General features: G+C 38.6%; 1 protein-coding gene and 2 non-coding genes across 8 annotated transcripts; all 3 read right to left on the bottom strand.

Moving 5' to 3' along the window:
• Nucleotides 1-11,688: 11,688 nt before the first annotated feature.
• Nucleotides 11,689-42,685, bottom strand: TMPO (thymopoietin). 6 transcript variants are annotated; one of them, XM_042992961.1, is made up of 9 exons: nucleotides 42,137-42,669; nucleotides 33,285-33,411; nucleotides 29,366-29,524; nucleotides 23,784-23,881; nucleotides 16,786-16,905; nucleotides 16,591-16,686; nucleotides 16,066-16,176; nucleotides 14,931-15,019; nucleotides 11,689-13,892 (listed from the first exon to the last, which is right to left on the bottom strand). In XM_042992961.1, the coding sequence occupies exons 1-9, from the start codon at nucleotides 42,413-42,415 to the stop codon at nucleotides 13,607-13,609; spliced, it is 1,365 nt and encodes a 454-aa protein (XP_042848895.1). In that variant the 5' UTR covers nucleotides 42,416-42,669; the 3' UTR covers nucleotides 11,689-13,606. The 6 variants fall into 6 exon arrangements, with proteins under 6 accessions (XP_042848895.1, XP_042848896.1, XP_042848897.1 ...); XM_042992962.1 differs by lacking the exon at nucleotides 16,591-16,686; XM_042992963.1 differs by lacking the exon at nucleotides 16,786-16,905.
• An 11,568-nt stretch (nucleotides 42,686-54,253) lies between these two features.
• TRNAW-CCA lies at nucleotides 54,254-54,325 on the bottom strand. The gene has a single exon. It is a non-coding gene; the product is annotated as a tRNA-Trp (tRNA).
• A 592-nt stretch (nucleotides 54,326-54,917) lies between these two features.
• TRNAD-GUC lies at nucleotides 54,918-54,989 on the bottom strand. The gene has a single exon. It is a non-coding gene; the product is annotated as a tRNA-Asp (tRNA).
• Nucleotides 54,990-72,089: the final 17,100 nt, after the last annotated feature.

The following is a 72,089-nucleotide window of genomic DNA, read 5'->3' as shown; positions in this document are numbered from 1 at the left end:
AGATTTAAACAAACAGTTCATAAAAGACAATATACAAATGCCCAGTAAGAACACCTCATCACACGTGTAGATGTGTCGACTCACCACTGCAGTCAAGAAACATTGGTATTCCGTCACCACAGATATCTTCCTTGAGCCTTCAGTCACACTCACTCACTCTCCCCCAGCAGTCTCCCCAACACTAGGTGACTACTAACCTATTTTCCATCTCTACAATTTTGTCATTTATAGTGTTATATAAATTGAATCACATAGTATAAGACCTTTTGAGATTGTCTTTTCACTCAGCATGATCTCTTGAGTTCCATACAAATTGTGCAATAGTCTGTATATTTTTATTGCCAAGGATTCCGTGGTATGAATGGTTTAACCATTCACATATTAAGGGAGTCCCAGGCTTGTTCCATTCAACATGATGTCTGGGCCATTCATCCACATTGTTACATGAAACTGTAGATTACTTATTGCTATCTGATAGTCCACTATGTGCATTCTACATTTACCTATTCTCTGTTGACAGACATGTGAACTATATCCTAGGGGAGATATTATGAATAAAAACTATTACAGGCATCTACCAATGAAGCTAGTATTTTTTGGTGGATGTTTTCATGCTTCATGGGTAAATACCTGAATGGATGCTACATCATTTATTAATTTTTTCTTACTTTCATTTAAAATGAAAATAGAGGTGCCTGGGTGGCTCAGTCAGTTGTGTGTCTGACTTCGGCTCAGGTCATGATCTCACGGTTCGTGAGTTCAGGCCCCACATCGGGCCCTGTGCTGACAGCTCAGAGCCTGGAGCCTGTTTCAGATTCTGTCTCCCTCTCTCACTGCCCCTCCCCCACTGGTTTTCTGTCTCTCTGTCTCTCTCTCAAAAATAAAAGAATTTTAAATGAAAAGATTGTTTTTGAAAATAGATTAATACCCGTGAAAAATGTAATAGAGTGTAACCATTTAGATTGTTCACTTTACTGATAAGAAAAAATTTCAGTACGAAACTTGGCACATTGTTTTTCACCTGCTAAAATGTTATCATCTGGGCACATCTGAAATGCTGGCAGATAGGTGGGCTATAAGGGGTCTATTGGCCAGGGATCTTCATCACTGTCATAGAGGATTTGCAAGGACAGAAGGACAGTATAGGCTGGGAAGAGAGTGTGAACAAAAAGTGCATGGAGAAACACCATGTAGTTTAGGGAGGGAGTGAAGTTGGGAAACTCAAAGAAAGGGAACCAAGAGGCTGACAGAGGCCTTATTTCCCCTAGCTGGGCCTTGGTAGTTGTCCTGAGAACAGCAAGGAGCCACTGCGGGTTATTGAGCAAGAGATTTGTCACTTTAGTAGCTAGTGTCAGGGAAGGGAAGATTGCCCTGCCCTGGTTAGCCCTTAAGTCCTAGATACCTCTGTCCCTGAGGCTCGTGGCCCCCATGTAGTATCCACTATCCTCAAGCTATCAGGTATGGGTAGGTGGGGTGTCTGAAGATCAGGGATCAAGAAGGAAAACTGGTCCCTGCTACCCCTCTGTCCCCTGCCCACCAGCCCCAAGCTGAATGTAATTGTCCTCGATGAGCCATCATCCTCGTCTTCACCCACCTCCGGGCAGACCCCCTTTCCTGTCCTGGGCAGCAGGCAGTGCTGGTAGCTGGCACAGTATTTGTGGCAGAGGTGGCACTTGGCAGCAAGTGAAACGAGAGGACCACAACCCCCAGCACGCCTACCCGCATAGGCCATGCCCAGGCTCTGAGGGTCCCACGATGCCTTGGTTTGCCTCACTCATGGAGGCAGCTGAAGACATCAGTGACCTCAGCTTCTACCAGAACAGCTTTAGCTCCAAGGAGACCCCCAGATGCCAGGCAGCCCTGGAGCAGAGTCCTGTCAAAAGAATAGCTAGCGCTGGAGATGGTCTGCACCTGAACCAGAGGAGTACCTGGGGAGGAGTGTCCAGGCTAGAAAAGCACCTGTGGGAGCTGTGCAGTCCATGGAGGAAACTTCCAGCTCTGGAACTGCTACATCATTTAGCATTCTACAGTACTACCAGATAGTATGCCAAATAGTCATTGTGCTGCAGTTCTAGTTGCTCCATTAGCGGGCTCACACTTGATGTCGTCAGCCTTCAACATTTTCAAATGCTTATTTGGATATTCCTTTTTTAAGGGCTTTTCAAGTTTTGTTAGTTTTCATTTGGGTTGTCTTTTTCTTACTGATTTGTGGGACTTTTAAATACATGTATCCAGAACATCTCCTGCCATTCTTTCATTCGTTTACTTTTTAGCAAGGTCTTTTTGATTTATACTTCTTAAATTGGTCAGTGCTTTTTGGATCCTATTTTTAAAATGTTTGCCAACTCTAAGGTCAAGATGTTACCTTTTTTTTTTTTTTTTTTGGAGCTTGACTTAACTTTCACATTTAGGTCAATGATCCACCTCAAATTAATTTTTTGTGCATAATAGGAGTTAGGGGTTAAGTTTTTCCTATGTAGAGATCTTATTTCTCTGACACTTTTTTTGTTTTTGTTTTTTTTTACTTGGCAATGACTAGCTTGTATTTGCTGAAATAGCATAATGGGCGTGTAGGACCAGCCAACTGAACTTCAGAAGCATAAAACTACACTGCATGTCTGGGTCTGTATTTGTGAATACCTTCAATGACTCTAACAGAAGTGTTAAAAGGCTTTGTGATGTGCTGAACACAATACCATGTGGTTCTGTTGATGCTTGGGTGAGAGAATATTTTATTGTATCTGAAATCCCACTGGGGAACTTTCTTCTAAGGCATGTTTTTTATAGTTGACACAGCGTTACATTAGTTTTAGGTGTACAACACAAGTCCATATGTATGCTAAGTTAGCTCAAGTGTAGCTACTGTCTGTCATCATACAACACTATTACAATGTCACTGACTATTCCCTATATTTGTTATTTTTTTAAAAATGTTTATTGGGGCGCCTGCGTGGCTCAGTCGATTGAGCGTCAGACTTTGGCTCAGGTCATGATCTCACCGTTCGTGCGTTCGAGCCCTGTGTTGGGCTCTATGCTGACACCTCGGAGCCTGGAGCCTGCTTCAGATTCTGTGTCTCCCTCTTTCTCTGCCCCTCCCCTTCTCGTTCTCTTTCTCTGTCTCTCAAAAATAAACATTAAAAAAAATTTTTTTTAAGCGTTTGAGAGAGAGAGAGAGAGAGAGAGAGAGAGAGAGAGAGAGCACGTGAGTGAGCAGGGGAGGGGCAGATAGGGAGAGAGCGAATCCCAAGCAGTCTCTGCACTGACAGCATGGAGCCCAACACGGGGCTCGATCCCACAAACCATGATATCATGACCTGAGCTGAAATCAAGAGTTGGATGCTTAACCGACTGAGCCACCAAGTGCCCCCTCTACATTTATTTTTAAAAACCATCCTTTCACTGACAAATGCATGAATGAATTATGAAGTGATACATATATTTCTGCTGCAATTGCCATATCCATATTATCTCAAAATTCTTGTTACCTTTTCAGTTACCTAGCTCATAATTTTATGACTGGTTAGTAATTTTTTTAGAAGTAATTTCTGTCCCCATTGTGGGGCTCAAACTCACAACCCTGAGATCAAGAGTCACAAACTCTACTGAGATAGCCAGGTGCCTCTGGTTAGTCATTCTTTAAATTATTTCTGTTCATATAACTGATGTCATTTCTGCCTCCTGACTAGAATCCGGTATGCTGACAAAGGGCTAGTATCCAGAACATTTAAGAACTACAAATCGGGGCGCCTGGGTGGCTCAGTCGGTTAAGCGTCTGACTTCGGCTCAGGTCACGATCTCACGGTTCGTGGGTTCGAGCCCCGCGTCGGGCTCTGTGCTGACAGCTCAGAGCCTGGAGCCTGTTTCAGATTCTGTGTCTCCTTCTCTCTGTGACCCTCCCCCATTCATGCTCTGTCTCTCTCTGTCTCAAAAATAAATAAACATTAAAAAAAAAAATTAAAGAACTACAAATCGATATGAAAGTTGTCATTGGCACATAAGCAGACTCTATAACCCAATAGACAGAAATACATATATATGTATCCACCAAAGGATACAAAGAAATGTTCATGGCAGCATTTTTTGGTAATAGCCAAAACCTTGGAACAACCCAAATACCCATTAAAAGTTAAATGGATAAATTATACTATATCCATACAATTAAATGCAACATACCAATGACAATAAACAACCTACCACTACATATAATTATATGGATTAATCTCACAATGTTAAGTGAAATCCAAAGGAGTACATATAATTAATGTATGACTTTATTTACAAAGCAACAACAAAAAAATCCATGTTGTTAGCACAGTGGTTACTCTAGGTGGGGTGTTGGGGAGGCATAGAAACTAGAAGGGAGAGGAGTCTGGGGCGGGGGGGGATTGGTAATACTGTTTCTTGAACTGTGTGGGGCTGTATAGTCTCATTTTAGGCACAAACCAAAGCCCTTCCTTAACATATTGCCAAGTCTCAAGCCACTGCGCACTATTCTTAGAACTATCTACACTTCTGCTCCTGCCATAACACTGAAATTTTCACCAAAGTCATCTGATGGTAAATTTAGTAGACATCATTTCTCTGCCCATATTTACTCCACATTACTATGGACCTACTCTTCTTAAAATGCTCTCTTCAGATTCTTAAATCAAACTGAACATTGCTGGAGGGGTGAACACTGGGTGTTATATGTAAGTGATGAATCACTAAATTCTCCTGAAACGATTACTACACTATATGTTAACTAACTTGGATTTAAATAAAAATTTTAAAAAATGCTCTTTTCAGTGACAACTGCATGCTCCTAGTCTTCCTTCATCATTCATTCCATTCCTTAAATATGGATAATCATCCTTAGCTCTTTCACACTTCCACATCTGTGGATATTACATTCCTATCACTTGGAATTTATCACTTTCTTTTCTTTTAAAATTTTTTTTAGCATTTATTCAATTTTGAAAGACGAAGAGAGAGCATGAGCAGGGGTGACGCAGACATAGGATCTGAAGCAGGCTCCAGACTCTGAGCTGTCGGCACAAAGCCCAACGCGGGACTCGAACTCACAGACCAAGAGATCATGACCTGAGCCAAAGTCGGACGCTCAACCGACCGAGCCACCCAGGTGCCCCAGAATTTATCACTTTCTATGGACCCCCAACTATTCCTAATTTCTCTAAGCTTCAGATCCTAACTGCCAACAGATGATCTTCATCTAGATTTATTCCTATAGTATCTGAGTGCTTACTACGTGTCAAGTATTGTGTTAGATGCTAGTATTTCTCATAGGGTTATCAGATTCAGTATATTCAAACCCAAAATCTATCTTCTTCCTATATTTAGTATTCTTTTAGAATTCTTTCAGTGACTGGCACCACCTTCCACTAGGCCAACCAAGTAAAACATTTCTAGGTAATTTTAGTCCTCTCTGACCATCTTATTAATCAAGTCTATTGAATTTACCTCTGAGTGATAAATCTACTTCTCTCTCCAGCCTTATTGCTATTCATTCATTTAATTTTATAATCAATTTTTGGAATGATGAACATATGAAACTGAACAAAGAAAACGTCAATATGAATTCCAAAGCAGTATTTAACAGTCTCCAAATGACCAAGTTAAATATTCATATAACTTGTCAGTTTAAGACAGTTGTGGTAGCCAAACCATACAGGATGCACCCTAATCACCCCTGCCTCTTGGTCCTCACTCTTTTGTTAATACTTTCTCTGTATTTTCACTTCTCTGTAAGACCAACAGAATATATAGAAAAAAGTGATGGTGTGTCATTTCCAAGACTAGGTTATGTTAATACTGTGGTTTCAATCATGGGTGCACCGTCTCTCTTGGATTGCTCTGGGAGAAGTCAGCGGCCACAGCATGAGGGCACTCAGGTAACCTTTGATGTCTTCACCCAACAGCTGGAGGAACTCAGTAAGGAACCTCAGGCCTACCCACTATCCTGTGAGCTTGAGTAAGATTCTGCCCTAATCAAGCTTTTAGATGATACTGCAGCTCTAACTACAAAGTCATGAAACCACACAACCAAGTCACTCCCTGATTTCTGACCCATACAAATGGCAAAAATTGTCTTAAGTTGCTAAGTCTTGAGGTTACATACTAACAGACAACTTATTTCTTCTAATTAAGCCATAACCATGATATGCTAATTTGTTACTAAGACAAAACAGATACATTTTACACTGCCTCACAATTTCAAATTATTCAGTCACAAGATCAATATGTTAAATCCTGGACAATAAAGTCCATAGTGATTTAGTATAAAAACATTTGATTAGAATTCTATTTTCTTAGGGGCACCTGGGTGGCTCAGTGAGTTAAGCTTCCAACTTTGGCTCAGGTCATGATCTTGCAGTCTGTGAGTTCAAGCCCCACGTCGGGCTCTGTGCCGACAGCTCAGAGCCTGGAGCCTGCTTTGGATTCTGTGTCTCCCTCTCTCTCTGCCCTACCACTCTTGCACTCTCTCTCTCTCTCAAAAAATAAACATTAAAAATAATGACAAAAAAAAAAAAAAGAATTGTATTTTCATAATTTATTCCCAATAAGCTCTGACAAATTTTTGGTCCTTTGACTTACAAAGGTTAAACATTACTAATGTCCTTCAATTAGGTAAAGAAAATAGGCAACAATAAATATTGAAACTGCTGATAAACCTATATTGCTATTAGTTGAAACAGTCAAATGGTTTTTTTTCTTCTTTTTTAAAACTACTTTTCAGGGCTCCAGAGTGGTTCAGTTGGTTAAGCAGCTGGCTTTGGCTCAGGTCATGATCTTGTGGTTTGTGAGTTTGAGCCCTGCATCAGGCTCTGTGCTGACAGCTCAGAGGCTGGAGCCTGCTTCAGATTCTATGTCTCCCTCTCTCTCTGCCCCTCTCCCGCTCATGCTGTCTCTGTCTCTCAAAAAAAAAAAAAAAAAAAAAAAAAAAAATTAAAACATTAAAAAAAAAACTACTTCTCATAAGAGTGCCTAAGACAAGTTCAAAGACATTTCTAAAACTGCATCCTGCAAGCCAAAAATTATACCCGACACAGAGGCATCAAATAAATATTTGCTGAAGTAGGTGATAAAATTTTACAATCAATTTAAAAATACTGTGAATGTTGGGGCGCCTGGGTGGCTCAGTTGGCTAAGCATCTGACTTCGGCTCAGATCATGATCTCATGGTTCATGAGTTCCAGCCCTGCATCAGGCTCTGTGCTGACAGCTCAGAGCCTGGAGCCTGCTTCAGATTCTGTGTCTCCCTCTCTCTCTCAAAAATAAATAAACATTAAACAACAACAAAAAAACCCACTGTACATGTAGCATAAATGCCATCAAATGTCAGTTAAACTCACGATTCTATACCAGAACAAAACAGAATTGATCTGTTGGGAGTCACCCTGCACTCAAAACTTGGGGGTCTCCTTCTCTACCTCCTTCCCAAATCTTTGTGAGAGGAAGATGGTATATAAACTTTGAAAAGCACTCTGTGACTGCTAATTCAAGGTGAAAGACTGATCAAGTTGCCACTTTCTGTTGAGACTCTATTACTGAAGGGAATTTAAAAATGTTTACAATGATGAAAACCGGGAGAAGTGAGATGTCAAAGACAATATATTTCAAAACCCAGTATGAAAATGGAAAAGATTAAGAAATAGAAAATCTTCAACAAAAAAGGCAAAAATATGCAATGGGAAAAAGTCTCAACAAATAGTGCTGGGAAAACGGGATAGTCATATGCAAAAGAATAAAACTGGACCACTTTCTTACCCTGTACATAAACTCAAAATGGATTAAGGACCTAACTGTGAAACCTGAAGCCATAAAAATCCTAGAAGAGAGCACAAGCAGTAATTTCACTGACATCAGCCACAGAAACACTTTTCTAGGTGTCTCCTGAGGCAAGGGAAACAAAAGCAAAAATAAACTACTGGGACAACAAAATAAAAAGCTTCTGCACAACAGAAGAAACAATCAACAAAAGACAACCTACTGATAGAAGATATTTGCAAATGACATTACCTGATAAAGGGTTAGCATCAAAAATATATAAAGAGCTTATACAACTCATTATGAAAAAAACCAAGTAATCGAATTAAAAATGGGCAGAAGACGTGAACAGACATCTCTTCAAAGACATAGACAACAGACACATGAAAAGATGTTCATCATCACTCACTCATCATCACAGAAAGGCATCCCAAACCACAATGATAGCACTTCACACCTGTCTGAATGGCTAAATCAAAAAACTCAGTGGGGTGCCTGAGCAGCTCAGTTGGTTGAGTGTCTCTTTTTTTTTTTTAACGTTTATTTATTTTTGAGACAGAGAGAGACAGAGCATGAATGGGGGAGGGTCAGAGAGGGAGACACAGAATCGGAAGCAGGCTCCAGGCTCTGAGCTGTCAGCACAGAGCCCGACGCGGGGCTCGAACTCACGGACCGTGAGATCATGACCTGAGCCGAAGTCGGATGCTTAACCGACCAAGCCACCCAGGCGCCCCATCTGACTCTTGATTTTACCTTAGATCATGATCTCACAGTTTGTGGGTTCATGAGTTTGAGCCCCAGGTGGGGCTGCAGTGACAGTGCAGAGTCTGCTTGGGATTCATTCTTTCCACCTCTCGCTCCTTGCCCCTTCCCTGTTAGTACTGTCTCTCTCAAAATAAATAAACTTAAAGGGTAGAGGGAGAGAATCTTAATCGGGCTCCACGCTCAGCTCAGCACAGAGCCCAATGTGGGGCTCAATCATGACCAAGAGATCATGACCTGAGCTGAAATCAAGAGTTGGACACTTAACCAACTGAGCACCCAGGCACCCCACAACATGACTTACAATAGTCAAATTATGGAATCAGCCCAAGTGTCCACTGATACATAAATGAAGATGATGTGGTGTGTATATATATGTAGTGTGTGCACACACACACACACACACTGGAATATTATTCAACTATAGAAAAGAATGAAATCTTAACATTTGCAACAAATGGATGGATCTAGAGTATAATGCTATGTCAAAGTAAAAAATGTGAAAAAAGTGAATGTCAAAAAATGCTAAATGAAAGTCAAAGATAAATACCATAGGATTTCATTCATATGTGGAATTTAGGAAATCAACAAGGGAAAAATAAACCAAAAATTAGACTCTTAACCACAGAGAACAAGCAGATGGTTCCCAGAGTGGGTGGGTAGGGGATGGGTGAAATAGGTGAAAGGAATTAAGAGTACACTGATATTTCCCAAGCAGGCTCCACGCTGTCAGCACAGAGCCTGACATGGGGCTCAACCCTACAAAGCGCAAGATCATGACCTGAGCTAAAATCAAGTTGGATGCTTAACTGAGCCACCCAGGAACTCCATGAGTAAACTTATCTTGATGACCACTGAGAAGGCATAAAACTATCAAATCACTATATTGTACACCTCAAACTATTAACTATACCATAATTAAAATTAAAAAAAAGAAAAGAAAAGAAAATGTGGGTGCCTGGGTGGTTCAGTCAGTTAAGTGTCCAACTTTTGGCTCAGGTCATGCTCTTATGGTTCGTGGGTTCGAGTCCCGTGTCAGGCTCTGTGCTGACGGCTCAGAGCCTGGAGCCTCTTCAGATTCTGTGTCTCCCTCTTTCTCTGCCCCTCCCCTGCTCTCTCTCTTTCAAAACTAAATATTGGGGCACCTAGGTGACTCAGTCAGTTAAGCATCCCACTTTGGCTGAAATCATGATCTCGCAGTTTATGGGTTTGAGCCCATCAGACTCTGCTGACAGCTCAGAGCCTGGAGCCTGCTTCAGATTCTGCATCTCCTTCTCTCTCTACTCCTCCCCCACTTGTGCACTCTCTCTCAAAAATAATAAACAATTAATTTAAAAAAATGTGGGCCCCTGGGTGGTTCAGGTGGTTAAGCATCTGACTTCCGCTCAGGTCATGATCTCAGTTCATGAGTTTGAGCCCCACACTGATGGTACAGAGCTTGCTTGGAATTCTGTCTCCCTCTCTCTGCCTCTTTCATGCTCTTCTTCTCCAAAATAAATAAATAAACTTAAAAAAAAAAACAGAAGGGGTGTCTGGGTGGCTCAGTCTTGGTTAAGTGTCAGACTTTGGCTCAGGTTGTGGTCTCACAGTCGTGATTGAGCCCACACTATCAGTGTGGAGCCTGCTTGGGATTGTCTCTCTTTCCCTCCACCCCACCCATCCTCGCTTTCTCTCTAACTAAATACATAAAACCTAAAAAAAACAAAAAACAAGAAAATGAAACTTAAAAAATGGGGTGTGCAAATAAATATAAATCAGAAAATATGTAAAGAAATTAATATAATTTAATCGCAAGAGTTACTTTGAAGTCTTTTATTTAAAAAAAGTCTTTTATTTGAAGTCTTAAGTTTATTTATTTAAGTAATCTGTACATTCAACGTGGAGCTTGAGCTCACAACCCCTGAGATCGAGTCACATGCAATTCCAACTGAGCCAGTCAGGCACCCCTGAGATCTTTGTTTTAAATTTAAGGAGAAAGTGCAATTAAAAGTTGGTATACAATTCATGATAAGATAAGGTGATACTGATTAATGTATTTTAAGGTACTATGATTATGATGCCAAACTAAAAATAATTTTCAGCAAACTTTGGACTTTGAATATTCTATTATTTATGAAGAACGCTTGGTCTTCAGTATAAACAACCATACTGCACCATAATTACATAATGTGATAAATCACTACAACAGCAAGCATATTACAATATATAAATGTATAAAAATAACACATACACATTAAATTTATACAATGTATTATGTCAAATTTATTTTTTTTAAAGTAAAAGGGAATGAAACTTAAATGGCTGCAGAGAAAGATTAAAACTAGAAGTGAAGCTTAAAGAATCCCTAATGAAGTTTGCAACTTAGAGGCACCAAAACTGTAGAAGAAGCAAGGCTGAACAAGAAAACTGGTATACAGTGTGTATGTAGAGTGTTAGTCTTTCATATCCCCTCTGCCATATTATATGTAATCAGACCAATTATCATATGTAATCACATCCCGGCTGTTCAAACTTCAGCAAATTTCTTAACCCCTCTGAGCATTAATTTCTTCATTTGTAATGAGAGAGTAAGAAAATATCTACTTCATAGGATTACCATAAGGATTAAGTCAATATCTATCAAGTGCATAAAGCAGTATCTAGCACATGGTATGCATCTAATAAGCATGGTAAGCCTTTAATGCTATGTACTAATTATAGTATGTATATGTATGTGTGTGTATTACTTTAAAAATCACTAAATAAAATCACCTTTGGGGAACACATGAATGGAGAGAGAACTTTCATCTTATGGTCATAGCTCCATGCTAACTACACCTTGGCAACATCTTTGCTTCATCTCAAAGCAAGACTAACAATGAGTGTCAGAAATTAAGTACTAACTTAGAAAAGGATGTTATATTGTTCTATATCACTATATTGTAGAGTTGGGGAGGTGCCTCTGGAAGCTTCCCTGTATCATTCTGTGAGTGTAATGGCTATACACTGCTTACCCGTGAACAAACGAGGAGCTGATTATGAAATGATTAGAAGCAAAACATTAAGGAGCAAACTGAAACAAGAACTAAAACTCGACAATCCATAAACATCACATAAGAAATGTTATCAGGCATCTTATAGTTTGTGCTATCTAAAAAGCATTTATTACAATGACAAAACTAGAGGTTAATTACTTTTTTATTATTGAATTATATTGTAAAGTCTACATCTACAATTTAATCAGGAAGAAATGCTTTGCATTTACATCAAGGACACATTTATTCTAGTGGAATAAAACAGACACAGACAAAAGACCAAGTACACATTAAAAAAAAAAAAAAAAAAGACTAAATATTTTACCTGGTCCTACTTTTTACTATTTTGGACCATACCTTTCCTATTAGAAAACTGATCTTACACACATATAAGTTTGATTATCTTCCCATATTTTTAATCATTAAATGTAGTTTCTCGCAATTTCTAATAAAAAAAAGATTGAAAACTATATGGGAAGCAAAGTTTAGAAACAAGAAAAACTAGACTGCTATTACTGTACTGTAGAAAAGATGAGTAAAATGTGCCCCCTCTGTGGCTCATTTCAAAGAAACACTTTTACTCAAAGAGGCAAGCATTTCTGATCTAGGAGTAAGTTTTCCACTCCCCTGTGGGACCAAACCTACCAAATGTTTCCGATCAACTGTAAAGTAAGTGAAAAATGTCTACAAAATATTTAGAAGCTAAATATCAGAATACAGCTAATGAAATCAAAATTGTGTGGTCTAAATATACATATTAAGCTTTTTACTTTAAAAGTATCTTTTTATTCCAGATGATATTTAAAATAACTTACAACTTTAGTGTGCTTTATGGTCAATGACTGTGAAGTTGAAATTCAAATGAATTTTTGTTTTACTTGATTCTACTAAAATTTCAATTACCTATTATTTTACTTAACCAAGTTATACATGAGGTAAGTTTTAGCTAAAAAATAAAATAAATCAACCACAAAGATAAGTTAACCATTTCAAGAGTATACAAAAATCATAATGCCCACTTCATATTCAAAGTTTACAAATTTATGTATTAACTACTTTGTATCTAAGAAAAGTTTACTATGTCATTTCAAAGTAAATACTTTCTGCACTTAAATCAAATTTTGTTGGGAAATAATTGGGCAAAAAAAAAACAGGCAAACTTTGTTTTTGGTTAACAGAAGACAATGCAATAATAAACCCAAATGGAACCTAAGACCAGTGTTTAAAGTTTCTAACTTCTAAACAGACACACACTTATTTATCTAAGAAATATTTGGACAGAATGTCTCGCTGTAAATAAAAAGTACAGGTTTCCAATTACAGCCTTATAGCTAGCTAAACAGTTTCTAAAAACATGTACAGCCAGCTAACAGTTCTCTAAAACGTGTATGTTGCGCTAAAGATCCCTGCTAAAATATCAACAGCGTTTAAATGGGTCTTACTGAAGTAGGACATTCATGATACTAGAAATCTTTTAAAAAGTGAGTACAATAGGGCTATAATAATTACTATTAATAAAAGTTACAGAAGAGATTATTGCTGTATGTTCCCCCATAAACACATCAAACCTATGGCAATTACAAAAAGTACAACCCAAGTTATGTTTTTTCTTACCGAATTTCATGTTTCACATCTCTAAAGTTTTTATACAGCAGAGAATTCTTAAAATCTTTTCTGTAAGAATTCAAAGTATTTAAATGTGTAGCTTCACATTATACTATCATGTTTTGCCCTTCTTGTTTCCCAAATACACAAAAACAATATACATTTTTCTCAAAAGTGAAATAAGATGTCCACATTAAAAAAATAAAGCCTACAAAAAAGTTCCAGAGCTAAAAAAGATTATTATATGGCACGAGGTGATCTCCTACTAGTCCAAAGTCCAAAACATTTAAATGAAGTCCATTTATATATCCTGCTTTGCTTTTCAATGGAATACTACATTTATTCAGGTGAAATCACATTATTTTTAGTTCTCAAGTCAACAAGTATACACAAATTTTTTTTATACAGTTATTAGAAAAAATAAGGAGACCAAATTGAGTGTGCCAAAGAGATATCATTCAGTTGGATTTTCCAGAGCTATTAGAAAGAAAATTAATGAACGGATTTCCTTGGTTGGTTTCCATAGCTTGATAGACCAAAAACAAAAAAATGGCCACAATAACAAACAGCAAAATTTTTATCCACATGGGAATAGAGCGTCCCTTTTTTGTCTTTTCTGACTTGACATCTGCCAAGGGAACATATTTAGGAACATATTTAGATGAAAAAGATTCTTCCATCCTGAAATCACTGAGTTCTAATGGCCGGCCGGCAGCCCCTTTGATTGGTCTGCGGCAACTAGCACTGTTGGGAGTAAAAGCAGGAAGAAAAAAATAAATTTAGATAAAAGTCATGATTCTGATATGTAATATAAAATCTCATTACCACTTCCTAATTTCAAACACATTTCTTGAGATAATAGTAGAAAACAGTCACATGTAAACAGGAGGTCAGTCAGCCTATTTAAAATTTCTGTACATTTTTCATTTAAAATGTTGGATGTTCATTCTATTAGAAAATATTCAGAACACTGATATTCACTAAACTTGTTTCCTTAAAGGCTTTTCAGAGGGGCACCTGGGTGGCTTGGTCGGTTAAGCGTCCAACTTCGGCTCAGGTCACGATCTCACGGTCCGTGAGTTCGAGCCCCGCGTCGGGCTCTGTGCTGACAGCTCAGAGCCTGGAGCCTGTTTCAGATTCTGTGTCTCCCTCTCTCTCTGCCCCTCCCCTGTTCATGCTCTGTCTCTCTCTATCTCAAAAATAAATAAACGTTAAAGGCTTTTCAGAGCCAATATATTTAGAGGATGAGAGGAAAAAAAAAAATAAGGTACTTTGGTGTGATTTGTTCAGTTAGGAAATAATTCAGGAGTTCTCTAAACACAGCCTTTTCAACTAGAAAAGGGAAACTTCTTTACTTCCTTCGAGGTTTCTGTTTATATAACAAACTGAGAATTAGAAAAAGGAGAATTAGATAGTAGGCAAATTATTTATAATACTTCAGCTTATCAAAGTTAATTCTGAAACTGACTCAACTTTGAAGAATATGAACTGGTGACTTGGAATTAAACTGCTCTCAAAAGAACAGTTTACTTCTGAAAACATGGGTACAATAACCTTGTGAAGAATAAAAATCATAATTTCCCTATTATATGCTAGCCATATTTCAATTAAAAATAAAAGGTTAAAATTCCTGTAGGTGCATATGAAATAATCATGTTGTACATCCTAAATAGATATAACTTTTATGTCAATTGCACCTCAATAAAGGTGGGAATAAATAAGTAAATAAATAAAAATACCCTAGTAGAATACACTAATACTTGTTTTAATGTATCTGAATACCTAATTCCTGTTGGTGTAGATGCTTCAAAGGGAAACATTTCCTTAAGAATATCCCTTTCTATTCTTCTTTCCTCTGTCTTTTCTCCCACCTAATAAGAAACAGACAACCACAAGTTAACAGTGTAAATGTGCAATTAAAACACAATTTAAAAAAGAAGTTTCAGAGAACAGAATGCATTCAAGTCTGCCCCAGCTTTTATCACTCCCCTTTCTAAATCCATCATTGCTCAAGTATCCATACACTTCCAAAGCTCTCCTCAAATTTCGTCACTGTTGGAGATATGTTAATGTGGTAATGGGGGCAGGGGACTGCCACACATTCAAGCTAACAAAACAACAACCCCAAACCACCCTCAAACTAAAATCCAGTATAGTTAATATGGCAGCGTTAAGTTCCCCCCACTGGATTTCCCATGCTGTTCATTCATATTAAGAGTATACTGTTTCTTCTTCCGTTAAGAATTTTGTAATAAAATAACTGATGAAATACAGAAGATACCAAATTAACATGGATCCTTAAAAGTTTTAGTATATGTGAGTCGATTCAATCTTCCTAACTTAAAAAACACAAAATGATTTTTTAAATTACCTGCTTATTTTGCTGTTTACCTTTATGCCCAGATCAGAACCACCTTCAGTACAAATTCATTAAAATTATAATGCATCATGCAGTTAGTACTTCAAAGCTTAAGTATACAGGAGTTAATCAATTCAAGCATCATACAAAGTCACTTAAAAGTCCCATTATTTGACCTTTCAGTGAAAAGATAGAATAGCCTCCCCAATAGCCCAGAAACACTTTCAACCCACATCCATAACAAAGAGAACACATTAGAAGCAGCACAAAAATGAATACTCCCTTGAAAGGTAGAACTTAAGAGGCACATGGTAGCAAGCTGATAGTATTAGCATATCATACTATATTAGTTACTTTCGACTGTCACTAATAAAAGTATGTCTTTAAAATAATATATGCATATATATATGTATATATATATATACACACACATACACATACACACACACACACACCCAATTAAGAAAGCTCTGCTCCCTCCCACTGCAAAAGACAAATATAAAAAATTTCCTCTTTAAAAGATCAATGATAGCATCGATCTAAATTTTATGCATTTACTTCAGCTCTTGTCAATGGTTTCTTTGGTGTTCTTCTGGGTATGTCTGAGAATTCAGTGATTGGCAGAATAGGAGCTGCGTGCTTGAAATTTCCAGTCACCCTATTGACAACCTGCCAAGATTCAAATTATTCAGACTCAGAATTATCCAAACATAACAAAGACACGTAAAAAGAAAAAAAAAGATACTCTATTTCTGTAATACTCAATACTTTCTCTTAATAAAAATTTAGGCAAAAGAACCTAGAAATGAACATATTCAATGCTTCACATGTGAAGCCTTAGCACTTTTTAAATATTTTAGCAAAAAAGTTTCCTTATAATACTTGGGTAGGATTCTTGTACAAATTGATATATTTAAATTGACTATATTGAAAAATTCTAAAATTCAGAATGGGGAAAATGAGTTTAAAATATAATGTTTAAAAACACAAATTTGAGATTTGCCAAATTTACCACCTCCCCAGTTCTAATTAAAGGGTAATTTACAAAGAATACCACTTGTATAGTTTATGAAACATATTTACTAAGGTTTCGTTGCTTGAAGCCATTATAGTTTCAGCTATGGGAGTACTCTCTGAAATTATTGCACCATCTATACGAAAATGCTCTGAAGTTTCCACCTGTTAGTTTGAAAACAAAACAAAAACAATAAATATAAAATAATCACTAAAGCCCTACCAATCTGAAAACCCAATTCTAAGCAATAAGCCTTGCATCACCCTTTTCCTTGGAGTTCTTCTTGACCCTCTTGTGGATTCCCTAGTTAATGCCTGCAGAGGTCCGCCTTTTGAAGATCCACTTGTCCATTCAGTCTCAGTTATTCCAGCTTGAGAATAGCTCTATTCAAGTATCGACACATTAAAAAGTCATATTCTAACATCAAACACCTTAATAATGGCCACATTACCTAGCACAGTGAGAAGTCATGAAAAATCTCCAAATGCCAGCATTTGCAAACAATGCTATGCCCTCAACATATTTCTAAACGTACTGACTAAACCAATATGTAGGCATTGGAAAATGCTAAAAAGTATGGTAAAATACATTAAAGCATCCAACTACAGGAGCTTACAAATTGTAATATGAGTGAGAGGGAGAAAAGCACATAATTTTATCACTGCTCCTTCTGTGACTTGCTGTTTGCTATTTGGCTCTTGTTTCATAACTGCACCTCTTTGGCTGTCTAAACAAAAAGCAGGCTGATCATGACTATAATAAAGTCATTTATTATAACAAGCCCATTTCCTTTCAAAACAAAATAAAATTTTATAATTGTTAGCATAAATTAAACATTGTCCTTTTCAAGTAGGATTATTTAAAGGTTCAGTTTAAATTATAATCCACACACAACTATCTGAACGTAAAAGTTCCCAGGTGTCAAACTTTTCTTAGAAACAGATACTAAAATTGAGCAAGAAGAACTGGTGTTAAGTTACCTCTTTCACAAACACACAAGCCTATAATGTCAAGTGCCAAACCTACACTTCTCACTATAGAGATAGCAGTAGTGATGGACCACTGGTACCTTCCAGTCCCAGATTCCTTTCTCCCTGAAAAGCCAATTGATTTTTCCTCATTTAAAAAATAATTTAGTAGTTCTTACATAATAGTTTGAAAACCACTAAACTAGTACTTCTCAAACTAATGTGCATATCCATCACCTGGAGCTTTTGTTAAAATACAGATTATTGATTCAGCAGCTCTGGGGCAGGACCTGAGATTCTGCATTCCAAGTAGCAACTTACTCAACTTTGAAGCCACAATTACCAGATGATTCTTTTAAATTAACCAGAGAACATCTATCAATGGTTAGTATTATACTAAAGTGTGCTTATATTGTCACTTCTGCTTTCAAGCTAATATTTTATCTAGATAACTGAGGTTTTTATATCCAACTCAGTGCCTATTAATTTTAAAGACAGATGTATTTTACTCTCATCCTGAGACAAGAGCACTCATCCAGTAAGCATGCTTATTTAGCTGGAAACATTACTACCTAAACCCCACAAGGTACAAACATAGTCTCCTAATTTTTTATTTATCTATATTTGGGATTAGTATTAAAGAGTTTCTCTTTGACTCATAATTAGAAACTCTGGGTTCCTTTTCCTGCTATCAGAAAATATGTGCTGAATGCAAACTTAAGATTGATCAAAAGACAAATGCGTAAACAAATTACACACAAATATGATAAATGTTTATTAACAGTTAAATTCCTGATTATTTGAATAGAAGGGAACAATAGTTTTAATCTGAGGTTCTCAATCCCGGCAGCATAGTATCAAGTGGGGAGCTTCTAAGAGATATCAAATGCCCCCAACCCCACCTTAGTCTAGTTAAGTCAGAATCTCTTCTAGAAGGGGCTTGGCCATAGTTAATTTTTACAGCTCCTGAGGGGATTCTAATGTGCAGCCAGGGTTGAGGACACCCGGTTTAAGATACTATAACTGACTTACGATGCTATCTCCAAGTATTTTCTTAAAACTACTTTCAATAATGCTTCCTCTTTAATAGTCAATTGCTCAATGCCAATAAAATTAGAACCAGTATTTTAAAAATATTATGGTTTGAGAGTGTATCTGGTATTATCAGTGTATATTAACTATTTTAAAACTCCCCAAAGAATTAAAAATTACATTTCTTGAAAGGGCTAATAAAACTGATAAAATATAAAGACCAGATATTTTATCTACAGTCATGAAGGTGGCATGTGGAAAAATATCCCCTTTCCTTAAAATTGGTTGTCTCCCAAATTCCAGGATTTTCCATTTGTTATATTTTGAACTGAAATAATTTATCAAAAATTTTACCAACATCTACTGAAACTATTATGGTTAATAAAAATAAATTACATGTTTACATTTCTATTAGTTATCCTTGAACTAAAGGTCAAGTTCCATTTAAATATTCTTTATATTCTTCTGTGGAAAGAAACACAAGAAACACCTTGGTTGCCTGTGGGAATAGCTGGAAAGGGGTGGGAATAGCTGGAAAGGGGTGGGAAAGACACTTCTCACTATAAATCATATATACTTCCTTTTGTCCAGGTTTATTAAATTCTTTGGTTGAGGACTATCAACTAATTTTATTAGTTCTTTGACTATCATCATCTAATTGAGAATTAATCATCTTCACAGAAAACTAATGGAGAACTCTTCACACACCAGAAAAAATATTCTGAAGATTTTTTCTATCAGAATCCACTATAAACAAGTGACGATTACTGACTGAAAAGAATGAAAAACATTCCTATGTAAAATTAGTAGTTAACGTGATTGCTGTATACTGTTGCCAAAATACTAACTGCAACTTTCATCTACTTTCAGCAAGATGTTCTCCAGCAACTCCTGAATTTATCAGGAGAAAAACAGGAGACAGAAACAAAAACCTTACATTGCCTTTCAATATGCTATCAGGCAAAAAGTTATTTGGAAAACAATAGGCAGTTGAGGCACAAAAGAATGCAGGAGCTGGGCTATAATAAAAAAGGCTATAGATCTGTCAGTAAAAATACAAGCTCTAAGCAAAAATTTACACAAAACGAAGTTCTAAAAAGAAATAGTATTAATTAAAAGCCACCTTACTCTGAATAACTATTAATTTAGGTGAAATAGGAGTAATATGGTTACTCATATTAATTTTTAAAAAAACACAGAATCCTATTCCTCCATTAGAGAAAGGTACTCTCATACAATGCTGGTGGGAGTGTGAAATGTTTTATGCGGGAGATTTGATAACATCGAGCAAAATTACCCAGTAACTTTACTTCTAGATTTCCCCAAGATAAATTGGCTAAAATATGAAATGATATGTGTAAGGCTGTTCATCAGTTCATCTTTGTATTATCGAAACAGCATAACTGAAAATAATCCAAATATCCACCAAAAGTAAAGTGGCTGAATAAATCCCAGTACATCTATAAAATGCAGTGGTACAGAGCAATGAGGACGATGGCTATACTGTATTCTGATATGGAGTGATCCCCAGGATATGTGTTTAGATTAACAGGTAGAAATGTGCAAAATTCACTGCCTTTTATGTAAGAAGAGGAGCAAAAATAAATGTATACATCTATACAGTAGGCTTCATGCCTAGCATGGAGCCCTATGCAGGGCTTGAACTCATGACCCTGAAATCAAGACCTGAGCTGAGATCAAGAGTTGGAAGGAAGCTTACCCTACTTAGCCACCCAGGCGCTCCCTTAATATTTTCAAAAAGAAAATATTAACCAAAAGTTAACAGAAATAGCTACTTATAAATAAAAGGAACAAAGATAAAGTCCAGATTTCTGACTCTCTTATTTATGCCTAAATAAAACCATATACATTTAAAAATCTGTATGAAAGAAAAAAAATTCACTCGTGACTTTAAGCACAATATTTTGATGTTACGCCCTAACGACAGGAAAAACTGCCAAAAACAAACAAACAAACAAAAAAAACAAAAAAAAACCCCCAAAAAAACCCACCAAAAACCCAAACTGCGTTTTACCTGCCTTCTTATCAAGAGTACTGTATTATTTAGAAACATCTGTATAGTGAAACTAAGTAACTCACGTTTTAAGAACCAAGATACTCAGCATAAAAGAGATAGATAGAACATCCATAAGTTAGATAGCATTCACAAACTTGATGAATTCATGATTTATCTTTTCCTAAAAAATAAGTACTCCTAGCTCTTCCTAGTAAAAAGGGCTGAAAGCAATGACAACCCAGCAGAATGCACAACCTAGCATCCACTGTAGGTAGCTTCCAAATGTTTTCAATGAAAAAGATTAGGGTTCTTTGGAAAAAATGTCTGATTTGGTAAAAGGCAGGAAATATACATGAGCCTGGGACATCTTACTGTGCTAGAAAACAAGAAACTATCAAAGACAAACAGCGTCAATAAAAGGACACAGAAACCAACTCAGTAATTCCCACTGAATAAGGATGACACAATTTGAACATGGAAAAAGAATGATGAGTGTAACTGATTCATAAATGGAATATATGAAAACCATGCTAGTTAAGAAATATTTTATTGATCACCTCTCAAAGTGACTAGGGCACTTTAATTTGAAAGTTGGCAAAGTATGCTGGCTCTCTTGTGTGAATTTTATTTCAAGGTAACTATGCAGGTCATGAAAGAAGTTTTTTTTGTTTTTAAGTTTATTTATTTTGAGAGACAGCTTGAGTGGGGGAGGGGCAGAGAAAGAGGGAGAGAGAGAATCCCAAGCAGGCTCTGCACTACCAGTACAGAGCCCAACACGGGGCTCGAATGTGGGGGGCCGGGCCCCGGTGCCAGGCTGAGTCAACAGGGAGCCGTTGCTCGACCCGGTCTCAGCCTGGCACCGGGGCCCGGCCCCCCACACTCGAACCCACAAAGAGGCTAGATCATGACCTGAGCTGAAACCAAGAGTCAAGATGCTTAACCGACTGAGCCACCCAGGAGCCCCATAAAAGTTCTTTATAAAAGAATTCCAGTTTATAGATGTAAAGGAATAAGAGAATAAGAAAAATCACTACCTTATAACCTCAAACAACATAGTGGTTCTAGGCAATAATCATAAATGGCTATCATAACCATTAAATGAAAGGGTGATGTGGAACTTTAAAATGGATGGGTCATGCTTTCAACATCTGAACCTATTACTAATTTAGCACTGTTTTCCTTCTGAAATGATGCAGTATGACAGCCACACCATTTATGAAGTATTCTGGTCAAAGAAACTGAACCTGAATCTATCCAATCCTCTAGTTTGATGCTGTGCAATATGGTAACCACCAGCCACATGTGGCTATTTAAATTTCAGTTAAATAAAATTAAAATTTTAGTTTCTCAACTGCACAAGCCACATTCCAAGTATTCAATAGCCACATGTGGCCAATGGCTACCCCAACGGACAAGAGATATAAAAAACATTTCCATCATCACAGAAAGCCTAGTACACAGCTCTACCACAGGTCTAACTTCCAGTCTACAGGACATATAGGGTTACGGAACAGGAAATTAAAAGACAACTGAAGAAGCAATCTGCCAAACCCAGAATATGGGAAATTCTGGAGAACTGACTTGGTTTCTTCACCAAATTAATAGAGGGGAGTGGAGATAGCTACAGGCTTGTGAGATCAAAACAAAACAAAAATCACCAAATGGTATGTGTAGCTTACTTGGATCCTGATTTGAGTAATTTAATCATAAAAGAGGTATTTCTGAAACTGGAGAAATTTGAACAGATATGAAAAAATTAATGACTTTATTAGGTGTGATAGTATCAGTGTTACATATGTATATATGAAACAGCTATCTTTTCGAGATACATACTGAAAGTACTGACATTTTATTGTATGAAATTATGTTAGAGATTCACTTTAATATATTACAGTAAAAGCAAAATATAAAACCAAAAGGAATTTAAAAAGCTAGAGGGTACACGGGAAGATGAACAAAACTGGTAAAATGCTTAAAACAAGTGACACTCTCTGAGTACAGGGTCCTTAAACACTTCCCTCCAATTTTCTTGATGTTTTGAATTTTGTAGAAGGCCACTATCATCTCCTAAATTTACTCTGTATTTATCCTGTCCCTCAGTTTAGATTCTCCAACTCAATTAAACCATACTTAATACCATCCTCCAACCTGCCTTTTACCTATTATCTGACCAGTCAAGCATTCTTGATGGCACTATACCATCCTGCCTTTACACTGAGAACCAAAATTCTCCATGCTGGTCTATTTCATTGTCCGTTACCAGATTCTTCCTAATTTCTCTTTCCGTGTTATTTCCTTATTCTTCAGCACGTCCCTGCTGCTAAATAAAAGGGCAATAATATGTTTATTGCAGTACTGGTTTTGTATTAAACAAAATCTTTCATTGAGTGCTCTATACATTCTCTGCAATCCCCAAGCTTATTTCTAACAAATAGTTCTGAAATTCAACTTATCAAGTACATCAAACCAAGACAGACCTAGCTTAAGCAATCAAGAACTTCCTCTGAGGATGTGTGACTTTAAAATGCCAAAGAGAAGATGGAAAAGTTAAATAACCAACTAGACAAATCTTCCAGCTAGACAAATTAAGGATAAGGAAAATGACTCTACGGATAGCTATCTTGTAAAGGTCAGCCAAATCAATGCAAGATGAGAGTCAATAATTTGTTCTCTGTTAGTTCAGTTATACCTGTGCTTATTAGTTCTCTCTTTAGTTTCCTACATTTTCCTTTTGAAAAACTGTACCCTGCCTCACCTACAAATGAAAAAGAATTTTCACCTCAAATAAGGAAAGAAAAGTATGGTTTTAGGAACAGACTAGCTTCAGAGTTGAGGGAAAAGCCACAGAAGACCAGCAAAAGTAGAAGCAAAATTAGAAATCTAGACAAAGATACAATATAAAATCCATCCTTTCCTTTAAAAAAAAAAAAAAATGCTTAGGCATTTCCAACCTTTTAAAATATTTCCCTTGAAAGTATGACTGGCTTTGAATCACACTTAGCACAGAATCAAACACAAATGAGACATTTATTAAACACTTGGCTCTTGCAGTTAAGTACAGGCTACACTACTGACAAAAAACATGAAGTTTAGATTTCTAAGGCCATTTAATGAACAATGGAATGAACACCTCATTGAGGGCTGGAATTTGGGTGTCAACTATTAACCAAAGGCGAGGACATAAGCAAATTAGTGCTGTCAGATTATTTATACCTGAACACAGCGATCAGAAAACTAAAGATACCTGATTGTGTTCAACTCTTCTTTGCTTGAGTGTTACTGGAGTCTTTGCTCTGCCCTTTAGTGGTTCTCTCTTCTCAAGCTTGAGCTCTATTTTAGAGTCTGGAAATAACATCGGAGAAACATTACTCTCGGAACTACACAATAAACTACAATGTCATCCTCACTACTCTGGAACCTTCGTTTTAGACATTCTTATGTAAAACAAGTTTACCTACTGGTTATTACCTCAATAGACTACAACTGTTCAACTGTAATTTCTGTCTTTAAAAAGTTTACTTCCCCATTCATATTTTATTCATATTTGTTTATCTCCCCCACTCCTTACGATTTATTCTCCTCTCCTTTTTCTGGATCTAGTAGCCTAAAACATAAAGTGAATTCAAACTGCCCATGGAGGCTTTTCACTCAAAACAGCTTGGATGTGGGAAAAGGACATTAAAACACAGTTGTTACCATTCTTTTGTCCATACGGTGCATAACTACTATATGAATAAAGGTTAGCTATTAAAATTTGAAATATGGAAGAACAAAAGCTATAGGGAATTTTAAGGCTGAAAATACCTGCATGGTATCAAGCCTCTAATAATAATAAATAGATGTGGTGACATTAATACTTTAGGGCAGTTTAAAAGTCCTCCCTTCTGATTTGATGTGATTATAAAAAACCTGGGTACAACTGAGGTTAGAAGAATCCCACTTACATAAAATAAAACTCACAGGTCATTTCTCCTCCTTCTCTCCATAATAAAAAACATTTCTTTGAAGAGAAGCTAGTGCATATATATTAGTTAGCATATCACCACGATGCCAACAACTCAAATATATCTTTTATAGTCTTCAATGTTCCATTCACCTAGCCTTCGTTTTTTGTCACCATTTGAAGAGCTAGATTTTTTAAGTTTTATTTATTTAAATAATGTCTACACCCAACATGGGGCTTGAACTCATGACCCCAAGAGTCGCATGCTCTTCCAACTGAGCCAGCCAGGTGCCTCAGAAGAGCTAGACTTTTAAAGACTTGTAAAAATTTCAGTTAACTTCCACATTTTGTGGCCATTTATCAAAGTATAGCAAAATCAATGTCACTGTTACTACTAAAACTTCTATTACCAAAAATTTAAGTTAGATTATTTTCCTACCAGAAACAGAAATGGGAGTCAATTCTTAAACAAAAAGCTTAGTTTTGCATGAACCCAATGCACTGGTGCTAAAAAGTAGTCAGGATAGGTATGTTTTTGCTAATTATCTAGTCTGGTACTAATCAGTCCACAGTCTACTTGCAAGTCTCCCCAAAAATAAACAGTGATTTTTACCATCTTAGCTCAAATAGTTCAATCTTTACTTAGGATTAAGGTACCAACACTACCCCCCAACCCCAAACTTCTATTAAATGGACTTATTAATATATTTATGTTTAGGATAATCCTTAGCATTATAAACCTTATATTTTATTAACTCAGAATCTAAAAATTAGAAATCACAAAGTAACGAACCCAGTAGTAGTTGAGCAGAAATGGATAAAACAATGAAGGTATCTGGTCACAGAGTAATTCTTCTCACAAATTTAAATTCTAACAGCCAATAAAAACATAGTGTTTAACAGAAGAAAAACCACAAAACAATACTTAGAATATTTTCAACTATACCACTGGAATCTCAAGAGAGTTTCAATGAAGAAATGGAAAAGGGATGTTCATCCACAAATACCTAACTTGTTGCAACTCTGAGAATAAAACACACATACAACATGTTTCTGGAGACCACACAATACTGTTCAAATTACAACTTTATTGAATTTGCAGAAGCATTCTACAGTAATACATTTAAAAAAAATCACATTGCACTTAGTAGGTACATGTATACATGTACATTCCAGAAGACAAATAACAAACAAAATTACTCCCAAGAAGCTGCAAAGATGGACACGTATAATAAGAATATAGTAATGGCTAGGAGTACCAAAGGGACTATACTTTGCTGATACTTAATACTACTATTTTCAGTAAGAATACAAAGAAATTTGATTATCAAATGCCTCTACAGTTAGACTCATCTTACAATCATAAAAATGAAAACAGAATATACTGCTTTATACAAACAAAGTATAATATGATTTCTTATAAAATTTTTTAAAAACTAGTAACAAATTTGCTTTCAAAATTTAGATTAAGTCTAATCATCCATGAACCACAACATAACTTGAAAGTGTTATTTTAAAAAAAAAGCGCCCTACTTTTCCAGTGTCTAGTTCATCTGACAAACTACAGTGATAGTGAGAATGTACTCTTTTAGAATTTTATTGTTTAGAGCAGTATTTTTAAAAAATGTTTAGTTTTGAAGGAGAGAGTAACAAAGCATGAATGGGGGAAGGGCAGAGAGAGGGAGACACAGAATCTGAGCGGGCCCCCAGGCTCTGTGCTGTTAGCACAGACCCTGATGCAGGGCTTGAACTCACAAACTGTGAAATCACGACCTGAGCCAAAGTTGGACACTTAACCAACTGAGCCACCCAGTCACCCTGTTTATAGCAGTATTTTGCAAAGCATGGTCCATGAACTGTTTACTACCAGTCCTTCATAGAAATGAGACACTTGCACTGGAATGTAAATTGGCACAGTTTCATCAATTAAATTTTGCCACAAAAATAAACCCTGTCATTGATCTAAAAAGCGTCTCTAGATCCAAATTCTGGTGCATACTTATCTTGTCTGTAGATCAGTGACTGTCTGCAGACTGGCACTTTGAATTGCACTGATCTAGAATATTATGAAGGAATACAGAAGTAAAAAAAACAAAAGTGAGAAATAAAAAAAAAATGTGGACAAGTTCCAGAAAGTGAAAAGATATTTAGTAATATTTAAATCTGTGAAGACTCCACTTATATTCTATTTAGTGGGATTTCCTTAGTTTTGGAGAATTGTAAAATCTTAAGTAAAACAGGAGAGGGTGAACTATACGAGGCAAAGATTCTTTAAATTGTTTATATCGGGCTTTTTCTACCACAGCAACTTAAAAAATAAAAAAGGCAGTACTCTGTAGGCAATTTTATACTGTAATTTGATAGGCAGAAGTTTGACTTTGAAAACAGCCCAATCTGGAGACCAAAAAGATCTTTAAAGAAAATCCTGGCAAAAAGCAATTAAAAGTACTTGAACTTCTTAGAAAAGCTGCTATGTTCCCCATATTAAAGATCAAATAAGGTGTCTTTATTCTTAACTTTATTAGTGTTTATTTCCACGCTTTTTAATTACTTTGTATACTTCTCCTCCAAATAATGTTCCACCTTTAAAAGGAGTAACAGCCAGCTTATTCTTAGAAGCTGGATTAATTTTACAGTCCTTCAGCCAGAGATATCGGCGACCTAAAGTGGCAGATCCCATGCTATGGGCAGCCATCTTTACTTCATCAAATGCAGCTTCACAAAGAAATGAGGCTGCATCATATGTTTTGCTCAGAATCCCAAGTGCCTGCTGCATATGACTAGGATCTGAACTAAGGATTTGTGCAGCCTGACTGATGTCTGCCTGCAGAGCCCGAACTACAAAGGCAGTATGGGTTGCAATCTGCAATGCTGATGCTGCAGCTTCATATGTTCTACAAAGTACTAAGTCCAACTGTTTATCACAAGACTCAGTAGAAGCTGCCTGAATACCTACGGGTGGAGCCGCTTCAGAAACAAGCCCCAGTATTTCATCATCTACTTTTGGAACTGATAATATCTGTGCTGCCTCTCTGGAGGAAATTGGATACTTGCATGCCAATGAAGGCAGTTGCCTGTCAATTTGCTGCCACTCCTCTTCAATTACTTTTAAAATAGATTCATGGAAGGGAAAAGATAGTTCTGGGGCATCTATTTTCTCATGTTGTGACTGCTTAGACATTTCTATGCCTAAAGTAGTGAGTGAGTGAGAGACAACAGTTTTGGCAAAAGAAGACATAACTTCAGATCCAGGTGTATTTTGAAATGCCACAAAGGAACCTGAATCCTTTCCCTCTACTGACTTTTCACTGAGTCTAGGGAATTTTCGTGGAGGAGACAGAGATTCGGTTTCTTGAAAATCAGATCGATCAATTCTCTTCCATCTGTTTTCTACATCCAGTGGGGGTGTAGAGTTTGAAGTCCCAGGCAAACTCCCTACCCCACCCTGGGCCAACAGAGAATTGACATAATCTCTGATTGCCTGAGCAAGTGGTGGAGAAATTACTTGTGAGCTCCCAGACTCTTCTAGTGCTTTCCTTTCACTGGAGAGAACTGACTGATCTGAAACATGGGACCTCTCAGTACACAATGGTTGAATTCCACTTTTCTCTCCACGGTAAATATTTTCTACTATATCTTTATAGCAAGTAGTGGTGGTTTCTTTAATCAGTGAAGGAGAAGCTGCAGCAGAGACCAACATGGCAGCGAGTTCATGCTGAAATGATGCCGAAGAACTTTTCTCTAAACATCTATCATGGCTAGACTTGGAGGAAGTAAACAAATTCCCTCCAGAGGCTAACTTCTGCAACTGTTCCCTGCCAGGCAAGGTTGTGGCAATAAGAGGTTCCCTAGGTGGGTCTCCCTTAGAAGTATGAACTTTCTTAGCTGCCTGTAGTTCAGTCCTGCCCAAAGGAGGACGGGTGGAGATTTCAGGAAAAGAAATACCCTGAAAAAATCCACCAGAGGGAGCAGTTGGAAGTTCAGAAAAAGGAACAAAATCCCTAGTGGACTTCACTTTCTTGTGTTCTTTCTTCTTTCCTGTAGAGGCAAAAGAGGCAGGAAGTTTAAGCATTACTTGTGTTTAAGCTGATTTATTTTTTTGCCTCTTTGCTAACATAGTGCTGTTGAAGGAAAAAACTATATTTCATATTCTGAACAACCAATCTGACACTCTGTGCCCTGGCAGGCAATGCTTATGGAGATATAAGCAATTTGGGTCAAATTAAATAATCATGAAATTGACGAACAAGTCATATGAATTAAAACTTTATAAATATCAAGTTGTTATTATTATAGAAAGGTCATTGTTTCATGTACTAGTTAAAAAAAATACTTACTATGGTCAAATTTTCTTAAAATAGTCTACTAATAACATGTCAAAATGTTTGCTTTTCATAGTTGCCCTGAGATCACATTATCTAGCAAAAACTATAAATTTAAATGCCTACCAATAGAAAACAGAGATTGTATTGTAAATACTACCACTATATATTAATTGCAAGAAATAAAATGGACATATAAGTAATAAATTAGTAAGATGAGATCTCAATAGTATAACAGAATGGAGAAAAGCAAGTAATAAGATTTAGCATTATATTTATATACATTTTTAAAAGTTCAAAATAATATCATGTTATTAGATGCATATGAAAAAGTATTTAAAAATGGGTTGGAAAGATAAACACCAAATTAATGATAGCGGTTGCTTCTGTGTTGATAATACTTGGAAAGGGTAAGTGGGAAAACTTCACCGTTATTTTTAATACTTTATTCTTAGAAAAATGAAATAAGCAAAAAAATAATTTTATCTTCTTCATGGTTACTGTATCTTAGGAGTCTGAAAAAAATTACATATATTCGATTAATATCATTTAAAATGTTACCTTCTTCATTGTCACTGTATCTGTCAGAGTCATTACTTCCATTCTGTCTCATATTTTCTGCTGATGAAGAAATCGTTGGCAGAGGAGTTGACGATCTTGACTCTGTTCCCTGTTCCCTCAGTTTCAACAGTTTTTTCTCATATAGCTTTCTGGTTGTTCCTGTATGAAGGCAGAACTTGCTTTAATATCTGTATTTTCTTATTTAAGATCCTGCTCATCGTATTTACCAACATTAAAATGTTGCATTCATGCTTAACTTTTTTTTTTTTTTTTTAACGTTTATTCACTTTTGAGAGACAGAGATAGAGTGAGTGGGGGAGGGGTAGAGAGGGAGGGAGACCCAAAATCCAAAGCAGGCTTCAGGCTCTGAGCTACCAGCAGAGCCTGACGTGGGGCTCAAACCCAGGGACCGTGAAATCACGACCCAAGCTGAAGTTGGACGCTCAACCGACTGAGCCACCCAGGCGCCCCAACACTTTACTTTTCTAAACTTAAGTAATTAAAAATACCATATAAAGGATTCTTTTCTAAAATAGGTGTTTTGCCGAGATTTTAATACATACATGATTATGTTTCTTTTAGTAGCATGGAATACACAGATTGATATAAATCTTTTTTTTTTTTAAGTTTGAGAGTAAGCACACATGTGTGGGGGCGGGGGGGGAGAGAGGGAGGGAGGGAGAGAGGGAGGGGGGGAGAGAGGGAGGGGGAGAGAGGGAGGGGGGGGGAGAGAGGGAGGGGGGGAGAGGGGGGGGAGAGAGGGAGGGAGGGGGGAGGGGGGAGAGAGAGAGGGAGGGAGGGGGGGAGAGAGAGAATCCCCAACAGACTCCACACTGTCATGGTAGAGCCTGTCAAACTCACAAACAGTAAGATCATGACCCGAGCCAAAATAAAGAGTCAGACACTTAACTGACTGAGCCACCAGGCATCCCTGGTATAATCTTATTATAGATCACCTACTAAAGAGCCATGTATGACTGAGTATTTTTGATTGAAAAGCTTTAGACTTTGTACATTTTTCAGTACTATGTAAATAGCATTTGCCTTATAGAAAAAAATCATTTTTATAAACAGACTGCATTCCTCTCAATACTATGATAAAAATCCCACAAATCTCAGAGATTAATATGCCTATAAAGAGCCATTCAGTTATGGGTAAAGAAAAGTCATCTACAGTTTTTTAGTTGAATATATTTTCATATAACATTGTGTAAATTTAAGGTGTTAAATCACATTTAGATATAAGTACTTTGTGATCAAATGACCTTTTATAGAAAATGTGTGCCACAAAATAGAAATTGTATACCAATTAGGCAGCAAAGTAAAATTGATTACGAACACATTTTTAACACATTTCAACATGAATGACAATTTAAAGCCAAAAACAGCTTTTATTTTCTATTTTACACTAACTGTATGTCCCTCTGGTTTCTTTTTCTTTTTTAATGTTTATTTATTTTTGAGGGAGAGAAAGAGCGTGAGTGGGGGAGGGACAGAGAGAGAAGGCAACACAGAATCCGAAGAAGGCTCTAAAATCTGAGCTGTCAGCAGAGTTCGACACAAGGCTCGAACCCACGGACTATGAGATCATGACCCGAGCCAAAGCTGGACACTTAACTGACTGAGCCACCCAGGCACCCCTCTGTGGTTTCTAGAAGATGAACAAAATGATGGGGTGACTGAGTAGCTCAGTTGGTTGAGCCTCTGGCTCTGTTTCAGCTCAGGTCATGATCTCATGGTTCATGGGACTGAGCCCTGCATCGGGCTCCTCACTGGTATTGTGGAACCTGCTTGGAATTCCCTCTCTCCCACTCTGCCCCTCCCCCACGCATGTGCGCACACTCGTGCTCTCTCCCTCAAAACAAAGAAATAAACTTAAAAAAAAAAAAAAAGATGATTACAATGATAATACACTTTTTTTTAAGAAACAACACAGATCTCAAAATGTTACATAAGTAGCTGTAAGATGAACAGCTAGGGAGGGGAAAGTGGAAAGATGTTGTCAAAGGGTACAAAATTTCTGCAAGATGACTAAGTTCTGCAAATCTAATGTACAGAATGGGCTATAGTTAAGAATACACCTGAAACTTGTGAAAAATGTAGACCTTAAGTGCTCTCACTACACATTCAGACACAAAATAAAACAGTGAGGTGATGGACGTTAATTGGCTTGATCATGTTGATTATTTCACAATATATACGTCTACAAAAACATCAAGTTAAACGCACACACCATATAATACAACTTTTGTCAAGTATACCTCAATAAAGCTGGGAAACAATGAACAGCTGGTATACCAATATATATAATACGTACATTGATACACAATACACATATTTGCAGCATCTCCCTTTTGGAATTTTAAATGAAAAAATTAAATATCAAATATCTGTTAGTAGTTATATTCACAGGCTTATTACCAGCTATGTGGAAGTACTATGTTTAAAACAAAAGAAAAACATTCTAAATTCTTGTTTGCAACTTTACCTATAGAACAAAAAAAAACAAATCTAGAGGCACCTGGGTGGCTCAGACTCTTGATTTCAGCTCAGGTCATGATCTCATGGGTTTGTGTGATAGAGGCCTGTGTTGGGCTCTACACTATCAGCATGGAGCCTGCTTGGGATTCTTTCCTCTCTCTCCTTCTGCCCCTCCCCTGCTTATACACATGCTCTCTCGCTCCAAAAAAATTAAATTAAAAAAAAATTCAAATTTCCAGTGTTCAAAATTTTACATAACTTTGAAGACCAAAATAGACCTTTCTCATCTTGAGGTTACTGTCAAGACCCTCCAGAATTAAAGCAAAACCAGCCTTGCAAAATCACTGACAGTAACCAAATGATGGAAATCCAGTATATTATATTAAGTTCCAAGTTGTCTTTTAGTTTGTTCTTTAAGGGATCATTCTTGAATTCCAGTCAAAACAAGACTTTAAAAATGTTATTTAAAAAAAAATTTTTTTTAAGGTTTATTCATTTTTCAGAGACAGACTGTGAGAGGGGGAAGGGCAGAGAGAGAGGGGGAAGGGCAGAGAGAGAGGGGGAAGGGCAGAGAGAGAGGGGGAAGGGCAGAGAGAGAGGGGGAAGGGCAGAGAGAGAGGGGGAAGGGCAGAGAGAGAGGGGGGAGGGCAGAGAGAGCGGGAGACACAGAATTTGAAACAGGCTCCAGACTCTGAGCTATCAGCACAGAGCCCGACGTGGGGCCCAAACTCACTGACAGCGAGTTCATAACCTGAGCTGAAGTTGGACGTTTAACTGACTGAGCCACCCAGGTGCCCCTAGAAATGTTAATTTTAATGATAACTGAAAATGGGTACTATGCTAAGAATTGATGGAGTTCCTTTTTTTTTTTTTTTTTTTAATGTTTATTTATTTTTGAGAGAGAGAGAGAGACGGTGGGAACTGGGGAGAGGCAAAGAGAGGGAGACACAGAATCCGAAGCAGGCTCCAGGCTCCGAGCTGTCAGCACAGAGCCCGATGTGGGGCTGGAACTCATGAACGGTGGTGAGACTGTGACCTAAGCTGAAGTCGGATGCCTAACCAAACTAAACTACCCAGGCATCCCTAACTTGAGTTCTATTAACAAATCCGTCACTAATTTATTAACTTGGATGAATTTGGCCAGCTGTGTCACTTCAGATTTTCCTCAATTGTCATGTAAGACTCCTATGTCTCACCAGGTAGCTGTGACATGAGCACAATATGAAATAATTTCAACAACAGAGGTAATCTTGGAGATTATCTAAGTTCATTTCTCTCATTTTATTTTCCTTATTTATAGTTAAAGAAATTGTGTCCTGGTCATATAAATGATTAATGACACACTGGTCCTTAGAACCTAAACTCTAACTGCTAGACAAGACAGGAAAACAATTTGGGGCACTTACAGAAAAGATAACTTGAAATCTTACCAACTTACCCACAATAGGACCAGGATTCACTCCATATTTCACAAGCTGATCCAAAAGATCTTCATTAGTGAGCTCTGTTACATCTAGATCATCTTTATCTTCTAGTCTGGGTTTATCAGTTTTCTTTGTGGCTTTCTGTAAACAAAGTCCGGTTATCATTTCCACATGAATTAAAGTGTTCACCTATTTTATAAGTCACACTGTATACAATATAAACATGCAAATTCACCCTCCAATTTATAGCTTTATTAGGCCTTAGCAATTTTATTAAGAGCAACTCATTATTTGAAGATATTTTTTAAGTTTAATTGTAACAACTCAAATTTTTAAACATTACTATTAAAAACAGTTTTGGCTTACCTATCTAAAGAGGAGGTGGCGTCATCAAAAATTCAAAAGTAAACAGCAAGGGTTTAAAGACTTTCACCCAGATAATCAGAGATACAATTTACTACTACTGACCACTTAAATAATCCTTAAAAATTTAAATTATTCTATAAGAGCTTACGACTTTACCATAAAGATATTTCTTAGTTATATTTAAAAATGATTTCCTTTAATTTAAACAAGCATATCAGAATCTATGAAACCCAGGTGAATATTCAGTACTTTAGTAGCCGGTGTCTGACCACGAAGGAAGTCAAACTTTTTGACTATCACCTCTTGGTACAGCTCTGTCAGCACATTTAGTTCTATATGACTGTTTCACTTAGAAAAGTTCAGAGAACATGGAACAAGCTTTGAGAGAAATTTCAAAGGAAGTTTTCAGCATAACTTAAGCAATGGCAGTATTTGCTGGAAAAATATAAACCTTCCAAGGTTAAACAAGAGAAGAAAGCAGAAGTGTGGGTGTCTTCTAGAGTTATGGCAAATAGCCCTACAAAATGCCTCAGTAACCCCAGAAAGCCTCAGAGAATTGAACAAGAAATAGCTGTTTGAATAATGGCTACAAGTATCAAAGTCAGTTTAGGCCCAAATTTCTATTTTGGGCAAATGAGTCAATACTGTGTCTTTCAACTGCCTGACTCAGGCAGAGTATGTGACTCTTGTTCACGGGGTTGTGAGTTCGAGCCCCACGGTGGGTATAGAGATTAATTAAAAGAAAAAATAATGCATTCTAGGGGTGCCTTGGTGGCTTTGTCAGTTAAGTGTCTGACTTCAGCTCAGGTTGTGATCTCACGGTCCATGAGTTTGAGCCCCACACCGGGCTCTGTGCTAACAGCCCAGAGCCTGAGCCTGCTTTGGGTTCTGTGTCTCCCTCTCTTTGTCCCTCCCCTGCTTGTGCTCTGTCTCTCTCTCTCTCAAAAACAAACATTAAAAAACTAAAAATAAATACTGCATTCTAGAAATATTTTATGCAAAATGGTGAAAACCATAGTTGTATGGACTGCTTACTTTCAATGATGCTGAGGGGGAGAAAGAAAAATCAGGCATGATTTGGCCATGTATTAGAATTTCTATTTTTGGGGTGCCTGGGTGGCTCAGTTGGTTGAGTGGCAGACTTTGGCTCAGGTCTTGATCTCATGGTTTTTGAGTTTGAGCCCCACATCAGGCTCTCTGCTGTCAAGACGGAGACTGCTTTGGATCTCCTCTCCCCCTCTCTCTACCCCTCCCCGCTTGTGCTCTGGCACTCTATCTCAAAAATAAACAAACATTAAAAAATAAAAGAATTTCTGAATGAAATCTTGCCATTTGTAACAACATGGATGGAACTAGGATATTATGTTAAGTGAAATAAGTCAGTCAGAGAAAAAGTATCCCATATTTTCAATCATATGTGGAATTTGAGAAACTTAACAGAAGACCATGAGGGAAGGGAAAGGGAAAAAATAATTTCAAACAGAGAGGGAGGCAAACCATAAGAAGACTGTTAAATACAGAGAACAGGGTTGATGGAGGAGAGGCAGGGGAGACAGGAAAATGGGTGATGGGTATTGAGGAGGGCACTTGTTGGGAGGAGCACTGGGTGTTGTAGTAAGTGATGAATCATGGGAATCTACTCCCGAAGTCAAGTGCACACTGTGTGTTACCTAACTTCACAATAAATTATATTTAAAAATAAATAAAAAAATAAAGTTATAGGATTTCCAAAAAGTAATTTTTTAGCAAAATTAAAATTTGAAATATTTTATATAAAGCAAGATTATGAGAAATTATTTTTTAAAGATAACTGCTAATAAGAATAATGATATCGATTCAAGAGAAATCTTTTAACTAAAAAATTGCTGTGAAACTGATGGTACTTTCAGAAAGCTTTAATACACATATTGTGCTAGTTTAGGATCAGGCTCAAATCTTTAAGCAACTTACACATTGATATCAAAAGTTGCCAAGAATCTAAGAGTTTATACATCATAGCCTTGCATTCTTTAAACACTTTTTAAAAATCAAATAGACCAAATCTTGTGTTAGTGACCTACTTGAATTTTCCAAAAAAGTGTGGACAGGTTGGGAAGAAAAACTTCCTTGTATAACATACTTTTAAATAAAAGAAAATCACCTCCCACTCTAAGAATGTTCAAATTCTACTATCAACAAAACATTCAAAAATTTTAATTCTTACAGAAGCCTGAGGTTTTCAAGAAATCTCTTTCTTTGGCACTCACCAGTTCCACCTATTTGTTTTTTTTTTGTTTTGTTTTTTTTTTTTAACGTTTATTTATTTTTGAGACAAAGAGACAGAGCATGAACGGGGGAGGGGCAGAGAGAGAGGGAGACACAGAATCAGAAGCAGGCTCCAGGCTCTGAGCCATCAGCCCAGAGCCCGACTCGAACTCACACCGCGAGATCGTGACCTGAGGTGAAGTTGGATGCTCAACCGACTGAGGCACCCAGGCGCCCCAGTTCCACCTATTTGTAAACATACTTTATCTTCTCCAGAAAAACTCCTTGAGCAATAGTCCCTAAATCTGGCTTGTTATCAAAACCTCAAAACTTCTGGAAGTTACCCCTATTTTAAAAAGTCTTAATTAACCCCATTCTGAGATCTAATCTTGGGCCTGAGAATCTGTATTTTAATGTGTATCTCAGGTGTTCTGGATGCAGCATTTAAGAGGGTAGCAGAAAGAAGAGGCACTGTCATATTCATAATGTATCCCAAGCATCTAAAATTTAAAAAGGACTGACAAAGGAGTAGGTAGTTGATAGCTGTTTTCTTGAATGAATTAATGAGTGTCATCTGGGAAGGGAAAAATAGGTCATTCTTAAAAACCCATTTCTTATTAAGAAATAACAAAGACTTGGGGTGCTTGGGTGGCTCAGTCGGTTGGGCACCTGGGTGGCTCAGTTAAGTGTCCAACTTGGGCTCAGGTCATGATCTCACAATTTATGGGTTCGGGCCCCGTGTTGGGCTCTGCGCTGACAGCTCAGAGCCTACAGCCTGCTTTGCATTCTGTGTCTCCCTCTCTGTCTCTCCCCTGCTTGTGCTCTCTCTCAAAAATAAATAAACATTAAAAATTTTTTTAAAATAACAAGGGCTTATCAAATCAAGCAGAAAACCAACTCTTAATATTTTCTTAAAACATAATGAAAGATTACAGCTGTACAAAGAAATCTTGAGGCCAACAAACCAGCTTATGCTAAGTCAAGCAAAGCAGGAGTTCATAACAGGCTACCTGATTTTTATTTTTAATTTGTAGGGAGAAAAGTTCCAGAAATGTAATGCCATTTAGAAAAAAAAAATTTTTTTAAACATTTATTCATTTTTGAGAGACACAGTGCAAGCAGGGGAGGGCAGAGAGAGAGGGAGACACAGAATCCAAAGCAGGCTCCAGGCTCTGAGCTGTCAGCACAGAGCCAGATGTGGGGCTCGAACTCACAAACCATGAGACTATGAGAATTTTATTCCTTTAAGTAAAATCACATACTCTTAGTTTCATTCAGTTAAAAATACTAGGTACCTAGTATGTGCCAGGCACTGTTCTCCAGTTTCTTCCCAACTACCAGATGATCTCTAATGTCTTTTTCAACTTTAAAATCCAACAGTTCTTTGATATCACCTATGAGCTACTATTATTTTCATATTTTTAAGTTTTAAGTAGGCTCTATGAGCAACGAAGGGCTTGAACACATGACCCTGAGATTAATAAGAGTTGCATGCCCTACTGACTGACCCAGCCCGGAGCCCCCAGCTACTCCTATTTTTAAATTTCTACCATTAGTAGCAAGATTAGTATAACAATAATTATTTTTATAAAATAGATTCTACTGAGCACTTAGTATGTACCAAATTGTGTTCTGAGTACCTTCCTTACATGTATTATAGAATCCTAAAGATCCTATGAAATAGATACTAACACCCCCATTTTACAAGAGAGGAAACTGAAGTTCAAAGATGCACAGCTAACTCTAGCAATATAGTAACATTTGAACAAAGTATGCATACATCACTTTCACAAAGTTACCTCATCCAATTCTGAAAAAAAAATATTATGGTAACATTGTATTGCTCTGGCGCTAAGTAAACACAAAAAATTTCAGAAATCACATGTTTTAATAGGGATCAACTGCTGAGCACTAGACACCTTAACAAATTATCTCTTGTAATCCTCAATTAAGTAGCTACTAGTAGTTACTAGATTATTCCTATTTTCCAGGTGAAAATTGATCTGATAGGCAATGTTCATCGTTCAAGAAGGTCCTCTGAATAAGTGTCAGAGCTGGAAATTTAATGTACTATATAACTCTGATTCAGAAGTCCACACTTAACACCTTATTGTAGACTATGGTAGTCAATTTATGATTTAATTAACATACTTTTTACTGTTGTCCTCCATGTCTTTAAATATTTCTTAAGAATTCATGATCCACTTGATCAGACCATTCAAGAATGCTATGCTCCATTAGATTCTAAATAGCTACAACTGCTTTGCACCTTAGAACAAAACGGCAGATTGCCAACTTTTTGAATGTTTATTTTTCTGTCTGCAATCCAGGTAATTTTAACACCTAAAAATGCTGGTGTCATCAAGATGCATAAAATAAAAAGTTTAAAAGAAAACTAAAACCAAAACCCAAATTTTGAATATGCTAATATTTTTGTCATATCACACCAAATGAATCTAAGAAACCATGGCTATGGCTGAAATGGAAAGGGGTTCTCCTTTAATTAAAAATATTCTGGGGCCCCTGGGTGGCTCAGTCAGTCAGGCATCTGACTCTTGATTTTGGCTCAGGTCATGATCTCTCAGTTCGGTGAGTTTGAGCCCTGTGTTGAGTTCTGTGCTGACACTGCAGAACCTGTTTGGGATTCTCTCTGCCTCTCGCTGTTCTTCCCCCACTTGTGTGTGCTCTCACAGTCGTGGGATGGAGAACCATGTAGGGCTCCACTCTGGGCATGGAGCCTGCCTGGAATTCTCTCTCCCTCTGCCTCTCTCCCCCACTAGCATTCTGTCTCTTAAAAGAAATGAACATTAAAAAAAAAAAAAAAAAAAAAAAACCCAACTCCTCATAAACCCATGTTTAAATGGAAGGCAACTGCTACGTCTTTGGTCAAATCCACAGTAATGTTTGATTTATTTTTAAAATGTTAAAAGCTGGGCCACCTGGCTGGCTCAGCCAGTGGAGCACATGACTCAATCTCAGGGTCATGAGTTCAAGCCCCACATGGGGCGGGAGCCTACTTTAAAAAAAAAAAAAAAAGTTAAAAATTTACCACTTAGGGGCACCTGGGTGGCTCAATCGGTTAAGTATCCAACTCTTGGTTTCAGCTCAGGTTCTGATCTTGCAGTTCATGGGTTCGAGCCTCGCACCAGGCTCTGCACTGATTAAGGAGTGGGCTTGGGATCCTCTTTCTGCTTCTCCCATTCTCTCTCTCAAAAACTAAATAAACTAAAAAAAATTTAGCACTTAAAAAATCTGCCTAATCTACAACTCTCCAACATAATTTGACTTTCTCCTAGGTTATAAATACTCTTAAAAAAATGTAACTATATTGTTATTACATATAAGGCTAAAATTGCCATGATATAAAATATTGTACATATAAGAGGAATGTGCCATGGAGAATAATTTCATCTATTATTATAGATACCCTAAGATTCTTTCCCTCTCAACTCAAGATATTTTTCCTATGCCTGGTAAAGTCTATCAGATTCCTAAGTTAAATTATAAGTCACTTTTACTTAATGTGCTTTAAAGCAGAAAATGATGCTACTGACCAAATAATCACTATTAACTTTTTCAATTTGTTCATGCCATTAAGCCTGGCCAAGGCTTGGGTATTTGAGCTTCAAATACCCAAGGCAGAGAAGACTATGGCTTCTATGCCTATGAAATAGTTTTCCTCTATACAGACTAAAACATTAAATGAAATATAAAGGGCTTAGCATGCCACTGGACATTGTAGATTCTATTAAAATGTTAATTCCTTTCACCCAGAATTTATTTGCATGGTGCTGATCAACTCTGGTAACATGAGAAATTTGTTAAGATAAAACGTGTAAATAACAAACATGACATGATCAATTAACATACCAAAAAAAAAAAACCCCAACAAATTTAAATAATGATATGGTTATGGTTGGCAGGGTCTGCAGAAATCAATCTCTGGTTGTTAGAGCACTTGGTAGGAACTCAAAAGTGTTGGATAACTGAAATTTTTACACCCCCAAGAAAACAGGGTAGATTGGGACATACTTTAAAAAAATTTTTTTTTAAGGATTATTTATTTTGGAGAGAGAAAGAGGCACAGTGCAAGCAGGGAGGGGCAGAGAGAGAGAGGGAGAGACAGAATCTGAAGCAGGCTCCAGGCTCTGAGCTGTCAGCACAGATCCCAATGTGGGGCTTGAACCCAGGAACCATGAGATCATGACTGAGCCACCCAGGCAGGACATGCTTTTTTAAAAAACTGGTGTTTTTTTTAACGTGGTATTATATTAGTTGGGAAATATTCTCTAAACATCAAAACCAAGATGATGTATTCTCTAAACATCAAATATTCTCTAAACATCAAAACCAAGATGATGGTATTTTTTAACGTGGTATTATATTAGTTGGGAAATATTCTCTAAACATCAAAACCAAGATGATGTTTTCTGTTTAAAATGAATCCTAAAAATAAGAACAGGGGTGCCTGGGTGGCTCAGTCAGTTGGGCGTCCAACTTCGGATCGGGTCAGGATCTCAGTTTGTGGGTTCAGCCCCACATCGGGCTCTCTGTTGTCAGCACAGAGCCCGCTTGGAGCCTCTCTCTCCCTACCCCACTCTCTTTTTCTCTCTCTAAAATAAACATTAAAAAAAAAATGAATAATCCTATCGTAAACACAACCAAGTACTTTCATGGCTCAAGAATACGTTTGCACAGAGACACTATAGAGTTCTACAGAAGACTTTTTTTTTTTTTTTTTATACAGAAGACTTTTTTAAGTGTGCTGATTTAAATGGAAAAGATTGCACTTCCAACAAAATCTTGACTAAAGTCATTTGAATATCTTTTCCAGAGGGGTTGGAGAAAAACAAGACAATGGATATGCTTTACTTTGAAAGTAAATTTCTCTTTATTATGGAGAAGTAAGTTGGCTTTCTTCAAATCCACAAAAACAGACATCTGAAGCAGTAAGATGCAGTTGGTCTTTTATTTAATGAATAAATATTTGACACTACTACGTGCCAGGCACTGACTTAAGACATAAGATTTTCAATTTCTCTAGAGCCCAGGCTAAGATTTTCAGTTAAACCTACATCTATTACATCTTTCTCATTCCCACCTGGGCAGTCCAGAAAAACACATCAGAGTTTTAAAAACTAAAGTTAAACAACACAACTTCGAAAGAAGCAGTACTTTTAAGTTATCAAAACTCAACAACTCTAAACTCCACAATGTCTTACAAAGTTACATCCAATCACTAGTTTCAACTACACTCTCATCATGATTTGAAATGTGAGAAGTAGGCAGTTCACACAAAGCAGCATATAAAAACTCACAGAAAAGCAATTCTGAAACAAAACATGAGTCTGCCAGAACCAATCTGAGATTTACCTAGATTTAGATATTCCAAATTGCAGTTACTGACATATCAGAATGCCAAGAAATAAGTATCTCCGGGTTCTGAAATCTCTCCTTTTCTCATGCAAAATTTACCAAAAAGGGAAAAAAATACAAAATCCAAGCCCTTAGAAACTAGAATTTCCAAACATCTGAGTGTTTATAACTGCTTAAAGATGTTAAGTGTTCATTTCAATTTAGAGTAACACTGCCCCGCCAAAAGACGGCCTGTTGCTGGACAAACAGTAACAAACAAGAAAAACAAAAACCGTTCAAAAAGCCCTCCATATGCAAAACCATAAAAAGGCGGGAATTTCATTATTTCAAATTTTGGTTAGAAATGAATATGTCACAAATTGCCCTCCAGGGAGCGCTCTGGGCCTCGGTTACCAGTCATTTCAGTTAATAAAGCGGGAAAACGTTCGAACGTAACCTACAGCAGTTTCAGGCTGACCCTCAAGGGCTTTCGAATCCGGCACAGAAGTCGCCGTCGAAATACCACTCTTGGCGGTCAAGGAACACCGAGGTACCCACGCGCACCAATCACCCCCGTCACAGAAGAGCAAACGCCAACTTCACACCTTCCAGACACACACCCGCGAGCCCCGCGACCCCAACTTCGCGACTCTCCCCCTCCAGCGACCTCCCCTTCCAGAGCCTGCAAGCCCGCGGCGAAGGAGGCAAAGGAGCCGAACCCTGCGTCCGCAGACCAAAAGGCCAGCCTCCGGGTTGGGCGTGGGGGCAGCCCCGCCGCCCAGGAGGCCCGAGGGGGCGCCAAGGAGGGAGGGCGGCGAGCGCGCGCGGGCGGCGGAGGTGGGGGGAGGAGGGCGACAACCGCCAATCGCCCGCCTTTGTGGCCCCGGCCGGGCGTCCTTACCCTGCCGACGGCGGCCCGGCTGCGGCCTGCGACCGCGGCTCCGGAGCCGAGGACTGGGGTGGGCTCGCGCTCCTCGTCGCTGGAGAAGTCCGGAGGCCCTTTGCTGTTGGCGCCCGCGGCGAGCGGCGGCCGGTTGCGCGCCGTGAGGTGCTGCAGGTAGAGCTGCACGTATACGTCTTTGCGCTGCTCCCCGACCGGGAGCGTCACATTGTTGGCGACCAACTCACTCTTCAACTTCTCTTTCGTCAGGACCGAGGGGTCCTCCAGGAACTCCGGCATCTCCGCGACGAATCCCTTTCCCCGCAGCCTTCACACCCGCCGCTCACGCCGGCGCGCTCGCTCCTTGCCCGGGGGCGGGGGGGACCGCGCTGTCGCCTCTGAGCCTCACGGCTCCCGCCCGGGAGGAGCGCCGCAGAGCAAAGCAAAAACTCCCACACACAAAGCAAAGCAAAAGCCGGACACAAAAGCCCACCGAGCCCAAGTGCGGACCAAGTGCGGCTAAGATAAGAGCCCCCACTAACCCCAGCCCACACACTACACAAGCGAGGAGAGAGCAGCTTGTTTCGCCCACGCCCCAAGAACGCGCGCCGCCATTGGCCCGCGGTGGGAGGAAGCCGAGCGGTGATTGGTGGGAGCCCTCGCGCGGGTTCCATTAGCCACGGCACGGTGCGAGAGGTGGTAGAAACGCAGTTTAAAAGCCGCTCGGGCGGGAGCCTTGGAGGCTTGGCCCGTTTCTGTTTCCCTTTTCTCCACCCTTCCCCTAAGACGCTGATAAGGGACAAGTAGTACTCTTCTGTGTGCGGTTTCCTTCCCCCGCCCTGCTTGAGAAGAACCTTTCCTCTCCAGGGTCGCTCGCCTTCGAAGGGGCCGAGTTTCACGCCAGCTGCGAGGACCAGGGGCTGGGCCTTTCTCAATCGTAGGACACTGATTTACAGAAGAATGACCGCAGCCTTTCCTTCCCCATACACTCGCCCTGAAGGGAAAGAAAAGGAGCGACGCGTGCTCTTCGGCACTCCTCTTCCTTGATCTGTTTTACCTGTGGGGATCAAAGGGGAGAGCAAGCAGTTAAATCCCTCTCTCTGCTTGCGAAGGCTTCTTTTGTTCCTGAAATCCAGGAAAAGCAAAAGCTAGACTCCTGGGCACTTTAAAATGCCCCCGAATTTGTGACAAAATTGTATCGTCAAATATTCTATTTGCTTCTTAGCCTACAGGTTGGGACGTTTATAAATTATTTAATTTTGAACAGATGGGGCACAACTGCATTTTTGTTGAGAGCATCTCTGGATTAGATCCTTATACCCATAAGTATCTTACCATAACTTAAACCTAATGTTAAATAATACAGCAAGACGAAGCGAAACATCTAGGAATACTTTAATGGGCAACTTAAGATAACGGAGATGGTGCATACCTAGATTTTAATCACAGAGGACCCTGGTGAGCTATAATCAGGACGGGAATCCTAATCAAACCCATATTACTGATCCATATAAAAAGTCTCAGAAATTTCATGAAGTTAAAATGTCTTCCTGAAAGCAAATGCCACTGATGACAAATACTTGTGTTTCTTACGAATATAGATGTTCCAAGATGCTTTCTTCCAAGAAAGAAACTGACCTGAATCATTTCCCTAGAATTCTGACCTCCAGACTGCTTTATAAGCTGCTTAAAAAATTTTTTTAAATGTTTATCTGATTTCTGCATGGTTGTTTAAATTTGGGTAAGTTTTTAAAAAATGCCTTCACTAAAAATGTTACCTGTGAGTTAAGTCATTTTATTTTGCTCAAATTGGGGAGACATTGTTTAATGATGGATTCTTTAGCTAGGGGCAATTTTATATTTATTTTCTAAAACTCAGTTTTTACAGATATTTAAGCAATAGTAATAAGCTCAGTAATACAAATTAAAACATTTTAACTAGCAATTTATTTTGTACATTTTTAGGATGTTTTGTGAAATTTATCTCATTTTTCTCCCCATGGCTTCCCTGGGCACATAAGCAATTGCATTTTTCTTCATAGGCGGAACTGAACTGAGAGGCAAAGGACCATGAGTTTGCACTGACTGGTAACCCCACAAATTAATTAATGCACGTGGGACAGTCCCAGTCTGCATAATCTCAGCAATGATGGGTCTATTCTACCCTAATTGAATTAGCGAATTATCCTGCTATATTGTTAACTTGCTAGGGGAAAAATTTGGCTCTGGCCTGACTGTACTAATAGTTTTTAAGAGGTAGGTTTTGCTGCTGTACCTGAAAAGGGTCAGAGTTACCAGGGCTATATAGGATGTGACCAGGGTGGGACATAGAAGAGTTCTGGGCTCTGACTGCTGCCGTGTCGTCTGAGGATACCTGAGCAGCTTGGTCCCTGAAATAGATCCTTAGAGAAGGAGGCATCACTGATCCCTGAAGATAATATTCTACCTAAATTTTTATGTGAGTAGAATACAATGCTGAAGTCACAGAACCACCTGAGAATGGGGCAATGGCTTTTTTCATAGGGTCCTTGCACCACATATTTTTCCATTTTCTACGCAGTTTAATCCTTGGAAACAATAATTTTTCCTGCTTTGCAACCACAAACCAAAAAAAAACCCACAAAAAAATCACCTGTTGAGTCTGCAAGGTGTTTGTGTTTTCAAGTTGTTTTAAATAGACACAATACTATGCCTTACAGGCCAACATTAAAGAATGTAATTCTCAAAGAACTGCATTCTAGGGGGCATGTGACTCTTGATCTCAGGGCTGTAAATTCAAGCCCAGCGTTGGGTATAGAGATTAAGAAACAATCTTTAAACAAACAAACAAACAAAAAAACCCACTACATTCCAGATGCTTGAAATGAATATTCCTTGAGCAAAAACAATTTTCATTCCCTTTCATTAATTAACTCTTCTTTCTTATCTCTAGACACTATCAATTGGAGGTTACTTGCAGATTCTACAACCATGTCAGTAGACATGGTTGATATCGTAAGCTATCAGACATTGAGATTGCCTTTCTACATCACAAAGTCATGACTTGTCAAATTCAGACTTGGAATTGTCCTACACACATCAGGTATATCCCCAGAACTATTAATTTTTAGTGATGAAGGTAGCTTTTGCTTTTACTCTGCTGTAGGGCTCCTAAGTAGAAGTTATTTGTTTCTTCATACTCCATGTATCTTAAGACCAAGAGGACAGAGCCTGGGTGGCCTCTCTGTTCCCAATGACTACTTCAAAACTATTTCTCCTCTTTCCTCCTTCAAAAACATTTGAAGTTTATACACCTGACTAAATCACCCTTTACCATCTTTATCATTTATCAACCTGACCACTCTCCCTCAGATATTATAGGCTGTTTTTCCTTGCTCTAGGTTTCTCCACCATCCCTGTCTATATTCTCTGTGAATTTAACATTTTTACAGGTGGACCATGCAACCAGCACTTGGCCTTTTATTTTTATTTATTTTAAGTTTATTTATTTATTTAAGTAATCTCTGTATCCAACATAGGGCTCAAACTCATGACCCCAAGCTCAAGAGTCACATGCTCTTCCAACTGAGCCAGCCAGGCACTCCTAGCACTTGGCCTTTCAGATCTTTGACCTCTTCATCTCCAACAATTTGTTCCTCTATTCTATTTCATCCATCCACTCCAAGTGGTAATATTCTGAACGGTGTCATCAATAACTCTTTTACCTTCTAACTGTCCATTTCAAGCATCCCAGTTGTCAATCACTAGCCTTTTCCCCTCACCTCATTTAATATACTCTCACTGACCTATTAACACCCTCAATCCATTAAGCCCAACACTTAAAAAAAAGTCTATTAATATGCTTCTGACATCATCAATACTTCCAACTCACCCAACGTAGAGTCCTTGATCAATCCTTGTAATCGCTCTTTTGCAAACATTTTCAACTCTCTTACCCCAATGTCTCTATCTTTCTCACTTGAAGGAACCTCAAAGTAGAAACCCAGTCTTGCTTGGACTAAGCCCTGCTGAAACAAACTTTTCCATTCCATTGCTTGCATCCAAGTTAGCAAAGATTGCTATAGAAAAATCATACGAAAGGACTGACTGCTTTTAATTTATGACCTCATACCTCACGGGAGCACTTCAACTGGCTGGCAAAACTATTCATTCTCTGGATGAATCATTCATACTTTGACTTCTCTACTCACATCTCTCATATCCTTTCCCCCACCTGTCCTCATTTTCAGCCAGAGAACTTGCATCATATTTGAGAGACTAGAAACCATCTACAGGGAATGTCTCAACTTCAGAAGGTCACATCTGTACCCATTTGCTCTTGCATTTTTCTTGTTTCTTTTTTTTAATTTTCTTTTTTTATTTTTTAAAATTTACATACAAATTAGCTTATAGTGAAACAATGATTTCAGGAGTAGGTTCCTTAATGCCCCTTACCCATTTAGCCCATCCCCCCTCCCACAACCCCTCCAAGCAACCCTCAGTTTGTTCTCTATATATATGAGTCTCTTCTGTTTTGTCCCCTCCCTGTTTTTATATTATTTTTGTTTCCCTTCCCTTATGTTCATCTGTTTTGTCTCTTAAAGTCCTCATATGAGTGAAGTCATATGATTTTTGTCTTTCTCTGACTGACTAATTCCACTTAGCATAAAACCCTCCAGTTCCATCCACATAGTTGTAAATGGCAAGATTTCATTCTTTTTGATTGCGAGTAATACTCCATTGTATATATATACCACATCTTTATCCATTCATCCATCGATGGACATCTGGGCTCTTTCCATACTTTGGCTATTGTTCATAGTGCTGCTATAAACATGGGGGTGCATGTGTCCCTTCGAAACAGCACACCTGCATCCCATGGATAAATGCCTAGTAGTGCAATTGCTGGGTTGTAGGGTAGTTCTATTTTTAGTTTTTTGAGGAACCTCCATACTGTTTTCCAGAGTGGCTGCACCAGCTTGTATTGCCACCAACAATGCAAAAGAGATCCTCTTTCTCCACATCCTCGCCAAAATCTGTTGTTGCCTGCGTTGTTAATGTTAGCCATTCTGACAGGTGTAAGGTGGTATCTCCTTGTGGTTTTGATTTGTATTTCCCTGATGATGAGTGATGTTGAGCATTTTTTCATGTGTCGGTTGGCCATCTGGATGTCTTCCTTGGAGAAGTGTCTATTCATGTCTTTTGCCCATTTCTTCACTGGATTATTTGTTTTTTGGGTGTTGAGTTTGAGAAGTTCTGTATAGATTTTGAATGCCAACCCTTTATCTGATATGTCATTTGCAAATATCTTCTCCCATTATGTCAGTTGCCTTCTAGTTTTGCTGATTGTTTCCTTTGCTGTGCAGAAGCTTTTTATTTTGATGAGGTCCCAGTAGTTCATTTTTGCTTTTGTTTCCCTTGCCTCCGGAGATGTGTTGAGTAAGAAGTTGCTGTGGCCAAGATCAAAGAGGTTTTTGCCTGCTTTCTCCTCAAGGATTTTGATGGCTTCCTGTCTTACATTTAGGTCTTTCATCCATTTTGAGTTTATTTTTGTGTATGGTGTAAGAAAGTGGTCCAGGTTCATTCTTCTGCATGTTGCTGTCCAGTTTTCCCAGCACCATTTGCTGAAGAGACTGTCTTCATTCCATTGGATATTCTTTCCTGCTTTGTCAAAGATTAGTTGGCCATACGTTTGTGGGTCCATTTCTGGGTTCTCTATTCTGTTCCATTGATCTGAGTGTCTGTTCTTGTGCCAGTACCATACTGTCTGATGATTACAGCTTTGTAGTATAGCTTGAGGTCTGGGATTGTGATGCCTCCTGCTTTGGTTTTCTTTTTCAAGATTGCTTTGGCTATTCGGGGTCTTTGTGGTTCCATGCAAATGAATTTTTCTTGTTTCAATGGAAGAGAGAACTATCAGAGAGAACTCTGTCACTTGTACCCTGGATCTCATCCTTCTCTCCTGCTCAAGGACTTGATTTGTTGAGTCATTATCTGTGAAATTTCTTACTTTTTTTTTTTTTTTAATTTTAAATAGGCTCCATGACCAACATGGGGCTTGAACTCACAACTCTGAGATCAAGAGTCACATGCTGTACCGCCCTGTGAAATTTCTTAATTGGGAAAAAAAAAAAAAAAAAAAGACTTGGCATTTTATTTTGTTTTATTCATACAATATAAAAATGTTTTATATTTTCTGTTGAAATTGGTATTAGGTTTTATTTATTTATTTATTTATTTATTTATTTATTTATCTTGGTATAGATTACAAAAAATCTTTAAAATTATAGCATTGATACCCAAAACCTACAGAAACAGGAAATATATTCCTATGTGAAGCCACAGCTTAAAAAATAAATCAATGGAATTACTTTGTCAGAAAACTGTTCTGAAACTTATGATTTTTTCATAAATCACTTGCATAACTAACTGCCTTCATTTCCCATTTTGAACTTCTTAATGTTATTAACATAGAGCTGACTTTTTTGTTCTTCATTATCTCGTTTTGCTTGGTTCTGAATTTAAAAGTGTCACCTCAAACAAAGCAGATGACAAACATTATTGACTTTTTTTTAATAATAGGAGAGGATGGGGTGCCTGGGTGGCTCAGTCAGTTGAATGTCTGACTTTGGTTCAGGTCACAATCTCATGGTTTGTGAGTTTGAGCCCCGCATCGGGCTCTGTGCTGACAGCTCAGAGCCTGAAGCCTGCTTTGGATCCTGTGTCTCCCTCTCTCTCTATGCCTCTCTGCTCATGCTCTGTCTCTCTCTCTCTCTCAAAAGTAAAAATAAAAACATTAAAAAAATATATAAGAAGATGTTCACAATACCACATTAAGTAGAAAATAAGTAGAAAAAAGTAGAGAACCATATCAGAGTAAGATCTCAGTTCTATAAAAACTGAAGTGTGTAGGGATATGTGTATATTTAAAAATATACACATAGAAAAAAACCTAAATGAACATAGACCAAAAAAAATTTTTTTAATATTTATTTTTGAGAGAGAGAGAGCGAGCATGGGGGAGGGACAGAGAGACGGAGAGACACAGAATCTGAAGCAGGCTCCAGGCTCTGAGCTGTCAGCACAGAACCTGATGCAGGGCTCGAACTTGCAGACTGTGAGATCATGACCTGAGCTGAAGTCAGACACTTAATCAACTGAGCCACCCAGGCACCCCTAGACCAAAATTGTTTTTAATGTTTATTTATTTTTGAGAGAGAGAGATAGAGCACATGCACAGGGGAGGGGCAGAGAGACAAAGAATCCCAAGCAGGCTCTGCGCTCTCAGTGCAGCGCCCAATGCAGGGTGTGAACTCACCAGCCACAAGATCATGACCTGAGCCAAAACCAAGAGTCAGATGTGTAACCGATTGAGCCACCTGAGCTGAAACCAAGAGTTAGATGCTTAACTGACCAAGCCACCCAGGCGCCCCTGGACCAAAATGTTTGTGGTAATTTCATCTAGGTGTTGGGGCACAAATGATTTTTATTTTCTTTCTTATTTTTTCTGTGTTTCTCAAGATTTCCACAATGAACACGTGATTTTTATAAACATAACTACTTTTCTTTTTGAATTAGTTTGAGAAATTGGAAAATCCCTTGGCTTATCAGAATTCAGAGTCTTTCAGTTTTGTATTTCCAAAGGCTCCATTTTATCAGTTCATCTAGGGTACATGAGTCTTAGGAAACTGATTAAAAACAGTCTCGGGGTGCCTGGGTGGCTCAGTCGGTTGAGCATCAGACTCTTGATTTCAGCTCAGGTCATGGTCTCAGGGTCATGAGATCAAGCCTTGTGTCAGGCTCCATGCTGACGGTGGAGCCTGCTTGAGATTCTCACCCTGACCCCCTCTGCTACTTTCCCCTGCTCACATTCTCTCTAGGAAAAAAAAAAAAATCTCAAAAGAGAAACCTAATTTATTAAACAGGTGAAATAAATGCTCGGAGCATTCTATGCCAGTGGATAAATTCATTTGGAAGGATAAATGACTGGAACATTTCTAGTGAAACAGAACAAAATCACAGGTCTATTAAGTGGGAATTCAAATATGGATCTGTATTTCAGAGCCTCTTTCTTGACATCATTCCTATATAATGGTTGTAGAAGTTAAAATGAAGTGTTCAACTACATGGTCAACTAATCTTTGACAAAGCAGGGAAGACTTCCAATGGAAAAAAAAGACAGTCTCTTCAACAAATGGTGTTGGGAAAACTGGACACAACATGCAGAAGATTGCAACTGGACTACTTTCTTATACCATACACAAAAATAAATGTAAAATGGATTAAAGACCTAAATGTGAGAAAGGAAACCATCAAAATCCTAGAGGAGAACACAGGCAGTGACCTCTTTTACCTTGGCAGGAGCAGTTTCTTACTAGACATGTTGCTGCAGGCAAGGGAAACAAAAGCAAACATGAACTACAGGGACTTCATCAAGATAAAGAGCTTCTGCCAAAAAAAAAAAAAAAAAAAAAAAAAAAGAAAGAAAAAAAAAATCTGCACACTGAAGGAAATAATCAACAAAACTAAAAGGTAGCCTACAGAATGGGAGAAGATATTTGCAAATGACATATCTGATAAAGGATTAGTATCCAAAATCTACAAAGAACTTCTCAAATTCAACACTCAAAAAACAACCCAGTTAAGAAATGGGCAGAAGACACACTTTTCCAAAGAAGACATCCAGATGGCTAACGACACATAAAAGATGCTCAACATCACTCATCATCAAGGAAATACAGATCAAAATCACAATGAGATACCACCTCACACCTGTCAGAATTGCTAAAATTAACACAAGAAACAACAGGTGTTGGCGAGGATGCAGAGAAAGGGAAACCCTCTTGCACTGTTGGTGGGAATGCAAACTGGTGCAGCCACTCTGGAAAACAGTATGGAAGTTCCTCAAAAAACTAAAAATAGAACTACCTTATGATCCAGCAATTGTACTCTTCGCTCTATACCCAAAGGATATAAAAATACAGATTTGAAGGTGTATGTGTACCCTGATATTTATAGCAGCATTGTCAACAATAGCCAAACTATGGAGAGAGCCCAAATATCGGTGGTGTATATACAAAGAGGTGGTTTATATATTTACAATGGAATATTACTCGGTGATCAAAAAGAATGAAATCTTGCCATTGGCAATGATGTGGGTGGAGCTAGAATATATTATGCTAAGCAAAATAAGAGAAAGACAAATACCATATGATGTCACTCATATGTGGAATTTAAGAAACAAAACAGATGAGTATATGGGAAGGAGGGGGAAAAGAGAAGAAAGCTAAACAAACCGCAAGAGACTATTAACGATAGAGAACAAACTGAGGGTTGATGGAGGGAGGTGGGTGGGGGATGGGCTAGATGGGTGATGGGTATTAAGGAGGGTACTTCTTGTGGTGAGCACTGGGTGTCATAAGTGATGAATAACTAAATTCTACTCCTGAAACCAATATTGCACTGTATGTTAACTAACTAAAATTTAAATTAAAAAAATAAAGTGTTGGATTTTAAGTTGTTTCAAGGTTATAGCAAGTTAGCAAATGGGCTATTCTAAGAAAGTACAGACGTCCAAACTTGGAAAGTAGCTGGAACCTGTGAAGTGACTGCTTTAGAGCTGTAGCAGTATAAATAATGACGTGTATGTACTGCTTTACAACATTTTTCTGTATTTTATCTCATTTGATTATTTTTAAAATATTTTTGAGTATAGGTGACACACAGTGTTACATTAGTTTCAGGCGTACAACACAGTGACTCAACTTCTCTTATACCTTATGCTATGCTCACCACAAATGTAGCTACCATCTGTCACCATACAATGCTGTTGTAATATCGCTGACCATATTTCCTATGCTGTGCTTGATTTGATTCCAACAACTCTGTGAGGTAAGTGGGACCTCCATTCTGGCCTTGCTGTATAGGCCAGTGGTTCTTAAACTTTAGCTGGGATCAGAAGGCCTGGAAGGCCTGGTTAACACTGGTGGTTAAATGCTAGGCCCTGTCCCCGGATTTTTCTGAATCTGTAGGTATGGGGTGGGGCCAGAATATTTGCATTTCTAACTTATTCATAGGAAACTGTCTGGAAATAACAGCTCTAAGCCACCTTTTTGGTTTTTTTTTCACTCTTTGTAAAGCCAGAGCTGGTCACAGTCTTGAATAATAGCTTTGCATTGCCCTCAGAATAAAATCTAAATTAGAAGGTTCTGAGTGATCTGACTCCTGTTTACCTCTATAGCTTTCTGTCTCTTTCTCTCCAGCCATACTAGAGAACTAGCAGTTCTCCAAAGAAGCTGTATCAGTTTGCTAGGACTGCCATAACAAAATGATTAGCAGGTAACATTACACATTCACCTTTCAAGAGTATGATTTTGTACAAATAAGATAACATGCTTGATCCAAGCTAAGATCAAGCAAGTATTGTTACAGATATATGATATGTATGCAAAGGTTGCTGGGGGAGAGGGAACATAACTTCTATTATGGACTGAATTGTATACCCTCAAAATTCATATGTTGAAGCCCTAACCCTCAGTACCTCAAAATGTGACGATATTTGGAGACAAGGACTGTTAACAGGTAATTAAGTTAAAACGAGGCCATTAGAGCAGGCCCTAATCCAAACTGACTAGTTTACTTATAAAAGAAAACTTGAACACATAGACATCATCAGAGGTGTGCACATGCAGAGGTATGATCATTGAGGACACAGTGAGAAGGTGGCCATCTATAAGCCAAGAACAGGTCTCAGAAGAAAACAGCCCTGCTGTCACTTTGATCTTGAATTCCTAAGCAGTCCTAGCAAACTCATATAAACCTCAGGTTAAAAAAACCAGATCTGAGGGACATTATGGACAGTGCTCAACTTATAGAAGGCATTCAAATATGTCTACTGGATAAATGTCTTAAAGTCACATAGGAAAATTTTATTTTTCAAGATCCTCCTTTATGAGGCTTTCTTGAGCTACTAACCAAGGCAGAGTTAATGTCCCTATTTTAGCATCTCCATACTACTCTGTTCTTATTTTCAGGGTACTTAGCCCAATATATTATAGTATTTAGGTACTTTACTCAGTGTATCCTTTTCCTCAGTGCTGAGCACAGTATTAGGCTCATCATAGTTGGTGGGCCATATCTGTTGAAATGGATGGTCTAATCTTAATCCATCCAAATAGGAGAAAGAACAAACTACACAAAGTGAAAATATAATGTCCAGTTACACTGGCTACATTAGGTTAAATCATAAGAAATTAGTATTTGATGTTTTCAAAACACTGAACAGAAAAACTCCGGGTCTCTTATGGAACATAGCCAATAAAAATCTAAAAATATTTCTCATCTTGCTATTCATTTTTTTTGTACAACAAATGTTTGACATATGCCTGTAAGGTACTATTCCGTACTAAGAGTGCTGGAACTTACAAAGGTGAGTAAGTAAGCTTTGCTCCTTATTAAAAAGATTAATAGTTGAAAGTTGAATGTCTGACTTTTGTCCCCACTCACCTGAATTAGTGAAAATATAAAGGGGGCATCAATACGTCACTTAAGTCCAATGGTTTCTAGCACATTCTCTGGACATTTTTTTCCACCTTCATTATAAAACATTTAGTAAAGACAAGGATATGCAGCCAGTCTTGTCTGGAAACTTTGGTGACCCTTGGCAGGTCCCTATTCCTGCGTGTGCCAGTTTGTAATAGTAGGATACTAATCACACGTCGTAAGATTGTTTATTGGCACACAGGCTAAGACATATAAACTGCCATGATATTCAAAGTTAGAAAATTTTACTCTATTGTACTTGCTTTCGAAAGGCAAAGGGTCTAATACCGTTTTGGGAAAAATGGCTTGTTCATTTCTTGTGAAGGCCGTTGGGCTGATACACCCACTAATGCACAGTAGTAATGGTCCATACATACATTTTTATGTATCATGCACATTAAATGACAGAAAACTCACTTTACGAAGCAGAACAGTACAAAGCCACTAGCCTTAAGGCTCTATAATATAAAGACAGATTTGTCTTTTCGCAGACTAAGGATTACTAGGTTAACATTTGAAGGAGGAAGATTTAATCTTAAAATTAAAGGCATTTTTTAAAAATGGCGGGAATAATCCTAGGTCTCTAGAGGTTAGTGGCTTAAAAGAATAAAAGCCTCATGACCCCGACGTGATTCGAACACGCAGCCTTCTGATCTGGAGTCAGACGCGCTACCGTTGCGCCACGAGGTCCTGCTGGGCTGTGGCTCGCGCAGTTTCTTAGGACTCAAGTATCATGGCGCTTCTCCCGGACGCATTTTTTTTCTTCACGTCTCTCCTTGCCCCTCCATCCAGTACAGATTGGAACTGGAGACTAATCCTTTTGGCACCCAAATTTTACTGACCGCTAATCCTCTACCTAACTTGGGAAGGAACCAAAGGAAGCGGGAGAACGGAGTCACCCTTTCAGTCGAGTCCCCAGGGTCAAGGGAAACTGTTCCTTCCTCTTCTATAGCAAGCAATTTCCGTTCTTACCCGCCCCTTTAGGCGCGGAACTCCGCCTTCCCTCTCCCCTCCCCCCCGGGTTGCGCGCGCGGAGTTCGTGACCTCCAGTTGGAATTTGTCGCGCGTTTCTGCGCAAGCGCAAGTCTTTGCCAGCTAGCCCCTGGTAGCTAGCGCCAGTTGTATAAAGCATTGCTCTCAGGGTATGGTTTTATTTCACCGTGAGTGTTAAGCTTAAAAGCACCATTTTTAAAAGATGCGCTTACAGAGGATATTATGTATTGTATATGTCAGCAGGTTTGCACCTCATAGTTGAGCAGTTGGATTAATAAAATTTGCCGATCTCCCCGTCGGGGAATTGAACCCCGGTCTCCCGCGTGACAGGCGGGGATACTAACCACTATACTAACGAGGAGCTGTCGCTTTTGTTCTTCCCAAATATCCCTTCAAAAGTGGAAAAGATTCCCTCCCTAGGCTACTTTCCTTTCCGCTTGCCACCCGGAAGTGTGACAATCCGGACACCTGGACCTCTGCCTGCTCTCTATCCCCTTTGGGCACCTTGGACTCTTCGTCCGTGGAAAGAGTAAATTATTTAGAATAAGTGAAACAAAATGCGCTTCCAGTTTTAGTGGTGGTGAATTGTTGAAAATAATTTTCCGGAGCTCTTTATACTTTCCAGATGACTTAGGTTTCTTGTTAGAGTTTTTTATTTAATAGTGACCAAGAGGATGTGAGTTGAAGCAGAACTTTACCTTCACTTACTTGTATTTTCATTCTGAAGTCGAAGTCCAAGGATATCATATGGTTGCCAGATGTCCAGGGCTGCCAGGGTTGTCCCACAGTACAGTGCCTCCTCAAACAATTTGTAAGTTTTTGTTACACCAGAGGGCTCATGCATTGGACCAGCTGAGGCCAGATGAAATCCTGTTAGCTGATTTTTTTTTTCTGTATTTCGGTCTCTTTCCTGAGGCGTCTACAGTTTACTCGAAAATGACAAACACGTAAGTGGTAAAATAATAATACATTTAAGTAATTCAAAACAAGGATGTGCCATTAATTAAACATAGGGTTAGGAAGGTGTGCTAATTTGTACCGTCTTTAGCTTTTTCATAAACAGGATCAAACCTGTTCTGAGGAGGACCTTACACATAAACTTTTGACATTATCTTTAATGCAAATTCACAGAGTCGCAGACATGACTGAAAGTTTTCATTGCAGAACTTAAGCTTACATGTCTTAAGGAATCCATTCCTTGTAGTGTACTATGAATTACTACTTTTTTTTTCTTTCTTTTTTTTTTTTTTTTTTTTTTGGTCATAGGTTACAGGGTGCTTTCCACCTGATGAAAGGGATTATTTAATCCAGACTTTTGAAAAATAGCAATTTCTGAGGCCTGTTTTGGCATATTTTTTCCACTTTTAAATACACCAAAGGCCTCAAAAAACTTCCACGGTCTGTGGCCTCCTCCTACTTCTGATTTTCAAATAACTTTTGTGAAGTCCAAAGGGCACTGTGATAACTATGCTGACGTCTTTTTCCTTGTAAGATTGAAAGGATTTGTCCCAGGTCTCTCAGTTGGCAAAACCGCCTGTCTTCACCCCTCCCCCACCTGGTAGGAGAAGAGGCTTAATTCTGTCCCTTCAGAAGAGACATCATCCTCTCCACCTAAGCTGTGATAAACCTATGCCAGTGTTCACACATTGTGTTCTTACTTTTTTTTTTCCTCCCTAGGGAAATGAAGAAGCAGCCTGAGTCAGTAGAGATCATGGAGCAGGAAACTTAGCACCTGCTGTCCATTTCCCTAAAATAGAAAGGAAGAGAGGATAATTAACCTGAACAGGGTAAGGGAGCTCAGAGATTCCTCACTGTCAGCAATGGTGAAAGTAAAGGTTAAAATCTGACTGGCAGTAGAGAGCATAGAACTCTCAGGAGGTGAATAGTATGATGACAATCGATGTTATTGAACGTTTCAAATCTTGATCCACCTAAATAACTGGTTGTCTAGCTTATCACAGCTTGTAGAACCATTCGTATTCATCTCTTCAACAGTTCTGTGAGGTCAATAAGGCAGGTGTTTTATCCCTATTTTACAGGTGGATAAAGAGAATTTTGTAGAGTCACACAGATAGGAAGTGGTAATAGGCTAGGAATCACCCAAGCCTTGACAGCAAATCTTGTGCAAAACCCATCCTGCTGTATAGTTCCACATAGTTGTATGTTAATAAATAAGTGTTATGGAGAGAAAATCTTACCACTAGTGTCAACATATGTGTCATGCTTGTTCCTGTATTAATATTCACTAATCTCTAATTGCTTAGGCACTGCGGTTACTCATTTACTATTGAACCTAAAATGTGCCAGACATTGTTTTAGACATATGGGCAGGTTTTAATGGATAAATGTTGTTCTTGGGGAGCTTATATCCTAATAGAAGGAAGACAGTAAACAATGAATGTAATAAATGAATATGCTAGATGGTGACAAGAGTGTAAATAGAAAAAAAATAGCATTATAAGGGGGTCTAGAGAGGGGCAAATTAAATACAATGGTCAAACAGGCCTCCTTTTAATAAGGTAGCATTTGAACAGACTTGAAGTAAGGGGTGTAGTCATATAGCTAGCTACAATGATTGTAGGACCTGAAAGGTTGTTGTAAAGACTTTGGCTTTTATTCTGGGGAGAAATGAGCTGCTGTCGGGTTTTGAACAGAGAAGTGACCTGTTCTGATTTATGTTTTAAAGAGTTTTTGCCTACTGGGTTGAGAATAGACTGTAGGGGGCTAAGAGCAGAAGCAGGGAGACCAATGAGGTCTATTGCAATAACCAATGTGGGAGGTGAGGTAGTTGAAGCCAGTGTGGGAGTCGTGGAGAATGGGACAGGTGCTGATAGATTTTGAAAGTGGAGCCTGTAGAACTTCCTGACACCATGAATTTGAGGTGTAAGAGTAAAAGATGAATCAAAGACGTTTCTAAACTTTTTGGCTTGAACAATTGGAAGAACAGAGTTGCCATCAACTGAAGTGGAGAATAGTGCACAATTTCAGAGGGCACCATATTCATAGTCCACGTGAAGGAAGCAAGAATTCCTGGCCCTTTTAAGGCTCTTCTAGGTAGACCAAGAATCAACTTGACATGAGACATATTAATAGGAAAAAATAAAATTTAATGGCACACACAGGGAGTCCATACAGATGTGGAAATTCCAAAGACAGACAAAATGAGGTATATGTGTCATTATGAACTGAGGTGAAGGGGGTAAGGGTCTTGGACTTCAAAGAGAAGGGATGCATTCTTCAGGAAGCATGAAAAACAGTAAATATTTGGAAAAAGAGAAAACATTTGGTAAACAAATGTTCGCTGGGCCACTCAGAAACAATGGGACAAAGAGAAGACTTAAACAGGCCTTCCTGGTTTCCTCCCTGTCTACCATATTGTAATGTAGTTACATATATCTCAATTCTTTTAGGCAGTTATAGGGTAGCTAAAGAGTCTTTTCTGAAACAGCTATGTTTGTATTGCTTTTTTTTTAAATTTTTTAAAAAATGTTTATTTATTTTTGAGCTTCCATCACAGAGCCCGAGAGGGGACTCAAACCCACAAAACATGAGATCATGACCTGAGCTGAAATCGGATGCTTAACTGACTGAGTCACCCAGGTGCCCCTGGATTGCTTTTTTTTAACTCAAAATAATCTGAATGCCAAAGTGGCCCATTTCGGGACAGCCTGCTCTTGGCCCCTAACAAGGGCACCCTGAGGAGGAGGCAGGGCACCATTCACACAGATGTTCTGTGGATGGCACTCCTTGGAAGTGTGCAATATGTCAGCTCTGCACATGGAGCAGTATTTTTAGGGATAATAAGTATTTCAGTTTGGGCTGTGTTAAGGGTGAGACATTGAGTAGGTAGTTGAACATAATGGTTGAATACTCATTGTAGAGGTCATTGTGCTGGGTGCTGGAGGTGCTATGATGAACAAAGACCCTGAACTCAAGGAACTTTTATTTGAGGGGAGGAGACATATCTTTAATCAAAGAATAATTAAACAACAACAAAAAAGTGAAATTACAATTGTGACAGTTACTAAGAAGAAGATGCAGAAGGAAGAGATTTCTTGGTAGATGGTACTGCAAAGGTTATAGGAACTGAAGAAATGTGGTGAGTAGAGGGGTTGAAAGAAGTTGGAAGTGGCTAGAGATCGTGAGGAGGTTCATAGGAGAGATGAGGTTGAAAGGCCAATGGGAGTAGGGTGGGTGATACAGGATCTCTCAAGCTGTGTTAACTTTTCCTTGGCCTCTTAATAATTTTTAAAATAAATGTGTTTGGAGGTGCCTGGGTGGCTCAGCTGGTTGAGCACCTGACTCTTGATTTTGACTCAGGTCCTGGTCTCAGGGTCATGTGATCAAGCCCCACATGGAGCCCCACTTCTCTCTCTCTCCCTCTGCCCCTCTCCCTCCGCTCATGCTCTCTCTCTAAAAAAATAATAAAAAAATAAATGTTTATTTATTATTTTTAGGGTTTATTGAGTTATAGTTTACATACAGTAAAATTCATTCTTTTTTAGGTGTATTGTTTTATGAATTTTGACCATAATCAAATTATAGACTATTTCTTTTTTTTTTTTTAAGTTATAGACTGTTTCTATTACTCCTATCACTTTCATCACAAACTTCCCTTATGCCCCTTTGCAGTCAATCCCTTCCCTCCAGCCCCAGGCACCACTGATATGATTTCCGGTTTCATGAATTGAATGCCATATTAATGGAAATGTACAGATTTTAACCTTTCAAATATGGCATCTTTGAGTTAGCATGATGCTTTTCAGAGTCATCCACATTGTTTCTTCTATCAGTGGGATTTTTTTTCCATTGTTGATTAGTGTACCATTGTATGGATGTTTATCCAATCACTAGTTGATAGACATTTGAGTTGTTTTCAGTTTTTGACTATTATAAATACAGCTATTATAAACATTCCTGTTGTTAAAAAGAAACAATAGGCCAAAATGGAGTCACTTTTGTTATACTCCACAAAGACTTAACCTAGTTGCAGTTTTCGTGTCTCCCAGGAGTGAAATTTTAAACCAATCAGTCTGGAATTGCCTAATCAGCCCTTGTGAGGTAATCTGCATGTTAAGATCGCCTGCTCTTCCCCTTAAGGGAAGGGTGAACTTGCCTGAAACAATCCTTTCCTTTGCTAACAACCTTCCTGTTTCTGTCTATAAAATTTATTTGGTACAGTTCTTTGCAGCTCTTTTCTACTCGCTGGATGGGATGCTTACCAATTTATAAATTGTTGAAAAAAGCCAATTAGATCTTCAAATTTACCCAGGTGATTTTTGTTTTTAACAGTATACAGGTTTTTGCATCTTCATTTCTCTTAGGTCAAAACTAGGAGTGGGGCGCCTGGGTGGCTCAGTCGGTTGAGCGTCCGACTTCGGCTCAGGTCATGATCTCACAGCTCGTGAGTTCGAGCCCCGTGTCGGGCTCTGTGCTGACAGCCTAGAGCCTGCTTCTGCTTCTGTGTCTCCCTCTCTCTCTGCCCCTAACCCACTCACATTCTGTCTCTGTCTCTCTCAAAAATAAATAAACATTTAAAAAAAAAAAAAAAACTAGGAGTGAATAACTAACTGGGTCTTAGGGTGAATGTGTTTGCCTTTATAAGAAACTGCCAAACTGTTTCCCTAACTGGAATATTTTACATTCTCACAACAACAAAGGAACATTCTTATTGTTCCACATCTTTACTAGCACTCACTTGATATTATAAGTATTTTTTTATTTGAGCCATTCTATAAGCAATGTAGTAGGATCTCTCTGTGGTTAATAAAACTTTCCCTAATGATTAATGATGTTGAGCATATTTTCATGGGTTTATTTTAAGCATCTTAATGTTTTGCCTATTTTTCAGTTGGGTGGTTTTCTTATTGAATTTTGAAAGTTTTTTAAATGTATTCTGATTCCTTTTTTTTTTTTTTTGATTTCTTGTTTTTTAAAATCTGTTATATGTCTTGGGATAGATCAACACATATATAATATATCTTGGGAGATGCATTTTCTCCTAAGCTGTGTCTTGTTTTATTTCATTCTCTTAAAGAATTTTTGATTTTATCAGAGCATACATGACTTGGTTTCTTGTGTTTCTTCCCTTTTTTCTCTATTATTTTCACTTCCTCAACTCAACCTTTGAACATAATGTAAACAAGAACTTGGGCCAGCACACTACCCAACATTCTCTTTTTCCTTTCCTCTTCCTCCGTAATTAAAGAAAAGCCTAAATTCCTCCTGGGTAGTTTTTGGATTCTATAATCATTCATTCACAGAAACATGATTTCCATTTATTAAAATGCAAAAGTTCCTATGCAAATATTGAACTAACCCTCCATAAATATTCAAATTCAAATTCAAATTCAAAGGTGAATGTTTATGATTTGGGCCTGGAAGACAGATGTAACTGGGAGCAAGTTGAGAATATTAAGGGAAAAAAAATTCTATTGAGGATGCTCATACTTCACTGTTTCACAGCCTAACTTATTTAAATAATCCAGAGTTGAAGCTGAGAGGCAAGCATCTTTCTCCCTCCAGTATAATCAAGTTTAGTCTTTTCCTTCTCATTAAAAAGACCAAATAAAAAAAAAAAAAACCAACAAACAAAAGATAACCGTATTGATCTATTCTTTGTGCCAGGCATGGAGTTAGGCATAGGGGACAAAGATATGAGTAATATCACTTCCTGCCCTTGAAGAACTCAGATTTCATGGGGTGGGGTAACTGCTGGACTCTTTCACTAATAGTTTGTTAAGTGCTATAATGGAGGCATAGTCCATGCTTACAAATAGGCTCTCTTTTAAGTGTTTTACATAAGATAACTAATGTTTGTTTCAATCCTGTAAGTTTGGTGCAGTAATTCTTCCACTTTTACAGATGAGACTGAGTCACAAAACAGTTAAGGTCACACAGAAAGAGATGGAAATATGTGCAAAATACTATGGGATTACAGAGAAGGAAGGACTGGCTCTGCCTGGGTTTTTCAAAGAAAACCTACTTTCAGCTCAGCCTTCCAAAGATGATGATGAGGTTTGAAAGCGAAGGGAAGGGATGCCTGGGTGGCTCAGTTGGTTGAGTGTCTGACTCTTGGTTTCATCTCAGGTCATGATCTCAATGTTCATGAGTTTGACCCCTCCATTGGGCTCTGTGTTGTCAGTGTGGAGCCTGCTTGGAATTCTCTCTCTCCTCTCTCTGCCCTTCCCCCAGTTATTCTCTCTCTCTTTAAAAATAAATGAATTTTAAAAAAAGAAAGGAAGAGTATGTGGGGGTTTCATAAAGTAGAGGGGCTGCTGCTGGTGGGATAGGATTGCAGGAGGCAGGAAATGTTTTCAGCATTCATTATAATGCACAGTGGGGATAGGTAAAAATCACAGACTTTGAGGAGCTGGCAGGAACCTTACAGATCTTTACAATCCTTTCATTTATACAGGTAAGGAAACTGAGGCCCAGAGATCTCCAGTGATTTCCCTAATTCTTAGGGCCAAGAATGTCACCACTTTCCCCTTTATTTGTTGCAGTGATGCAAAGGAATCCAGGGCACCAGATCTTGGCATCATCTTCCCTGTGGCTATCGTTTCCTGGGCTGGACTCAGCTTCTTTTCCTTTGAGGAAAGCACCTGCTGGCATTTGTCTCAAGCCTCGAGGTCATTGACCTTTCTGTTCTGACGTTTTCCTGCCTTGCTGACCACCTACTGGCTTGCTGGTGTTAGTAATTGTGCTCATTGATCTGTCCGACCTTAAGGCAAGCACTGACCCCACTGGGAAGACCCCTGGGTCCCACTGACCCACACTTTTCCCTAGCCCTTTGGGGTCAGTTTTCAGGCAGCTGGAAGGACAAATCCATTCTGCTTATTTGGGGTGGGGTGAAATAGTGTCTACTTCTTTACTTTAGTCTTTACCTGTTACCTCTTCTAAAAGCAAAGCAACAGAAAAATTCCTACTTTAAATGCACTACTCAGGTCTGGCATTGAAGTACCATCTTAGGAAACAGCTGCCTGTAGCACTTTTGAAATTTCTAACTTTTATTTGTGAATGACTCATGTGATTAGGAAGGTTATTAGAATTTATTGTTAAAAACGAAGTTGATAGTACAATAAATGAGGGGAAAACTAGCACAAAATAGTATGTAGAGTACTATTATTATGTGCATTTATAAATACTAAATTTTTTTTAAGTTTATTTATTTAAGTAATCTCTACACCCAACGTGGGGCTCAAACTCACAAACCTGAGATCAAGAGCAGCATGCTTCACAGACTGAGCCAGCCAGGCGCCCTGCATTTATATATATTGAAAGAAGTCTGGAAAGAAATACGTGAAAATATTAAAAGTAGTTATATCTGGGTTAGAACATATTGATGATCCCTGTTCTTTTGGCTTTTCTATATTTTCCAAGTTTTCTACTATGTGCATATATTATTCTTGAACATAGAGAAACAGTAACTTTTTTAAGTTACTAATACCAAGGAAAGCAAATAGCTTACATGCACACCTGTGATGGTCTTCCTAGAACTATAGTGACTATTCTACTCTGATTTTCCTTGTTAGTTGATTTCATTTTGCATTTTACACTGTTTTGCTTTCTTAAGGCAGGGAGGTGAAGGGACGAGGAAGCAAACTTAAACGTCATTAAAACAGGGCGTGCAGCCTTTTCCTCTTGTCCCTTTGTCTTCCGGCCCCTGTGTTCCCAGTCTTTTGTTGTTCGCTGCAAGGATTTTGATTCAGGATTTAAAGAAAAACAAGTGCCGGCCTTCCGTGCGCCCTCTGGTGCCCCAGTGAGGTATAACCAGACAGAACCCACAAAGATCACAGCCATTTTCACACAACACTCTCCCCAGATGGTGATGCCTGGAGACGAGAATGTCTGGTATTTTAGAGGAAGGAATCACACACCAACAAGCTTTGTAGGTTTAGTCTTTGAAACTATAGGTGTGGCTATTGATTTTTAAAAAACACTTAAAATCAGCATCGGCATATTTAAAAGAAATCTAAATAATAAGTCAATTCTGAAAGGATTCAGACAGGTTTCTGAATTTCAGACAGGATTTCTGGTTTCTAAAACTAAGAAAGTCAAACTTTGTCCTATAATCATAGCAAGTCAATACTTTGGATTCATTGTCAATACATTAGGTGAAAGAGGTCAGGATGGGATACTTAGATTTTAGATTGACTCCTGATAATGATTTCTGACAATTTGAGCTTTATCAGTATGAGAGTTGATATTGAAAGTCCTTTTATTTTCTTTTAAAGTTTGTTTATGAATGTATGTATGTATGTGAGTAATCTCTACACCCAACATGGGGCTCCAACTCATGACGCTGAGATCAAGAGTCGCATGCCCTTCTGAGCCAGTCAGACATCCCTAAAAGTCCTTTTTGTCTGTAATTTACTTATTTGCATTGCATTTTTAAACATTACATTTCCACTGGAAAAAATAAAACAACAACAAAAACAACAACAACGACAAAAAGCCCCAGAAAGCAATCCAATGCAGGCAAATAATATTTTTGGTTTAAATATTTATGAATTGATAAGATCCCAGTCTTTTTTTTTTTTTTTTTAACGTTTATTTATTTTTGAGAGAGAGAGAGAGAGATAGAGCATGAACGGGGTGGGCCAGAGAGAGAGGGAGACACAGAATCTGAAACAGGCTCCAGGCTCTGAGCTATCAGCACAGAGCCCAACGCTGGGCTCGAACCCACAAACTGGGAGATCATGACCTGAGCCGAAGTCGGACACTTAGCTGACTGAGCCACCCAGGCGCCCCAAGATCCCACTCTTTAAATTTTATTTGAATAGGTGTTGGGAAGGCAAAACTTTACCACTGTTCTCTTAAGATCTCCACTGGGCCCGAGAATTAAACTTACATAAAACAGATTAACAGGAGAAAAGCATACAGCTTTTACTTGTGCATGGGGGCCTGCCATAGGGAAATGAAGGCTCAAAAAGTGGCAAAACCTAAATGCTTATATACCAGGCCAAACAAAGAGAGGTGATTGTGGACAAGGAACCAAAATATATAGGGAGGCTAAAGAAAGATAAGAGTTATTTTAACAAAATCTGTACAGAATTCTGTCAGCCTTGACACTTCATCTCTGGTGACAAACATATTTCTTTCCTTTTGGTGTAGGAAGGATATCTTTCACGGGGGAGTTTTATCTCCTGCTTTTAGGCAGGAAAAAGGAGGTCAGAGCTCCCTTCTCAAACCTGCTGTTTTCCAAATTATTTTTCCAAAATAATTCTTATGCCAAAGTGGCATGTTTTGGGTAGCATATTCTGGTAACTTTCATAGGCAATTCATGCACAAAATATGAAATTAAATAAGTACCAAAGGATATACAGAGGAAGAGTCTCTCTTTCATCCCAAGTGATGTGAAGATTGGTTCAGTGGCTCACCAAGGTCATCAAGAACTCTGGATTCTTCTTTTTGCTCTGGTCTTCCTTCTTGGCAAGCCTATGCAAATTAAAAAACTTTTTTTTTAATGTTTATTTATTTTGAGAGACAGAGACAGAGTGTGAGTGGGGAAGGGGCAGAAAGAGAGGGAGACACAGAATTTGAAGCAGTCTCCAGGCTCTGAGCTGTCACCACAGAGCCTGACATGGGGCTTGAACCCATGAACTGTGAGGTCATGACCTGAGTCGAAGTTGGACGCTTACCTGCTTACCTGACTGAGCCACCCAGGCACCCCAACCCTATGCCAGTTGACTTGTCTTTTCATGATTGTCACTTCATGGTTACAAGATAGCTGTTGCAGCTCCAGGTGTCATAGCCACTTTCCAGGTTGGGGCATGAGGGAGGAGGCAGTTCCAACAAATGCTCCTTTTGAATTTGTCCCTTTTAACAGGAAGAAAGCCATCCTAGAAGCACTCTGGAGGTTGTTTTCCTATGTTTCTTTAGCCACTAGGATATCACAGGGAGGCCGGGAAAGTGACTGTCTGGCAAAAGGAAATGAGTAGTGATTACAATATCAGTTTTCAGTATACTAGTCTTCTGTGCTGTTTTTAAGAACTGAAATTTTTTAGCATAATACTTTTTTTCCTTAATTTACCAATAATGCTTTAGTCAGTTTTATGCCTGGAGATATGCCCAGAAAATTATAGATTGTATTAACATTTAAATCAAAGGCACATGTTTTGAAAGCCTTCTGACCACATCCTTACTCTTTTTGAGCCTTGAGCCTTGGAAGGCCAAGGCTTCTTACTGTTGATTTAATTTCAATTTTCTCATTATTAAAGAGGTTGAGTATCTTTTCATATTTATCTGTCATTTGTATGTCTCTAAAGCTGGTTTGGGTCCTAATTTTCTTCCAGAGTGGACTGGAGGACTCCTGGGACAGTCATGTTAGAATGGACGGGCATTGTTTAGATCAGCAAATGAGACAGTGGTGGTATCATCCTTTTCTCAGGATTGCTAGAATGACCGTATTTCTCAGTTTTCCTGGAACAATCCTAGTTCACACTTGCTATCCCCATGTGTTTTTTATTACTAGCACTCTATTCACTCTCAGAATGGCCTCAATTTAGATGAAAATCACACAGCCAGTCACCTCTTATTTGAAATATACATCGAAATATTGCATTTGCCATTTGGCTCTGGAATCTCCATTAGTTGGTGCAGGATTACCACGAAGACTGGGATTTGGTCTCCTTGCTTCACTGTTGTATCCCCAGAGCCTAGAACAGTGCCTAGTACACAGTAAGTGCTTAAGTATGAATGAATCAATAAATGAACTCATTACTTGGAGCTTGGCATATTGCCACCTGAGCAACTGGATTCTGTCAACGAGGAATATGGAGGAGTGATTTTGGGGTCTACAACTAACGGTGCCTGCCAAAATATGCATTTTAGATTTTGATAGATATTGTCAAATTGTTCTCCATTGGGGTTGAGCCCGTTTACACTCCCACTGGCAGTATGTGAGAGCATCTGTTTTTCTAACCTTCGTCTACATGGTCTTATCAAAATTTTAATCTGACAATCTGGTGGTTTTAATTTGCATTTCTCTTACTATGGAGAAGATTGAGCACAGTTTTCTATGTTTAAAAGCCATTTGGGGGGCGCCTGGGTGGCGCAGTCGGTTAAGCGTCCGACTTCAGCCAGGTCACGATCTCGCGGTCCGTGAGTTCGAGCCCCGCGTCAGGCTCTGGGCTGATGGCTCGGAGCCTGGAGCCTGTTTCAGATTCTGTGTCTCCCTCTCTCTCTGCCCCTCCCCCGTTCGTGCTCTGTCTCTCTCTGTCCCAAAAATAAATTTAAAACGTTGAAAAAAAAAAAAAAAAAAAATAAAAGCCATTTGGAATACCTTTCCTGGGAACTTTTTGTTCATTTCCTTTGCCCATTTTCAATTAAGTTATGAGTCTTATTCATTTGTAGGAATATAAATTGTTGTTCCTAGTTTTTTATGTCTTTTGAGTTTGTTTATGGGTTTTTTTCTTTTTTTTAATGTTTGTTTATTTATTTTGAGAGGGGGGAGGGGCAGAGAGAGAGGGAGACAGAGAATCCCGAGCAGGCTCCATGCTGTCAGCACAGAGCCCAATGTGGGAAACAAACTCACAAATTGTGAGATCATGACCTGAGCCAAAACTGAGAGCCAAATGCTTAACCCACTGAGCCACCCTCATGTGGCTCTATTTTAATCATATTCTCCATTCTCTTCCTCAAGAGGTAACCACTATCCTGATTTTTTGGGAATTATTCCTTGCTTTGATTTATGCTTTTACCACTTATATATATCCTTGGATAATACCATTGTTTGGATCCTTGTCAACTGAGTAGCAAGCACAACCGTAGGCACAGGCTCTTGAAAGAGAAGCTAAGTTGATCTCTGAGTCAAGTTTAGCCCCAGTGTTCTTCAGGGAATCAATGAGCTCCTTCTGGGAGGTCAGGGGTCAGGATCAAGAGTGAGTCCTGGGAAGCACAGGCTATGCCACGGCTGGGACACCTGGTAGAAGTATGGTTTGCATCAGGTAACGGACATCCGCAGAAATATAGTCGGGATAGGCAGCTCTCTGGCTGATGCTTTCTTGCTCTCTGTGGCCTCTCCGCTGTTCTTGAGAGGAAATCTAAGCTGACCCCTTGTGTGGGGTGAAGTGAAGTTCTTCATCTCACTCAGACAGCGGGCCCTGGTGGGTATGTTTTCTACTGTCCTGTGACAAACGTAGGAGCTTAAAACAACACCTACTTATGCCACAGTTTCTGCAGATCAGGGGTTCAGCACATTTTAACTGGCTCCTCTGCCCAGGATGTTGCAAGGCAGAAATCAAGGTGTCGATTGGTTGTATCTCATCTGGAGGTTTGACTGGGGAAAGCTCTGTTTCCATACTACCTCAGGTTGTTGGCAGAATTCATTTCCTTGCAGCAATAGGATGGAAGTCCCTATTTTCTTGCTGGCTTTCAGTGGGGACCGCTCTCAGCTCTTAAAGGTGGCCCTCAGATCCTTGCGCAGCAGCTGGGACCAAAGGCAGTGGCACCCCTTACAGTGCTGAGGAGTTCTGTGGCTTGCGGGTGAAGTTCTATGAATCACTTGCTTCGACTGGCTTCTTGCTGACCTTCATACCCTCAACCCTTAGCTGTATAAGCCTCTCATTCCTTCTGTTAAAACCCTTCCAATTTATGTACTAAGAGTGGCTTCTGTTTTCTTGGGCAAACCCTGACTTTTACAGTTGTTCTGGTTTCAGCATTGCTGGTTGGAAATCTGAAGCCATTTTGATTCTTCATATTTTATATGTGATCCCTTTTTCCTATGGGGGGTGGGTGCTAGAATCATCTCTCTGACCCTCAGTGTTTTGAAAGTCTACAGTGACTTTTTCATGAGTGGTTTTGTTTTTGTCCATGGTATATGGCTTCTAGAGAGTCCTTTCAATCTGGTGATTGGTGCCTTGTAGTTCTAGGACATTTTTCTGAATTGATTATTTTCTTCTGTTTCTTTTCTCTGTTTTAGCCTTCTGTAACTCCCGTTATCTGGATGTTGGACTTCTTGGGCTAGTTCTCTAATTTAAATTTTCTCAGGGCACCTGGCTGGCTCAGTCAGTTAAGCATCTGATTTTGGCTCAGGTCACAATCTCATGGTTTGTGAGTTCGGGCCTTGTGTCGAGCTCTGTGGTGACAGCTCAGAGCCTGGATCCTGCCTCAGATTCTGTGTCTCCCTCTCTCTCTGCCCCTCCCCTGCTCATGCTCTGTCTCTCTCTCTTTCTCTCTCTGTCAAAAATTTTTCTCATAGGGGCTCCTGGGTGGCTCAGTCAGTTAAGCATCTGACTTTGGCTCAGGTCATGATCTCGTGATTTGTGGGTTCAAGCCCTGCATTGGGCTCACTGCTGGCAGCTCAGAGCCTGGAGCCTGCTTCAGATTCTGTGTCTCCCTCTCTCTGCCCCTTCCCCGCTTGCATTCTGTGGCTCTCTCACTCCCTCAAAAATAAATGAAAAAAAACAATAAAAAAAATTTCTCATAGCTTGGTCTTTTTGTTCTAATTTTGGGAGATTTCTACAAATTTATCTTCCAACCTTTATTTTGAGTTTTTAATTCTGTTAGCATATTTAAAAATTTTTAATTGCTCATTCCTACATTCAGATTATAGTTTTAGTTAGCTTATTTATTTATTTATTTATTTATTTATTTATTTATTTATTAAAAATGTTTAAATGTTTATTTATTTTTGAGAGAGAGAGAGGGGCAGAGCATGAGCAGGGGAGGGGCAGAGAGAGGGAGACAAAGAATCTGAAGCAGGCTCCAGGCTCCGAGCTGTCAGCACGCTTAACTAGCGGAGCCACCTAGGTGCTCCAGTTTGTGTGTGTGCGTGTGTTTGTTTGTTTATTTATTTATTTATTTATTTATTTATTTATTTATTTAAGTAAGTTCTATGAGTAATGAGGAGCTCGGACTCAGGACCAGAGATTGAGAGTCAGATGCTCTACTGACTGAACCAGCCAGGCACCTCTCAGATTATACTTTTTAAGTGTTGTTTATTTTTTATTTCTTTTTCAAATTTTTATTTAAATTCTAGTTAGCTAACATACAGCGTAATGTTGGTTTTCAGGAATAGAATTTAAGATTCATCACTTACATATAACACCCAATGCTCATCACAAGTGCCCTCCCTAATACCCATCACCCATTCAGCCCATCCCCCACCTACCTCCCCTCCATCAACCCTCAGTTTGTTCTCTATCATTAAGAGCCGTTATGGTTTGCTTCCCTCTCTCGTTTTTTTTCCCCCTTCCCATATGTCCATCTGTTTTGTTTCCTAAATTCCACCGTGAGTGGAATCATATGGTATTTGTCTTTCCCTGACTTATTTCACTTAGCATAATATAGTCAAGCTCCTTCCACATCATTGCAAATGATTTCATTCTTTTTGATGGCTGAGTAACATTCCATTATATATATATATATTCTATTGTACATATATATACATACATACACCACATATTCTTCCTACATTCATCAGTCAATGGACATTTGGGCTCTTTCCATAGTCTGGCTATTGTTGATAATGCTGCTATAACCATCAGGGTGTATGTATCCCTTTGAATCTATATTTTTGTATCCTTTGGGTAAATACCCAGTAGTGCAATTGCTGGATCATAGGGTAATTCTATCTTTAACTTTTTGAGGAACCTTCAAATAAAGTAGCATTTAGTTCCTGTTTTGTGGAAACAAAATATTTTCTTTTGTTTTTTAAATTTTTTAAAGTTTATTTATTTTTTGAGAGAGATAAAGAGAGAGAACAGGGGAAGAGCAGAGAGACAGGGAGACAGAAAATCCCAAGCAGGCTCCATGCTGTCAGCACAGAGCCCGATGTGGAGCTCAACCCCATGAACCAGGAGATCATGACCTGAGCTGAAATCAAGAGTTGGACCCTTAACCAATTGACCCACCCAGGTACCCCCAAAACATTTTATTTTCTAAGAATTTTACTTTATTTTTTTAAAAGATTTTTTATTTTTTAAGTAATCTCGACATCCAGTGTGGGGCTTGAATTCACAACTCTGAGATCAAGAGTCGTATGTTCTACGATGGAGGTAGCCAGACACCCCTGTCTCAGAATTTTAGAGTCTTTTTGAACTTTTCCTCTCTGTTCTCTTTCTTTAAAGTTGCTTCTTTTCTGTTTGTTTGGTTTTCAGTGTATATGCTACAGGTTTTTCTCAGATGATTGGAAAACCTGGGTTGTCTTCTGATTAAGAGCGAGAACACCGGGCACCTGGGTTGCTCAGTCAGTTAAGTGTCTGACTTCACCTCAAGTCATGATCTCACGGTTCGTGGGTTCAAGCCCTGAGTAAGGCTCTGTGCTGACAGAGCCTGGAGCCTGTTTTGGATTCTGTGTTTCTCTCTCTCTGCCCCTCCCCTGTTCATGCTCTGTCTTTCTCTGTCTCTCAAAAATAAACTAATGTTAAAAAAAAAAAAAAAAAAGACGGAGAACCCAAAAGACAATTTGCACTTTTGAGAGTATGGGTAAATCTTGTTCACTTTGGAAGCCTCACTGTGTATGTGTCCTGAGTGACCATTCTCTACTCTTGTGACTATCTTTAGTTCTTTCCCCTTGAGCTGCTTAGATTACTCAGATCTGGTTGCCAGTGTTTTGGAAGCCAAATAAGGAAAGAGAGCTGAGGGTCTCAACATTCAGTCTTCAGTGAACACAGTTATTTAACACATCTGATTTCAGTATAGTATCCATGATGTCAACTGTCTTCAACTCTAGAGAACACCATTTTATCTTTTCCAGTGAATAAAGCATCAGTATTCTGCTGGTGTGGAAAATGGACATTGGCCTAGCTATATGAAATGAGTAAAGGTTTTGGGGATTACCTGCTGCCTCCTTATGTTATCATCTTCTCCTACCACTAGTTCTAGAGATCCCTGGTATTACTGAAACTACTTAAAAGCATACAGTTGAACAAAAATCAAAATGGCTGCACTAATGCTTCAGCAAAACTCGATTTTAAAGTAAGTATCTGTTTTGCTCTCTTCCACAAACGTCACCCTCTCCCTTCTCAGCCTTTCAGGTACCACCCTGAAAATGACTAATGGGATTGGCAGCACTTACACTATTCCTGTCCAAACCTGTATTTCCCTAAAAACCCCCCGGCCCCTTCCTCTGGACAGGCTTGCAAGTTTTGAAGGCCATAGCCTGCTGCTGCCTCCTTTGCAAAGCAATAAGGTTACTGTTCCTTCTTATCCCAAACTCTGTCTTCGTGTTATATTTGGGCTTCAAAGCACAGAGGTCAGTTTTCGACAACCCTACAAGTTCCTAAGACCTTTGAGGATTCTGAAGTGTTAATCAGGTTAGTTCTCAGCTTTCCTCGATGCCAGCTTAGAATTCAGCTCCCCTGAGTCTGCTGTTACTCCTCCTCCATCAGTTTTCTAGTTTCCAACATTCTTGTGATTGTCTTCTCTTTTGTTTTTCAAGACCTTATGGATTTATGTGTTTTTTTTTTTTAAGTCACAAAATGGCTGCTGCAAATCCTGACATCACGTCCACACG

Source organism: Panthera tigris, chromosome B4 (genome assembly GCF_018350195.1).
Source record: "Panthera tigris isolate Pti1 chromosome B4, P.tigris_Pti1_mat1.1, whole genome shotgun sequence".
Taxonomy (NCBI): Eukaryota; Metazoa; Chordata; class Mammalia; order Carnivora; family Felidae; genus Panthera; species Panthera tigris.
The sequence above is the reverse complement of the archived record's forward strand: the minus strand, read 5'-3'. Positions and strand labels throughout refer to the sequence as shown.

Excerpts from the sequence above, each read along its gene's own strand:
- TMPO (XM_042992960.1), bottom strand. The coding sequence starts at position 42,415 with ATGCCGGAGTTCCTGGAGGACCCCTCGGTCCTGACGAAAGAGAAGTTG. Across the intron at positions 29,525-33,284 it reads GAATCCTGGTCCTATTGTGG|GAACAACCAGAAAGCTATAT; the intron begins GTAAGTTGGTAA and ends GCCTTCATACAG. Across the intron at positions 28,521-29,365 it reads ATACAGTGACAATGAAGAAG|GAAAGAAGAAAGAACACAAG; the intron begins GTAACATTTTAA and ends TTGCCTCTACAG.